Below are 71717 nucleotides of genomic sequence, written 5' to 3' on the forward strand. Positions count from 1 at the left end.
TGAGGAATTACACTCTAAAAAGTTGTGAAGAGGGGGAAGCTAGGTGGCGCAGTGGATAAAGCACTAGCCTTGGATTCAGGAGTAGCTGAGTTCAAACCCCGCCTCAGACGCTTGACACTTACTAGCTGTGTGACCCTGGGCAAGTCACTTAACCCTCATTGCCCCGCAAAAAAAAAAAAAAAAAAGTTGTGAAGAGTCTATAATCAAGGAATAGACCAAGACCAAGGAGAGAATTAAGGGACGGTGGACATGTGTCCAATGATGGGCAAGTTAATGGGAGACTTAGGAATGCTATTACCTATATTGCACCTCCAGAGGGAGGTTGCTATGTTGTGCTTATACAGCACCTCAAGGATAGAGAGAGTGAATTTACATACCTACCTTTTCTATTTTGTTGCTTTACTTGCTGGATTGATAATCCCCTGAGGAAACAGAACTGGGAGGACTCATAACCAATATTTTATGAAAGTTTGGGAGGTTGTAATTTGGAAACCAGAGAGAAAGAGTATTTGCTTTGTCAGATGTGTATGGAATGCTTCATGGCAAGATAATTTCCAGAGAAAAAAAATTGTGATTGTGATTGATGCAGAAGACAGGACTACCTATCTCCTCCATTGGCCTTGGAGGTGTTTGTCTTCCTTCTTCCTGACTACTTCCTTCCTGCCCTTCCAAGACAGAATAGTGCATAGAGCAGCCAGAAGAACCCAGACACGTACAATACATTCTTCAGCCAATGTCCTTTTTTTTTTTTTTTTTTTTTTAGTGAGGCAATTGGGGTTAAGTGACTTGCCCAGGGTCACACAGCTAGTAAGTGTTAAGTGTCTGAGGCCGGATTTGAACTCAGGTACTCCTGACTCCAGGGCCGGTGCTTTATCCACTGCGCCACCTAGCTCCCCCAGCCAATGTCCTTTTATATTATCATGGTGTTACATATTTAATTCTGGCTGGTTTAGGAGATTTAAAAGAAAATGCGTGATTGCAATTTGAGGTTGAACAGATGAACCCAACCAGAGTCTAGGAAATTTAATATGGCAGTGGGATAACATGTTCTAAAGTCCCTTTTAACTCTAAAATTCTATATCATAGTGTTCCTTCCCGATCTGATAGTCTGTCTTCTAAATTCTCAGACCCCTTCCAAGTCTAAAATTCTATATTATAAGGTCCCTTTCAGCAAGGAAGGAAGCAAAGATTTGTTTGTTCACTTATTTATTTATTTGTTTGTTTAGCTGTCTGTTTACTATGTGTTGTGTACTTTACCAAGTACTAAGGATAACAAAAAAGCAGATAGACAGCTCTTGTCTGACATTCTAATGGGGGAAGACAATCCACAAAAGGGAGCTAAAAGGCTTTGTTGAGGCAGCTAGATGACACAGTAGATAAAGCACGGGCCCTAGATTCAGGAGGACCTGAGTTCAAATCCAGCCTCTAACACTTACTAGCTGTGTGACCCTGGGCAAGTCATTTAACCCTCATTGCCCCCCCCCCAGAAGATAAAAGGCTTTGTTGCAGGGAATGAAGTTACTCATGGAGAACTGTGCCTTCCACTTCTCATCTCCCACCCACTGGGATTTTGAAGTATAGACATTAGGAACAGGATTAGGACAGCTTTGTTCTCATGTCCCTTCTAGTATGACATTCTATGTTCTGAGGTGCCTTCTAGTACTCTCTTCTTTTTTTCTTCTTCTTCTACTTGAAAGTCCTGTTCAGTTGTGACATTCTATGTTATATTTTCTAGCTCCAATATGCTAGATAGATGATAGATAGGTAAAAAGAGACAAAGAAATAGATAGATAGATAGATAGATAGATAGATAGATAGATAGATAGATAGATAGATGATAGAAAGAAAAAGAAAGAAAAAAGAAAGAAAGAAAGAAAGAAAGAAAGAAAGAAAGAAAGAAAGAAAGAAAGAAAGAAAGGAAGAAAGAAAGGAAGAAAGATAGTTGAATGGGTAAGCATTTATTAAGGTCTTACAATGTGCTAGGAATTGTGCTAGGCAAACACAATTGCGAAACACAAGAACAGACAGTCCCTGCTCTCAAAGAGTTTACATCCTAATGGTTTAGATCTGCTGCATGGGAAGGAAGCTGTAGGCTTGGTTCTGGAGAAGATAAAGTCAAAGGGACCAGAGTCCAAGGCAATTCCAGGGGCTACATACAGGTTCCTGGGGGGGATGACTGTAGAAGTGCAGGTGACATGACTTGGTCAGGAAATCTTTCTTTTAAGGTGGCTCCCACCTGTGACATTCCATACTTTATGCTCTAATGTCCCTTGTATGTTCTATGTTCTAGGGTCCCTCCCTGCTCTAGCATTCTCTGTTCCATGTTCTAAGATCCTTTCTAGCTCTAAATTATACGGATTCCTAAACTAGTCCTAAGCTAAAGAGGAGAGTGGAAGATTGTTTCACATCATAATATTTGAGGAAGTGAGCAGCAAAGTCTGGAAGCCTGCTTGGTTAGATTCCATTAGCCCAAAGTGTAAAAGCTGGCTGCTAGACAAGCACTTCCTCAAGTTCTTGGATGGGAAAGAGAAGAGAAGGAAGCCTGGCTGCCTTCACTCCTTAGTCCAGTACCTCCTGTGAATGTGGCAGGCATTCTCTGCCAAGTACAGGGAGAAGAAGGATTTCGTTGAATGGTATTGGTCTCTGTTAGCTGCTCAAATCTGAAGTCAGTAAAATATTAGTTTGGCTTAGAGGCTATTGCTATTTCCTGTTTTGTCCTAGTGAACAGTTTGTGTGTGTGTGTGTGTGTGTGTGTGTGTGTGTGTGTTTTTAAGTAAATAGCATAAAGCACTGGTCCTGGATTCAGGAGGACCTGAGTTCAAATTCGGCTGCAGACACTTTGCACTTACTAGCTGTGGGCAAGTCACTTAACCCTCATTGCCCTGCAAAAAAAAACCAAAAAACAAAGCAACAAAAAAGTATATAGTGTTAGCAAAGGCTACAGGGTCTGCAAAGATTGCTGGAGAAAATGAAGCCCAGTAGCTTTGTTATAGCATAGGGCTGCAAGTACCAATGACTTAAGATGGGCCAAATAAAATGCAGTGAATCATTGACTTGCTTATCACTGGATCATAGATTTAGAGTCAGAAATTAGAGATCACCTAGTCAAATGTGTCTTTTGTGGGGGGAGGCAATGAGGGTCAAGTGACTTGCCCAGGGTCACACAGCTAGTAAGTGTCAAGTGTCTGAGGTTGGATTTGAACTCAGGTCCTTCTGAATCCGGGGCCAGTACTTTATCCACTGCCCCCCAAATCTGTCAATTTTTTTTTTTTTGCAAAGAAAGAAACTGAGGTCCAGAGGACAAGTGATTTGCCCAAGGTCATACAGCTACTAAATAGCAGAATTACAATTTGAACTCAGGGTCTCTGGCTCCAAATCCACTAATGTATTACATATGACAGGAAAGAAGGCAAGTCAGAAGAAGGAGTCCCAACTGAAATAGTCATGAAGAGGTTCTGGCCATTTCTTGGACTCTAGTGCTTGGCAACATCTGAAGGCTTTACGATTTGGGTACCTGGAGCTCTTTCTTCCCTAATATCAGGAAGGGACTCTCAAGTCATCTCCTCATACTGCTGAATGAGAAGCTCCTTATTGTATGCTCCTGATTGGTCACTTTCCAGAAAGATAAATGGAACACAGGGGGGAAACTTTCCTCTCACCTTGTGAGGTGCTCCAATGTCACCAAAGCCTATTGGGGAGGTGCTTCTTGTGCCTGATGGGGATAGCTGGAGTCAGCATTTTTATGATAGGAAAGGAAGGTAGATAGTTGACTTCTTGCTAATTGTCTTCATCAAAAAAGATGTGATTAGGGGCAGCTAGGTGGCGCAGTGGATAAAGCACTGGCCCTGGAGTCAGGAGGACCTGAGTTCAAATTCAGACTCAGATACTTGTAACTAGCTGTGTGACCCTGGGCAAGTCACTTAACCCCAATTGCCTCTCACACACACACACACACACACAAAGATGTGATTAGTAATAACAATAATAACCAACAAGCATTTATTACAATCCTACATCAAGCATAAGAGTAGTAATTAACTAAGGACAGGAAAACAAAAAGGAAGCTGTCCCTGCCCTGGGCTGGGGAGGTGGGGGGCTTACTTTCTATTATGGGAGACAGGAGATTCTATTTGATTCTAGAGGAGTTAGGCAGCCACTGCAGTTTATTGAGCAGGGGAATAACATGGACAGACCTACACATTAGAAAAATCACCTTGGCAGCTTTGCAAAGGATAGATTAAAATAGAAAGAGACTTGAGGCAGGGAGACCAATGAGGAGGTTATTGCAATGGTCTAGGTAGATGGTGACTATGTAGATAGAAAGAAAAGGATGGCAGTGAGGTATTGCGGAAGTAGAAAGGCAAGGGTTTTACCAACTGATAAGATAAGAGAGAACAAGGAGCTGAGAATGATATCTAAGTTACAAATCTGGGTGCCTGACTGGTGGTGCTCTAACAGAAGCATTGACCCTGGAATTGGGAATACTTGAGTTCAAATCTCATTTCAGACACTTACTAGCTGTATGACCCTGGGCAAGTCACTTAACCCCAATTGTTTTATACATCCAGGACCATCTCCAGTCATCCTAATATATATGTGGCTACTAGACCCAGATGACTCTGGAGTTGAGAGTGACATTGGTGAATTTGCACAGCCCTTCCTCACTTAAATCCAATTCACTGCAAGTATGACATCACTGTGATGTCACAGCCCACTTCAAGAATGAAGGACAAATGGGGGCAGCTAGGTGGCGCAGTGGATAAAGCACCGGCCCTGGATTCAGGAGGACCTAAGTTCAAATCTAGACTCAGACACTTGACATTTACTAGCTGTGTGACCCTAGGCAAATCACTTAACCCTCATTGCCCTGGAAAAAAAAAAACACAAAACAAAGGACAGAAGTAGGGAAGTTCAAAAGAGAGAAGATGTGGGGGTTGTATGAGAAGATACTGAGTTCTGTTTTGGATATGTTGAAGTTTGGATGCTTATCAGATATTCAATTCAAAATACATAGTAGGCAGTTTTCTGGAGCTCAGAAAGAAGATTAGGGTTGGGCAGTAGATTTGGAAGTCATATGCATAGATATGGTCATTAAATATGTAGGAACTGGTGAAGTTACTAAGTGAGAGTGTATATAGAGAGAATAGAAGATGGACTCAGGAAAGAGTCTTGGGTTGAACCAATGTTTGTTTGTTTTTCTTTTTTCTTTTCTTTCTTTAGTATTTTATTTTCTCCCAATTATATGTAAAAACAATTTTTTAAATCCATTTAAAAAACTTTTGAGTTCCAAATTCTCTCTCTTCCCTATCCCCACTTCCCACTTTGAGAAAACAAGCAATTTGAAATAGGCTTTCATGTGTAGTCATGCAAAATATTTTTATATTAGTCACACTGTGAAAGAAAACAGACCAAAAAATTCAAGAAAAACAATGCTTCAATCTGTATTCAGACACCATCGGTTCTTTCCCTGGGGATGGATGACATTTTTCATCATAAATCCTTCAGAGTAGTCTTAGATTATTGTATTGCTGATAATAGCTAAGCAATTCACAGCTGATCATCTTACAATATTGCTGTTACTTTGTACACAGTACATTTCACTTTGTATCAGCTCATGTAAGTCTTTCTGGGTTTTTCTGAGAGCATCCTGCTCATCATTTCTTAGAGCACAATAGTATTCTATCATAATCACATTTCAGAATTTGTTCAGCCATTCCCTCAATTTCCAATTCTTTGACACCAGAAAATAGCTGTTATAAATATTTTTGTATCTATAGGTCCTGTCATGGGAGGATTATGGACCCCGGTTACCCCAACAGTTCTCTGGGGAGTTCAAGGAACTTTTTGCTTGAAACCTCAGGGGTTTTCCCTTGAAATCAAGTAGGCCTCTCCTTGAACTCAATCAAGGACACACACACACACACACACACCCAACGGAGATAAGTGGCACCAGCTCCAACTGAGCATGCTCCAGGACCACCACCTTACATTCCAGTCCTTCTAAGCACCTGGATGAGGTAATCCAGGAGAAGACCACCTGGAACCGCCCATCAGCAGACTGCTTAGACCCATCAGGACAAAGTTGACACCTACCACCAGCCCCTCACCCAATAAGAGACTCTTACCCACCCCATCTAAACCCCATAAAATGGCACTCCTCAAGCTAGTCGGTGAGGAAAGCGTTTTGTTCAGGCAAAACCTTCCTCCTGGCCTGTTTCTCTTGTACCCCAATAAACCTGTTCTTTTATTCCTAATTAGGTCTTGTGCAAGAGTGTAATTCTTTACAGAGGAATCCTAAGGCCCCACGTGCTTTCTCCTATCGGTTTCTCCCCCATATCAGTCCTTTTCTTTTTTGTTTTTGTAATCTCTTTTTGGATACAGACCTAGGACAAAGAGTATGCCTGGTTTTATAGTCCTTTGGGTATAATTCCAAATTGCTTTACAGAATGGTTGAATCAGTTTAAAATTCCCCAACAATACATTAATGTCTCATTTTTCCCACATCCCCTCCAATATTTCTCATTTTCCTCTCTATGCTAATAGTCAATCTAATAGGTATGAGTTAAGAACCTAGAATTGTTTTGATTTGCATCTCTCCAATCAATAGTGAGTTAGATAATTTAAAAAAATTTTATTTTTTATTTTTTACGGGGCAATGGGGTTAAGTAACTTGCCCAGGGTCACACAGCTAGTAAGTGTCAAGTGTCTGAGGCCGGATTTGAACTCAGGAACTCCTGAATCCAGGGCCAGTGCTTTATCCACTGTGCCACCTAGCCGCCCTGATAATTTTTTAAATATGGATATAGATAGCTTTGATTATATTATCTGAAAACTGTTTATACCTTTTGATCATTTATCAATTAGGGAATGGCTTTTATTTTTATAAATTTCACTTGGTTCTCTATATGTTTGAGGAATGAGGCCTTTTATCAGAGAAACTTGCTTCAACATTTTTTTTCCACAGTTACTATTGCTAACTATATTTCCCTCCATCCTGTTTCCTCCCCCCATTTACTTTATTCTTTCTCTCCTTTTACCCTGTCCTTCTTCAAAAGTGTTTTGCTTCTCACTACCGCCTCCCCAAATCTGCCCTACCTTCTATCACCCCCATCCCCTTCCTTTCCTACTTTACTGCAGATTAAGATAGATTACCTGGGGGGGCAGCTAGGTGGCGCAGTGGGTAGAGCACCGGCTCTGGAGTCAGGAGTACCTGAGTTCAAATCCGGCCTCGGACACTTAACACTTACTAGCTGTGTGACCCTGGGCAAGTCACTTAACCCCAAATTGCCTCACTAAAAAAAAAAAAAAGATAGATTACCTGATTGTGTTCATATGTTATTCCCTCTCTGAGCAAATTCTGATGAGAATAAGGTTCACTCACTCCCCCTCACTGTCTCCCATATTCCCCTCCACTGTATAAGCTTTTTCTTGCTTCTTTTTTGTGAGGTAATTTACCCCCTTTCCACCTCTCCCTTTTCCTTTAGCTCAGTGCATTCCTCTCTCATCCCTTAATTTTATTCTTTTTAGATATCATCCTTTCATATTTAACTCATACCTGTGCCCTTTTTGTCTAGATATACTCCTTCCAACTGCCCTAATAATGAGAAAGTTCTTATTAGTTATAAGTATCATCTTCCCACATAGGAATGTAAAGTTTAACCTTTTTAAATCCCTTATGATTTCCTTTTTCTGTTTACCTTTTTATGCGTCTATTGAATCTTGTATTTGAAAGTCAAATTTTCTATTCAGCTCTGGTATTTTTATAAAGAATGCCTATAAGTCCTTTCTTTCATTGAATGCCCATTTTTCCCTCGAAGGATTATAATCAGCTTTGCTGGGTAGGTGACTCTTGGTTTTAATCCCAATTCCTTTGCTCTCCAGACTATCATATTCCAAGTTCTCCAATCCTTTAATGTAGAACCTACTAAATCTTGTGTTATCCCTATTGTGCCTCCATGGTATTTAAATTGTTTCTTTCTGGCTGCTTGTAGTATTTTCTCCTTGACCTGAGAGTTCTGGAATTTGGCTATAATATTCCTGGGAGTTTTCTTTTTGGCATTTCTTTTAGGAGGTGATCAGTGGATTCTTTCAATTTCTATTTTACCTTCTGGTTCTAGAATATAGGACAGTTTTCCTTGATAATTTCTTGGAAGATGATGTCTAGGCTCTTTTTTTTTGGTCATGGCTTTTAGGTAGTCCAATAATTTAAAAATTATCTCTCCTGGATCTTATTTCCCAAGTCAGTTGTTTTTCCAATGAGATATTTCACATTGTCTTCTATTTTTTCATTCTTTTGATTTTGTTTTATTGTTTCTTGATTTCTCATAAAGTCATTAATTTACTCAATTCTTATTTTTAAGGTGTTATTTTCTTCAGTATTTTTTGTGTCTTCTTTACCAAACTATTGACTCCCCTCCACCATGATTTTCTTGCATCACTCTCATTTCTCTTCCCAATTTTTCCTCCATCTCTTTTACTTTGTATTCAAAGTCCTTTTTGAGCCCTTCCATGGCCTGAGACCAATTCATATTTTTCCTGGAGGCTTTGGATGTAGGAGCCTTGACTTTGTGTTTTGATCTTCTTTGTCACCTAGTAACTTTTGATGGTCAGAATTTTTTCTGATTTTTGCTCATTTCCCCAGCCTATTTCATGACTTTTTACTCTTTGCTAAAGTAGGGCTCTGCTTCCAGGGTGAAGGGAGCACTGTCCCAAGCTTCAGGGGTTTATGCAGCTGTTTTCAGAGATACTTCTATGGAACTGTAAATTTTCAGTTCTTCCAAGGTGGAATGATCTAAAGAGAGGTGTGTTTACTACTCTCCTGGCCTGTGCTCAACTCTGTGAGTTACCACAAGCTATCTTTTCTGCCCTGGAACTGTGAAAAGTGTCCCTGCTCCATTGTGGCCACAAGTTCTGGTGTGCTAGTGCTCTTTTTTACTCTGGGTCTGCCATCCAGGACTGCAACTTGGATCCGAGTATGGGCAAAGCAACAGAATCCTGCCTCCAGTGCCAGCAAAGAGGTCCCTGTAATTTCCTTCTAATCAGTTGTTTAATCCCCTTACTTTCTGTGGGCTGAGAGTTTCAGAAGCAGTTGCTCCTGGGTTTGTTGGGGCCTGGTCTGTGTAGGTACTGAACTGTGCTCCACTCTCACTCAGATACTACATACCTTTCTTGCTGACCTTCTACATTGTCTTCATCTGAAAAATTATTTTACCCTGTCCTTTTGTGAGTCCTGATGCTCTAAGAATTGTCTTATGGCATTATTTAAAGGTATTTGGAAGGGTTTTGGAAAGAGCTCAGGTGAGTCACTGTCTTTCTTCTGCCATCTTGGCTCTGCCTCTGTACCAGTGTTTGAAGTGTGATGTGTATGATGAGCCAGCAAAGGACACTGAAAAATTGTCACACTGGTATGAGAACTGAGAGAGCAATATAGCAAAACCCTACAGAATAGTGAGTATCCAGAAGGAGAATGTGGACAACCTTGCCAAATGCTGCAAAGATTGGGAAGCATGAGAACTGAGAAAAGACAACAGATTTGGCCACTTGACTCATTGGTAACTTTGAAGAGAGTAGTTGCAACTGAGTGCTGAAGCCAACTTGCAAAGGGGTGAGAAGTGAGTGAAAGGAGAATCAAGTCAAGATACATTGATTAAGTGCCTACTATAGGCCAGGAACTCTGTATGTGGCTTTCTCTGTATATGGCTATATGTGGAGGAGAGACATAGGATGATAGGTTGAAGTAATGGTAAAGTCTAGTAAGTATTTTTTTTCAGGATAGGGTAGGTTTAGACATATTGGTAAGCATCAAATAAGGAGACAGTAGATAGAGAGGGGTGTGTGTATGTGTGTGTGTGTGTGTGTGTGTGTGTGTGTGTGTGTGTGTGTGTGTGAGAGAGAGAGAGAGAGAGAGAGAGAGAGAGAGAGTCAATCAGACAGACAAACATACATAGAAACAGAGATAGGGTGAGATTATGAGGGGGTAGTAAATTATTTTCTGCTAGTAAAGACTTGAGAAGATGGGAACAAGTGTATGTACAGAGGGGTCAGCTGTGGCAAAGGCTTTTGAGATGTAGAGAAGGGAAGAAGAGGTTACTCAACTTCAACAAATCCCAAACTGTACATGAACTGAACTCTGTTCACAGTAATGTTTGAGGTAAGGATCTTAGGTGAGAGAGAAAGTGTGGGAATGGAGTGGGAGGCCTGCTGGAAAGAAGAGCATTGGGACAGCATCTGTAGGGAGTGGGATAATCAATTGTTGGATCATTCAGTCACTCTTCATACCCCATGGACCACAGCTCAGCAGTCTCTTCTCTCCTCCACTATCTCTTAAAGTTTGTCCAAGCTTCTGTTCATTGATTCCATGACACTATCTATCCATCTCTTCTTCTGCCATCTCCTTTTCCTTCTGCCTTCAATCTTTCCTAGCCTCAGAGTCTTTTCCAATGAGTCCCATCTTCTCATTATGTGGTTAAAGTATTTAAGCTACCACCTCCCAGTTGGTTCCAGGGCCATTTCCCCTAGTTAATCCCAGGCATTCTGTTGGACCAGCTTCTCTTATTTCTATCCAAGTAAGGGCAAAATCAGGAGGAGTTGAGACAAGGCACAGTGGGAGAAGGTTGAAGGTGAAATGGATGAGTTAAAATAATATGAAAATGACCTTTTAAAAAAGGTTATTTCCACTGTGGTTCCCTTTTCCCTCAGCAGGGTAAACTGAGGTGACTGTTACTACTGGTATTATTTCCCTCCCTTCCCCAAGATAGATATTATTTGTTTACACTGAAAAACCATTTCCTGACTGGTTTTCAATGTTCAAATACATCAAAAGTCCACATTTACACAGTGTTCTCCAAAGACCAGGAAACAGAAGGTTCCCACAGCTCTCCACCAGCAGTGACTGATCAACCCAAGAGCCTTCGTGAGGTGCCTTCTTTACCCCAGCCTCAGTCATAACCTTGTAACAACAAGGAAACCAGAGGAAGTGGATTAAATAAACCAAATAGGTTTAAAACATTTCTGAACAGCAATTTCATCCAACTAAACAAACCAATAGCATTTTAGCATGGTCCCTTTAAGAGAATAAGGCATTGACCTTTCTTTCAAAATGTTGGGCAACACCAGCCAATAGATGCCTCTTATCAGTGCATTCAGTGTTGCCCCTTGTCTTTTCAGTTTCTGGCTGGAGTCACTTAAGTGCCCCCCTCCCCCCACTTGCAACAACAACAACAACAAAATGAGTAACTTGCACAGAACTGAAGACATAGAAACTCTGAACAACGAGCTTGTTTGATTGCTAGGTTTAAAGATCCCTGCCCCTTCTTGCTTATCTCTGGCTGCCACTGTCTGAGGGAGCAGGGCCCGTCTTCAAAGAGGTAATCCAGCAACATGCGCCAAGATCTACAATGTTTTTTTAATGATATTGACAACTTATCATGGAGCATTAGCCATGCTTTTTCTGGTCATTTAGAGAAGATCATTCTTTTGCCTTCTGCTTTCTGCCCTGATTGCTCATTGCCCACTTTTAAACTCCCTAGGACATTATGTTGTAATATTTGTTCACGGGGTGATTTCAAGGCAAGGTCTGTGAGATGTCATATGTGAATTTCTTTTTAAACATTATTATAAATTGAAATCCCATGTTATGACAGATCCATCAGTCCACTGGCCAGCTTTTTCCTGTGACTTCTGTTAAGGGCTAAAATTCTAGCTAGTCTGTCTAAAATATCTAATGAGTGGTCGCCAATAAATTATAAGCTTTAGCAAGAGTTAGACTTTTAAACATTTATTAAGGAGAATAAGAATTTGGTAAAGAGAGAAAGGCCTAGATTCCTATCTATTAAAGGGAGAGCACATTTCTAGCTCCACTCTCCACCAGAGTCCAAAGGAAAGAGCCCGAGACTGAGCGCCAGTCTCTTCCTTCCTCCTCCCACTAGCCCACGTCACTTCCTGACGCCAAAGAAAAGACTCCTGGTCTTGCCCTCAAAGACCTTCGCTTCATGGGTGGAACTCTTCTACAGTAAGTCTCCAGCAGGTGTCGTCATTCCAATCGTTACAGTTCTATTAGATTTCCCTTACAAAGATGATCAGAACAAGAAGGTGGGATGCTAAGCACTTCCTCCTTCACAATAATGGCTGCAGCAGAACCCAGTGCCTTCCAGTACTTTCCTTATCTACAGCCCAGTGTATTCCTTAGATTGTTTGTGTTCCCCGGTAACCTCAGAATGACTACTTGTTGGTAGCCTTTTATAGTTTTCCATTACTTTCTTAGCTTCAGTATCATCCAAAGTTGAACTAGAGATCTAGACCTAACAAATGACTGTCCTTGTTGTCATTGTGGATATGGTTGTATTTATTTCTACACTATGTGCTTTGTTATTCCCTGTCAGCAATTCAAAGACACATCTAAGTTTTGAATCCATAAGATAGTCCAGTTTTGCCTGTCTCCATACTGCTTTCATATTTGAGGTATCCGCTGGAGCAAACAAATTCAATCATACCACCACCAGCCTGAAAGGAAAGAAAAAACCCTCTCATATTTATTTTTCTCATTAGGATCATAAGTGAAAACCCATAACATCACTGATACATTAATTGATGTTCACACATCTACATGCCACTGCTGGGTCTCATACTGTAGTACCACCAGGGTTCAGTGGTCTTCACTTTAAAACATACATTTCATTCAGAAGGGCTGCCAAGCCTTTTAGGTTGGTAGTGACAACACTGGTGAGTAGACCTTTTAATATGAACTTATTCTACAGCTCTAGGATCAGGATCTGGTCTACTTGCATCATATCACTTGGATTCTATAAGACCTTCCACTGGTAAATCCTATCAGTTTCTGATGTTGAATCATGTGACAGTGCCAATGATTTTGGTGGAAAGAACTTTCTTTTCTGCACTGTCAGTAGCTGTGGCTGTAGCACTTAAAGAAGTTGCCAGCCTTTGTCTCCATAGGGGTTGCTTCTTAGGATGATGGTTGAGGGCACTGGCTGGAAGTATCGTTATTGGACTCAGGGTCCTGGGCTGAGGGCAAGATGGGCAAGGTGGTGGTGATGGCTTGACTCACCTGGTACATGCTGCCTCTGAACTCTTCTTCAGGGTGCCTTGCTGTTTCAAGCTAGGCTGGCTTGCCTGCCTTGCATAAATGGTGATTAGGGCAATTGGTATGGGTGCCTGGCCCCTTCTCCACAGGAGTTGCTTCCCTGGATGGAGGAAAAGAGGGCTGGGCTGGTCTAGAGATAGCTACCACTCCCAGGACACTCCCCCACCCCAAGGTCCTGGGCTGCCTCCATCAGGGTCTGAGGAGATGATGGTCAAGGTGGTTCAACTTGCCTGTCATGTGCTGCCTTTTTCTCTCCCTTGGATCCCTTACTGTCTGTAACAGTCAGCATATAAACAGTACTTTATGGTTTGCAAAATACCTTGAATAATTTTCTGAATTTTGATCTACGCAGCAAACCTGGATGTGAGGGAAGTTAGTAATTGTCATGGGGGAAATAGGTGTGTGTGTGGGGCGGTCCTTAGGTATTCCTCTGTAAAGAATTATAACTCACACACAATCCAATTGGACTAAAATGGTCTTTTCTTGGGGTGCTAGAGAAAGTGACTGAGAGGGAAAGAGATGGCTTAGAAACATTCTCCTCCGGGGCAGCTAGGTGGTGCAGTGGATAGGGCACTGGCCCTGGATTCAGAAGGACCTGAGTTCAAATCCGGCCTCAGACACTTGATACTTACTAGCTGTGTGACCCTGGGCAAGTCACTTAACCCCAATTGCCTCACCAGAAAAAAACAAAACAAAAACAACAAGCCATTCTCCTCCGAGAATGGAAGGCAGACCAAAGCTTTTATAGAGGATAGATGAGGTGACTACCTGACAATGGAAAGTTCCCTTTGGGGGTGGGGTGGGGTGGGGAAAGATTCCTGAGAATCAGGGGGATTTTTCTTTTGGAATGATAGTCCTGACCTCTGGAATTATCTCAGTCTCCTAGCTCAGGCAGCCAGTAGCCGCACCCTGCTATAGAATTCAGTCTTCCCCTAACTTCGTAGGTGTGTCCCTCCTGGCCAGTTTAAACTTTAAGAATTCCTTAATTCCTTGATAGGAAGCCCTACGTCTCTAAGTCAACCCAAAATTATGTTGTGCTTACTACAAACCAGATACTCTAATAAGCCCTGGGGATAGAAAAAAAAAAGGCAGAAAGAATTCCTACCGTTAAGGAGCTCACATTCTTTTTTTTTTTTTTTTTAGTGAGGCAATTGGGGTTAAGTGACTTGCCCAGGGTCACACAGCTAGTAAGTGTTAAGTGTCTGAGGCCGGATTTGAACTCAGGTACTCCTGACTCCAGGGCCGGTGCTCTATCCACTGCGCCACCTAGCTGCCCCATGGGAGCTCACATTCTAATGTGGGGAAACAACAATGCAGACAACGATGTTAGGAGAGCGGGATTTCTGTTGAGATTTGAAGGAAGCCAGGTAAACTAGTGATATGGGGGAGAAACCGATAGGAGAAAGCACGTGGGGCCTTAGGATTCCTCTGTAAAGAATTACACTCTCGCACAAGACCTAATTAGGAATAAAAGAACAGGTTTATTGGGGTACAAGAGAAACCGGCTGGGAGGAAGGTTTTGCCTGAACAAAACTCTTTCCTCCCTGACTAGCTTGAGGAGCGCCATTTTATGGGGTTTAGATGGGGTGGGTAAGAGTCTCTTATTGGGTGAGGGGCTGGTGGTAGGAGGAATCCCTGGTGAGAGATCTGGTGGTGGGTGTCAACTTTGTCCTGATGGGTCTAAGCAGTCTGCTGATGGGCGATTCCAGGTGGTCTTCTCCTGGATTACCTCATCCAGGTGCTTAGAAGGACTGGAATGTAGGGTGGTGGTCCTGGAGCATGCTCAGTTCGATCTGGTGCCACTTATCTCCGTTGGGTGTGTGTGTGTGTCCTTGATTGAGTTCAAGGAGAGGCCTACTTGATTTCAAGGGAAAACCCCTGAGGTTTCAAGCAAAAAGTTCCTTGAACTCCCCAGAGAACTGTTGGGGTAACCGGGGTCCATAATCCTCCCATGACACTAGGATGCAGAAATTACAATGGAGAACATCCCAGACATGGGGAATAGTCAGGGAAAATGCCCAGAATTGGGAGATGGAGTGTCTTGTTCAAGGAACAAGAAGGAGGCCAGTGTCACTGGAGAATAGACTGTGTAGGTGGGAATGTAAGAAGACTGGAAAGGTGGGGAAGGGGGCAGGTTCTGAAGGTCTTTGGATATTGTGAGAAATGGGTAGTTGTCTCCTCTCAATGTGGATATAACAGTCAGTCATACTCCCCTGACCTGTTTGTAGGACAAAGGTCTCAGATCCCCTCCTCCCCCTCAGGTTAGCAAGGTCACATGGTTCAAGGAGCCCTGGTCTCAATTAGGTCCTCTCCAGAGTTCTGTCCATATAAGGAAGTATAAGCTGCGTTCTGATTAGCTAGTTTTTGCGTGTAGATTGTAACCCTGACCAGTGATGAAAAAGGGGAAGGTCCATTCGAGTTATGGACTAGGGTATAAAACAGGGCCTGGGAGCCCCCTTTCGGGGCACCCACTAGCTGCACACTAGGGTGCTTCCTTCTCATGAGAAGAAAATAAAACCTTTGTCACCTCACTGCTGAGTTCCTGAGAATTATTGAGAAGAGGATGGATTTTTCCCTCACAGATATCAAATAGGGGCTTTTATATTTGATTCAGGAGGTGATAGAGAGGGGCAGCTAGGTGGTATAGTGGATAAAGCACCGGCCCTGGATTCAGGGGGACCTGAGTTCAAATCTGGTCTCAGATACTTGACACTTACTAGCTGTGTGACCCTGGGCAAGTCACTTAACCCTAATTACCTGATGAGGTCAGACTTATTCTAGGAAGAGCAGTATGACAGTTGAAGGAGGATGGACTGAAATGGGGAGAGACTTGAGGCAGGCCGACTCAGAGGGCCTGCACCAGTGGAGAGTCAGGTCAGAGGAGCAAAGAAGGTATATGCAAGAGATGTTATGAAGGTGGAATTGACAGGGTTTGGTAATTGATCGGATATGGCAGGCAAGAGATAGTGAGGAGTCTAGGAAGACACCTAAATCCAGAACCTGGACTGAATGGATAACGATGTTCTTGACAGTAATAGGGAAGTTCAGAAGAGAAGGGGGTTTGGGAACTAAATTAAATGAGTTCTACTTTGGACATGTTGAGTTTAAAATGTCTATAGGACATTCAGTTTGCAGATAAAGAAACTGAATTTAGAGAGATTAAGGTACTCTCCCAAGGTCACCTAGCTAGTAATGTTCAAACCCAGCTCTCACCTTAATAGAACACACGAGGAAGCCTTACTTTGATGAAGTCTGCTTTACAAAGGCATAAATAACCTTAATTGATAGTAGAGAGTGTAACAATAATAATAGGTGGTGCTTTAAATGTATTATTTCATTTGATCCTTTAAAATACCCTATGAGGGTAATATATGTAGTGGGGGGAAATGGGGTACGGGTTGGGTTAGGGGTTGGGGTTCTTAGGAATTCCTCTTTAAAGAATTACACTCTCTTGCACACAAAAAGTAGTTAGAATAAGGTGGTAGTTTATTTAGGAGCAAGGGAAGGGAAGCGTGGGGGGAGGGAAACTATGAAAGAAATCCTTAGATTTCTCATGGGGAGATAGGCACAAAGCACATGGCTCAGAGGTACCAAATCTCCTCGAACAGGAGAATGGAAGGTACTTTCATAGAGGACTGATGGGGGTGGACCATCTGCCTGTGAAAAGTTCCTTTAGTGAGGGAGGACCATCCCCCACTAGTGGTAGCTGGGGGAATTGGGTGAGGAGTGGAGGACCATCCCCACGGGTAGTGACTGGAGGAATTGGGTAAGGGGTGACTACAGATCTCTCTTCTGGACACAAAGGCCGAAGCCACACCCAAACTCATCTCCCCAGGGTAAGGGAGACCAGAATGAAGGGTAGGAATCCCAAGGTAGCTCAGTCCGATTTGGTTCAGCTTATCTCCTTATCTGTCCTCTGGTTTAGTTTCTCAAGGAGAAGATTCCTCAGCGTGCCCCAGAGAAATTCTGGGGTGCTCTGCACCCCATGACATATAAAAATAATAAGGGTAATGTAGAAAACTTTGTTTAAGTAAAATGATATATTTGGCTTGATCCACTTTGGCATTCAATTAGTTCACCTTGGTTTTTGATTGACAGCTAGATTAGCATCATGACCTAGATTGATAGGTCACTGAGAAGTGAGGGAGATAGATAGATTAGATGAATAGGTAAATTAGATGGGTAGATGAATTGATGCATGGATGGACAGAAAAAGCATTTGTCTGCCTAGAAGCAGCTAGGTGGCACAGTGAATAGAGCAATGTGCTCGGAGGCAGGAAGACCTGAGTTCAAAAGAAGCCTGGGGGGCGGGACAGCTAGGTGGCGCAGTGGATAAAGCACCAGCCCTGGATTCAGGAGGACCTGAGTTCAAATCCGACCTCAGACACTTGACACTTACTAGCTGTATGTCCCTGAGCAAGTCACTTAACCCCAATTGCCTCAACAAAAAAAAAAGGAAGCCTGGGACACTTACTAGCGATGTGACCTTGGGCAAGTCACTTCACTATTTTCCTCAGTTTGCTCAACTGTAAAATGGGGATAATAATACTGCTTATCTCCCAGGCTTGTCTCATCAAATAAAAAAACAATATTTGTAAAGCACTTAGCGCAGTTCCTGGTCCACAGAGGGCTCTTTAGAAATGCTAGTTTCCTTCCTTCCTTAAGTGCTAGGTATGTGGCAGATTCCGGGCTAAGAGCTGGGGACACATATATAATTTAGAAAAAAAAATAATTGGGGGTAATTAGGTGGCACAGTGGATAAAGCACCGGCCCTGGATTCAAGAGGACCTGAGTTCAAATCCGGCCTCAGACACTTGTCACTTACTAGCTGTGTGACCCCGGGCAAGTCACTTAACCCCCATTGCCCCGCAAAAAAAAAAAAAGAGAGAGAGAGAGAGAGAGAGAGAGAGAAAATAATTTAGAAAGACAGTCCCCTCCTTCAATGAATCTACATTCTTTTTTTTTTTTTGGGCAGGGCAATCGGGGTTAAGTGACTTGCCCAGGGTCACACAGCTAGTAAGTGTCAAGTGTCTGAGGCCGGATTTGAACTCAGGTCCTCCTGAATCCAGGGCCGGTGCTTTATCCATTTCGACACCTAGCTGCCCCTGAATCTACATTCTAATGGGTGCTGGAAAGGTTTGATAGGATGCAGAAAGTAAAATGACATGAAGATTGAAGGAGTGTGGAGGCCTGGGAGGTTGCAGGGGAGGGAGAATGTGTAGTAAAGGTCACCAATTAGAGCCAGGCTTGGGGAGGTGGGGGGGGGGGGCGCAGAATTAGGGTTAAGATGGGAGAGAGAGGAGGAGGATGATGTCCAGGAAGCCTGGGTGGGCAGATAGCTGGGAAGTGATGTGAAGATCTGGGTCTGGGCAAGATGAGACAGAGGACAGAAACTCACCTCTCTGAGGCCAGTATGCTAGGGAAAGAGAGCTCTGAATAATGAATGAAAGCAAGCTTTTAAATACAAAGAAAAGGCGATTATTATGCACCTATTCTGGGCCAAACATTGTGCTAATTTCTGGGGTTAGGAACAAAACCAAAAACAAACAAACAAAGCCAGTCTCTGCCTTCAAAGAGTCTACAATCAAGGAGGGGAGGCTATCTACTTAGAGCTTTGGAGGGGCACTTCAGCCTGGAGAGTTACAGTGGTGTTAAATGGGGCCACAGAGAAGCAGATTGACAAACACCATCCAAGAATTTGTTGAGTCTTCCTGACTCCAGTACCAGATCTCTATCCACTGTGCCACCTGGCTGCCCATAATCCAAGAACTATAGCAGAAAGAATTAGATTATGATTCATTGTTTCAGAAATGGAGGTGGAAGGGGAAAAAAAGGTCAGAATGTGGAAGGTGTTTGGTGAGGCTTATGAGAAAATGGCCAGAGACCTGGAAGTGAAGTAAGACTAAGGCTTTTCTGAAATTAACAGTTGCCAATTAGGAAATGGGGCCTGGGGAGCAGGCGTCAGGGCAGAAGTTCCTTTACGCAAAGGTGTTGGCAGTAAAGTGATTGTCAGTTGGTGATGGTGAAGCTGTGAAAGAGCTATTGGAAGAGGAGGGAATGAAGACAAAGTCCCGGGCTGAGTATCTGGACTTGGAAAGGGACGTGCTGCATATTTGAATAGGCAGAGTATGTGTATGCTGTGTGTGTGCGCGTGCACGCGCATATGTGCTGGGTACTTGTGGATAAGAGTTCTCTTTTCGTACTGGGGCCAGGGAGACAGATGTGCTGAGCCCCTTGTTGGGGTGGGTCTCTTCCAGGCCGTGAGCTAACCACATTTGCAAAAAAAGGAGGAGCTAGAGAGTTTGGGAAGCAAAGGCGGGAATCTGAAAAGAACTCGGGAGAAAGGGTGGGGGAGGAAAACATAGCCTTCAGTTCTTCGGAGAGAGAGGTATGTTGGCTGGAAGTTCTCTCAGTCGTATCTCCAGGATTAAGCGAGTTTTTTTTGTTGGTTTGTTTGTTTGTTTTTCGGTTAGAAGAGGAAAGGGAAGACAGATTTTTTGGAAAAGTGGGCTAGATGTTAAAAATTAAAATGTGAGAGACAAAGGGGGCTTTATGGCAATATTACAACAGGAGGAACCCTAGAACACAAGTGTCTGCGCTGAGAAGGGAGCCTGAGAATCCAGTCTGACAGAGCTGGGAAGGGATATGGCATATCGAGATTAAAAAGTCATGTAATCTGATCCTCTTATTGTACAGAAGAGGAAATTATAGCTCAGAGAAGTTATTTTTCTTTGTGGTTGGAAAAATCCCAGTTTCTCTGGGTCTTCTCTCTGCTACTCTAAGGGAATGTGTGTGAATGTGAAGAAAATGACAGAGGCACTTTGTTTTTAAATGAGATTTCTGGAAGAAGGGCTAGGTAATGGATGCATCTTGGACAAAGCATTACCCAGTGAGCTGGTACCCTGGGTAATGGACAGTATAGACCAAGGGTTCTTAACCTGAGGTCCCTGAATTTGTTTTAAAAATATGTTAACAACAGTATTTCAATATAATTGGTTTCTTAAAATCCTATGCATTTTTTTGCATTTAAAATGTTGTTGTGAGAAAGGTTCCGTGGGCTCTACCAGATTGCCAAAAGAATCCATGGCACCCCAAAATTAAGACCCTCTGGTGTGGGAGTTAAATGTAGAGCTGAGAGAAGTGACTGGGTTCAGTAGGATGGTCAAAGGAAACGAGAGGTAAGGAAGCAGAGAGAATCATGCTACCAATACTTCCCCACAGTTGTTTCTAGCTAACAATAGCTGGTTCCATTCGCTGCTGAGTGGGAACTTGTGCCCGGTTAAAAAAAAATCAATTATTGGTTTACTTGATTTATTTGTTCACTGCTCACTCGGGTTTGCTCTTACTCTCCTTCCTCTAATTCTCTGTTTTTCGTCAGGTTAAATCAGCTCTGATCCTTGCCTTTCGGAGACTAGATGAGCTCTGGAGATCTAAAGATCCTGTCCTTAAGTCAGGTTGGTGCCCAGAGCTAAGAAAGCTCCGATGAGGAGGTCCTCCTTTGAGAAAGGAGCAGAAACAGAGACATTTCCTCTGTTGGGAATTTGGAGGCAACGCCAGAAATCAGTTAGCAAAGAGAAAGCCCCTGTTGAGGAAGGACATTGGGTGTTGGGCTGTGACTAATCCAGTGGTGTCCCGTTTCCAGCTTCATGTCCCGATCTCAGCTCTCCCTTCGAGTCGCCACCCTGCTGACGGGGATACTGGAATGTATCGCCTTCTCCGGGCTGATTTTTGGCTGGACCTCGCTGGTGTTCATTCTCAAAAGTGATCACTACTTCGAGGATCTGTGTGAGCATCCGGTTAATGGGACAAGCAATGCCACAGGTCATATAGGTAGGATCAGCCTCTGGGGTGTGTGTGTGTGTGTGTGTGAAAGTCATATAGATCAGTGGAAATGCCTCAGATTGGGTGGGTGGGTGGAAGATCTCGGTGCAGGGGTATTGGAACCTTAGATGAGTAGTGTAGACAGTGGGAAGGAGTGTTGAGTTCTCCAATTTGATAGGTCCACAATTCCCCCAAGACAGAAAAGAGTTATGACAGAGTAGAATTCCCTGTGAGATCTGGGAATGTTTTGTGTTTGTATATACAGGGCCTAGCCCAGATAATATAATTAGTAAATGCTTGTTAATGAATTCAAATGGCAACTTTGGTGGAGACTTCCTTAAAAACATGATGTGGATTTAGCTTGACTCTTGACTGTAGTTTGTGATTTGGAACAAATCACTTGACCTCTCTGAAGTGAGCCTTGGCTTTGTTGCCTGGGGAAAAGGACACTTCCCTTTCATTACTCATGAGAAGCTCTTAAGGTAGTTTCAGGAAATGAAGTACAAATGAAACAGGAACTGATAATGCTAAAACTCCTTATTTCCAGAACCTCTTTCCAGTCAAGTTTTAAGGGGATACTAGGGGTCCAGTTCTGGGAAGCTCTCCATTTTTGTTGGGGGATTGGACCCTGTAGGTGGCAATGGGTGCAGAGGGAAACTTTTTTTTTTAACCGAAATGCAAGGACAAACTTTTCTTGAATTTTAATATTTTATTTTTTTTCCAATTACATGTAAAAACAATTTTTGCAATTTTGAGTTCTGAATTCTCTCCCACCTTCCCTTCTCTCCCCCTTCATTGAGAAGGCTAGCAAATTGATAATGGTTATACATAAGCAGTCAAGTAGAACATATTTCCATATTAGTCGTGTTGTGAAAGAAGACATAGATAAAAAAAAAAAAAAAAACCCAAGAAAAATAAAGTAAAAATTAAAACAGTATATGTCCATCTACACTTAGAATCAGTCAGTTATTTCTTTGCAAGTAGATAGCATTTTTCATCATAGGTCCTTTGGAATTGCCTTGGATCTTTTTTAACATTTTAAAAATATTTTTTGTTTCAATTACATGTGAAAACAATTTTTAACCTTCTGTTTGCTGTTTGGGTGTTTTTTGTTTGCTTGTTTTCCAATTATGAGTTCCAAATTCTCTCCCACCCTCAAGGACAAACTTTTTTAAAAAACCACACCAAAGTGAGATAAGTTGACTCAGAAGACAGTGAGCTTTTCCAAAGGAGATGGCAACCCATGGGGAATGTCATGAAGTTGTTTGAGAAGGAAGAGTGCTAAATGGGGTCAGAGAACCTGGATTTGAATCCTGCCTCTACTGTTGCCTGTGGGACCTGGGGCAAGTCACTTGCACTCTCTGGGCCTCAGTTTCCCCATCTGTAAAATGAGGTTAATAGCACCTATTTCTTAGGATGGTTGTTGAGGCTTTATTGAGGTGATCACAGAGTACTTTGCAGACCTTAAAGTGATACAGAAATATTAATTGTCACCCTACCTCCCAGCACTTTGCAAAACTTCAGGTGCTATATAAATGCTACAATAATCCACTGGAGGTCTGCAAGCAGAAGGTGGAGGAGATGGTGGAGAAAGAATTCCTGTTCTCTTGTGGATCAAATTAGATAACCTCCGAGGTCTTTTCTAATTGGAATTGGAGTTAGAGATGAGGGGTATGTAGTAATACTTTAGCATGGGTCCAAGGGGTAGCCGTAGCTAAGAATCATACAGGCTTTGACTGTTTAGATATTGGGGTATAGTGAGAGAGGGAGAGAGCATGCTTGGGATAGCTATGGACAGGAGTCAATGGGACATAGCTATCTGATAAAATCCTGTCTTAACCTAATTATTGCTACTCCCTAAGGGCAAAGCTCATTCTTACCCTTACTGGCTGACGGATATTAATATTTTTGGTGCCTCTACATTTTGGTGCTCTGGAGAAGCATGTAAGACATCCTGCTTAGTCACCGAGCTGTACATGGTAGCACCTGCTTTAAGTGATGTGTGAAAATTCCTATTCTTTCTTTTCTAGAATGCAGCGCTCAGGATTCAAAATACTCCCTCATCTTTACCCTGGCTTCCTTCTCAAACAACTTCATGACATTCCCCATGGGCTACATCTTTGACCGCCTTGGAACCACTGTGGCACGTCTCATTGCTATGTGAGTTCCTGGGGCCCTGGCTTCTGAATTGGGTATTGACTAGAGCAGCTACTACTGATGTGGGGGACGGGTTTAATTGATCGTGAGGGAGCCCAAAGAATTACAAGACTCAGTGACTCAGTTTCCCAAATTTTATTGAAAGACTGATGACCACAGGGAGAGCACCTGGGAGGTGTCTTGAATAGGGGAAGAAGAATAGTTATATTTATAGTGAGAAAAAGTAGGTTATCTCCTCATTATCTTAATCTCCTTGTTGGAGGTTCCTGGGAGGTCTTATCTTGATTTGGACTTCCTGGGCTCCTAAGACAACCCCAAAGGTGGGTACCTTTTTCCTTGGAGGTGTGTTTTGGGGGCTTACATGTCACAAGGTGAACCTAAGGACACATTTGGTCCTTTCTGCCCATGTTCCTAAAGACATGCTTAAATTTGTCAGACCCAGAGGGTCTCTGTGTTTTTTATATCTCTTTACTTAAGATCTGGTTTCCAGGTGTCCTGTCCTCTCTATGCAGATCTTTTTCCTTTTCTAGATCTCAACTTCTATAAGGCCTTAAGGCTTCTAGTTTAGCAAACTGGAGAGAGTGTTATATAGCTGTCTGCTCCTCAGACCTCTCTTGCCTAGCTCTCCTACCATATATAGTGGTAGTGATGGAGGAGGCAAAAAGGGGTTAACAGATAAACTGAGGTTTGAGTCCTAATTAATAGTACCTAAAAGGGTTAACAGAGAGACTAAGGTTTGTGTTATTATTAACAGTACTGTAACTAAGAGGGTTCAAGTTCCTATCAATCAACAGAGACAGTAACTAGAGACCATTAACCATTAATAGCCAATAATATTCCTAGATGACAGGTTTCAGAGTTGGCTCTCCTGATGTTAAATCCAGTGTTTTTTCTGCTGTAATGCCCCAATCCATCCCTAATTTTTCAGACAATAGAGAATACATGACATCTCTGTCTCTGTCTCCAAAAAACAAAAACAGCAAAACTTCAAAACCCAAGACAAACCAACTCCCCAAGCAAAACAGTCACTTCCCAAGGACTTTGTTCCCACTCCCAAATGGGACTTTCCCTTGTGACAAATACAGTTAAGTAAAACGAAGCAGCCAGTGTTCATTTCTCAAAGTGTACCTGTACCTATAGTATAGTACTGCTTTCCCAAGAGGATTCACCAACAGTCCTCTGAAGTCCCAGATGTCTATACATTGAACAAAGTTCTGGAGTCATCCTCTAAATTGTCCTTCAGATTTTACTTTCTATGCTCTCCATCAGTCCATACAAATCCTCTCAAGTTTCTCCAATTTCTTCAGATTTGTAATTTCTTATATAATATAATACATTCCACTTTTTCTGATGCCCTGGTCTTCTTTGAGAATGAAGGACAAACAACAATACATTCCACTGATTAATCTACTGTGATTTGTTACACTGTTTCCTAGACTTTTTCCTTGCCTTCTATCTCTCTGGTCTCTCTGTCTCTCTGTCTCTGGTCTCTGTCCTCTCTGTCTCTCTCTCTTTCTCTCCTTCTATCCTTGCCTTTTCTTTGCTGTACCTACATCTGCCATCAAGATAACCAGAATAACACTGTCTGCCTTCTTCCTCATGGGGATTATTATAGTGAGTCTGGTCTTCTACCAGGGAGGTGAGAAATGTGTTTTGTAATAACAAGAGCTCACTAGTGACTTAAAGCTTAAGATGTCCTCACAAGAATTGGTGATATTGATTGCTTAGTTGAGAACCCAGGCACAGAAGTTCCATAGCCTACCCAGAGTCACATAACATTTCAGATATGTGCCTCCAGCCTAGATTTCTTGGGTCAAAGATCAGGGCTCCTTCCTCACTCCTACTACCTAGAATCACCCTGACTGATTCTCCAAAGACTTGTTAGTTTTTTGCTTTGTTTTGTTTTTAGTGTGAAAGGACCCCCCCCCCCCCGCTTTTGTTCATTCATGGTATTTTTGCTTTCCAAGGTTATAAACTACTTGGGGACCCTCTGGAGAGACAGGCTAGCCTTCTCAGTCTACTTCAGATTCCCACCCATCCTCTTTAATCACTTCATTTTGAATTTTTTCCCCTTATTTCTGTATCACTGCACTGTCATTTCTGTGGACTGACACTTGAAATCTTTCTACCTTTTTCCTTTCCTCCCCCCAAAGCTGACTGCTTCCTCATTACCTAGGTCTTCTCCAGCCATGAAACTGAAGAGGAGAGAATCTCTCTTGCCCACTTTCCTACTGAACAACCACCACCATAAAACCCCAACCCCCCAAAGTGGGCCCTAAGCAGGGAATATACAGTCTCTTCATTCTTTTACTCTAGGGCCTGAGTGTTCTCTCTTGACAAGTCCTTTCTCTTTGGTCTGCATTTCAGATCGCTCTATGCAGGGGCCACTCTTCTTGTAGCCGTCTCCTCTCCAGGTAAGTAAGTGCCAGCTGAGCAGAAAGGAGCAAGACACTTGGCACAGGTGCCCCCAATGCCAGGGTATTGGGCCAAAAAGCACAATGGGGGCTGTGGGGGGGTGGAGGGGAACTGGGCTTGGGTGTTTCTTATCCCCTTGATCCTTCCAGGGTCTTCACTTAAGCAATAACATCTCAGGGACAAGCCCTATTAACCCCCTTCACTAGGCTATGTCAGTGATGTGTATGACTTTCTTATATTTGTACAAAGGGTGGTGCTTTTCACAGCATCCTCATGAACACCCCATTGGAAGTCGAACATAATTCTGTAAGGTTGATGGGATGGGCCTCTTATTCCCATTTTACAAAGAAACTGAGAGTCACAAAGATGACGTGGCTTGCCCAAGGTCATACAGCTGGGATGAGAGAGAAGGATGCAAGATTAACCAACTGTGGAATTGTGGGGCAAAGACTAAAAGTCCTATAATAGTTCAAGGAAGAGAAAGAGCAGAGTGTGTTTCCTGAAAGTGCAGTTAGCATAGTGTAGGCCTTGAAGGCTGGAGATCTATACATAGTGTCTGTTTGCATCTGGCCCTGTGGGTTTGATTTCCTCTCAAGTAAGGGAGAGGGGAGCAGAAATGAACTGAGCTTGAAGCCCTTGTGACCTCTGTCTGTTCTTTCTAGGTACGGCACTAATGCTCTTTGCGGCTTTCCCAATGCTCGCTGTTGGTGGCATTTTGTTTCTGCTTACCAATTTGCAGGTACGCCTTCACTCCTTAGCTCTTGTCCCTAGAAGTAAGGGAGGGGAGGCAAGGAACAAAGGACAAAAAAAGGGAAGAAGAAGCAACGTTCCAAACTGGGCTCCTCTGGCTGTGACCCACAAGGATTACAGCTATTCCTGCCTAGGCCTCTAGTCAGGAACTATATGTGGGTACATATCAACTGCTTGTTGCTTATCCATCCTCCAGGTGGGGAACCTATTTGGCCAACATCGATCGACCATAATCACCCTCTACAATGGGGCGTTTGATTCCTCCTCTGCAGTCTTTCTCGTCATTAAGGTACTTTTGTTCCCCCCCCTCCCCCCTCCTCCTTCCCCTCTCCCTCCCCTCCCCCTCCCCTCCCTCCACCCTATCCTTGAAGCGCTTTCAGGGTGATTCTGACAAGGGTGGTGGGCAGTTTCTTCAAGGACTTGGGGTCATTTTCCTCATTTTTTTTCCCCAATAGGATGGAGCCATTGGGCTGACTTGTCATTCTTGTAACCTTCCTTGTGTTCCCCCTTTCCTTTCTTCACTGGGTCCCTTGATTACATTCTCTCCCCTTTCTGATATGACCAGGTCACCTTCCTACTCATGAAACTTACATGACTACCTATTACCTTTAGGATGAAATAAGATGAGCAGAAGTCCTTAGTTAGCCCTGTGTCTAAAGCCCCTCACAGTCCAGTTGCCGTCTATTTTCCTAGGCACATTGTACATTCATCCCTTCCCTACTCTTCTGGCCAAAACGGACTGTTTGGGCTTCCATCTCCCTCCTTTGTGCCTCTGTTGAGTTTATCTTCTCTGGAAAGCCTTTCCAGCTCCTCTTAGTTCTTTCCTTCCTGCTCCCCCAATCATGTCTATATTTATTTGTATACCTGCTGTATTCCTGCCCCCTACAGATATAAGCTTCTTGTCAGTAGGACCTATTTTTTCTCTATATCCCTAGAACCAAACAAAATGCCTTGTGCACCTGGTAAACACCTAAATGCTGGATTGGATTCACCAGCACAGTGAGCTTGTTGAAGTCAATGTGGATTTTGAAGCAAGGTCTCAGACTGAAGTTAATGAGATTGACCTGGGACAAAAGACAAGGGAGACTATCTGGTCACAGAGCTGAAAGGGACCTTAGATGCTAGCTGCTTTAATCTCTGTCTGACAGATAGGGAAACTGGGGCCTGGGAAAGCGAAATGACTTGCTGAAGGCCACATTCTCAGTTTTGGAATTTGAACCCAGATTCAATTTGACTCAAGAGCTAATGTTCTTTCTGCTATCCCATGCTGAAATTTGATCCCAGACCGGCTGGGACAGACCAGCTGCTGTCATCGGTCATCAGCCTGTGTTGCCCTGGCATTGCTGTATGATCCTCACAGATTAGAGGAGGCCTTCTAGAACCTCCACATAGACATGTATCCAATCTAGTCCCATGGTGCTCCTGAGCCTGAGAGGCCACAGGGCCAGCCCACGTTCTTCTCACCTGAGAATGATCAACCAATTAACAAGCATTTATTAAGTATCTACTATGTGCCAAGCACTGTGCTAGGAGCAGGAGATACAAAGAGAAAAAATTAAATAGTCACTGACTTCAAAGAACTTATATTCTAATGAGGGAGACAGCATTATGTAGAAAATGTGCATGTGTGTAGATTTGTCTGTCCATACACACACACACACACACACACACACACACACACACACATGTTTGTTGTTTGGTCATCTTTAAGTTGTGTCCAATTCCCTATGACCCCATTTGGGGTTTTCTTGGCAAAGATACTAGAGGCCCTTTCCATTTCCTTTTCCAGGTCATTTTACAGATGAAGAACTGAGCCAAATAGGGTGAAGTGACTTGCACAGGGTCATACAGCTAGTAAATGTCAGAGGCTAGATTTGAACTTGGGAAAATGGACTTTCTGACTCCAGGCCTGGTGCTTTATCCACTCTGCTACCTAGCTGCCCTATGTGTGTACACATACATAGATACATGTATGTTTCTGTATATCTATCTATGTCTATCTTAACATAAATACCAGGTCACTGGGGGAGGGAGGACACTAGCAGCTGGGAGGAATTGGGAAGGGCTTCATGTAGAAGGTGTTTAAGCTGGGTTTTGAATTATGCCAGAGATTCAGAGATTGAGAGAGAGAGAGACAGAAAGACAGAGACAGAAACAGAAACAGAGACAGAGATACACACACAGACAGAGACAGACAGAGAGACAGAAAGATAGAGAGACAGAGAGACACAGATTCAGAGAGACAGAGAGACAGAGATAGACACAGGGAAAGACAGAGACAGAGAGATAGAGAGAGATAGACAGAGACAGAGAAACAGAGAGAGAGAGACAGACAGAGAGGGACAGAGAAACAGAGAGAGAGATAGACAGGGACAGAGAGGCAGAGAGATAGAGGGACAGAGAAAGAGAGAGAACACTTCAGGCATGTTTGTATGTGTTAGGTAGGAAAGCTATTGTAAATGCCCAGAAGTAGAACATGGGTTTTTACCTGTGAAGAACAGTAAAAAGGCTGACTTGGCTGGATATGGTTCTCATTTCCCCCCCTCTTGTTACCTTTCTCCCTTGGCCTCTGTTAACAATGCTGACTGAGATCTCTAGGTCAAAAGCTCTCAGGACTCCAAAACTTGCTGCCCTCTGCAGGTCCAGAGCCAGCTCTCAGCCAAACCAAAGTCAAAGGATCATAGAGACCATTGGGTCCAATCCTATTATTTGACAGATGAAGAAACTGAGCCCAGGGGAGGTTAAGTGGCTTGCCCAGGGTCACTCAGCTAATATGTTTTGGAGACAGTATTTGAAGTCAGTTCATCCTGACTCCAGGTAAAGTCTTGCATATACCTATTGAAAATGATGCTCTAGCTTATAGGGTGACAATTCACCCATCCCTTGGAAGGCAAACATGATAGAACTAGGACTTGAGGAGGGTACCTAGAATCTGGTTTCTGCTTTCCCATTATCTAGTCATATGACCCTGAATAAATCATCTCACTTCTCTAACCTCAATTTTTTCATGGGCAAAATGAAAGGATGGAGCAGAAATCATTCTATGTCCCGTGGTCCTTTCCTCTTCTGATACTATATTTTTCCAAGATTTCTTTCAGTTCTTAATAGTCTGTTCTAAGTCCCCTTTCATCTGACAAACTCTGCGGAGCTGGGAAAATCACTTAACCTTTTTGGTCTCAGTTTCCTCATCTGTAAAATGAGAGGTTGGATTGGATGGGTGTCTTCCATCTTCAGATCTCTGAATTTGTTCCATTCCCAAATTCCTTCTATCCAATGATCTAATTATAAAAGACTCTTTAAGTCACTCTTTTAAAGCTCAAAGAGAGAAAACTAATGTAAATTAGTGGAATGGTGGAATTTCAGGCACCATGTCAGTGTGTGTGTGCATGCGTGCGCGCGTGTGTTTGTAAGGAAAGAAAGAGAAGATTTGGGGTTCCAAGAGGCTCTGCCCAGACCTTTCCAATCATTGTGAGGAGATGGTTATTAGATCATGAAGCTCTGGCTCATACAGTGAATATCCTCAGGGTAGCCATCCCTAAGACATGAGCCTCTTTGTTAGGGTGCGGCTTCCTTACTGACCTAGCCCTCTTCTTTCCACAGCTTCTCTATGAGCGGGGCCTGAAACTGAGAATCTCCTTCTTCATCCTCTCTGCCTTTAGCATCTGGCACCTCATCCGTACTTTCTTCCTTATGCCCAAGGGGCACATCCCCTATCCATTGCCACCCAACTACACCTATGGGTAAGATCTAGGCAGAGTCTCCCCTAGGTGGAGTCACCTGGCCAGAATCCCACCAACACTGCTCCCACCACCCAAGAATACAAGATTTCACCTGGCCAGAATCCCACCAACACTGCTCCCACCACCCAAGAATACAAGATTTCACCTGGCCAGAATCCCACCAACACTGCTCCCACCACCCAAGAATACAAGATTTTTTTGAGGGTTGTCTATGAGGTCCTCCAATCCCAGTGGAAGGTTAGCTACTTCAAGTCAGGGACTATTTTTTCTCTTCTTAACCCCGGTGCTTAGCAGAGTATCTGGAATATTATAGGTGTTTGAGACATGTTGAAAACCTAAACTGTTCTCTGGGGGCTGGGTGGGGGCACCTCTTTCCTCAGCATTAACTGTTCAAGGAGGGATGATGGATCACAAGGAACTAAAGATGAAGAAGTCAGAAAGGAAGAGGTGGAACTAAGGCAGGAAGTCAAAGACCCCTCCCCGGCTCTTCAGCAAGGTAAGCCCCTAGCCCCATTTTCTATCATCTGCTTTTACTCCATTTCTGCCTTTCCCTTGATCTGGTCCTCCTTAGAGTCGATGTAGATTGTATCGTTCTCCTTTCTTAGAAGCCCATCTCTCGTTGGGATCCCTTTCTCTAATTTCTCCAACACTACTTTTTAAATCTTTTTATTGCCATCGGGGTTTTTTTGTTTGTTTGTTTGTTGTTGTTGTTTAGTTTTTTTATTTTTAGTGAGGCAATTGGGGTTAAGTGACTTGCCCAGGGTCACACAGCTAGTACGTGTTAAGTGTCTGAGGCCGGATTTGAACTCAGGTACTCCTGACTCTAGGGCCGGTGCTCTATCCACTGCTCCATCTAGCTGCCCCATACCATCTTTTTTTCAATCACTTTAATTTTCAGAGATCTTTCTCTTCCACCCCTGTGTCCCTTAACAAAGAATAAAAAAAAAGGCCATGAGGGGAAGGAAGGAGGGGCAACTCAGCAAAACTACTCAGTGTGTCAGCTGTGTCTGAGAGTATGCAGTATTTCATACTCATAGTTCCCGACTTTCACAGAGAAGGAAGTTACCATCCAACATCTATTGATACTTATGTGAAGTTGATGAGCCTGATTTCCATCCCCCATCTAGTTTACATTTCTCTTCTTCTTGATCTTTTTTTTGGTCGGGGCAATGAAAGTTAAGTGACTTGCCCAGGGTCACATAACTAGTAAGTGTCAAATGTTTGAGGCCAGATTTGAACTCAGGTCCTCCTGAATCCAGGGTTGGTGCTTTATCCACTGCGCCACCTAGCTGCCCCCTCTTCTTCTTGATCTTAGTCATCTATTCAACAAATACTTATTATTTATTAATAATGTAATGTAATAACAAGTAGTCTAGTAGAAAAGACTGACTTTAAAGTAAGGAAGATGTAGGTTCAAATCCAGCGCGACACATTATTATTATTACCATTGTTAATTAACATTTATACAGTGTGTCCAAAAATCAGTACAGTTTTAAACTTTAATAATTTAAAGCTGACAGCTTTAAGATTCAGACATTTTAGGATGCCCGATATTATATCTTGAGGTTTTCAAATCGCTTTTTATATATGCATATATAACTATATATATATATATATACACACACACATAATACATATTTATATTTATGTATATATTGTGAAAATATTTTGTTAACTAGGGCTAATTTGGGGGCTGAAGCTGACTGGAGGACTAATCTGGGACTTTTGACTGCTGTTAATTTAATGTGGGCCGTTTGTAAAGTTCCACCACACTGCTCCACTCCCAAATTGATAAGCACAGGATTAAGAAGCCTCTTAACTAAATAATCCAAGCCTAGTTTATTTATGAGATACTGTTGAAAATTAAGAATACAGGGAAATAAAGTACAACCTGACTGCTTTCCTGCGGTCTCTTTCCCACCTGCTCAGATTCGAACTTCTTGAATACAATAAGGGCCTTAGCTGCCTCCAGCCTCAGGGCATGTTACACTTTCCCTGGTTTGTATTAAGGCCTGTAACCTTGTCAGCCCCTCTCTCCTTCTCCTTCAATCTTGTCTATCTAGTCCGTCCTCCTCTAGTCAGCCCCTCTCCCCCATTGCTGTCTAACTCCCAGGTCTATATATACCTTTTCTTCTCTCCACTCAAATCTCGGGGCTTCCTTTGCCCCCACAGACCAAGCTAATCCGCCAGCCAGGGCTGCGGCTGGTTGGGGGGGTGGGGTGCACTCCCACTTCACGTGCCTCAGCACAGGCTACCCGGGATCTTTCAGATACCTCCGCTCAGGTCGGAGGGAGCTGAGGCTTTTTTTCCCCCAGTTGTCTGACCTGGCATCTTGTATAGCCCAGGGGCTTTTTCCGCTCAGCTGAAGCTGAGGAGGGGGGGGGAGAGACCCTGAGGGCCTAAGGCTTTCTAATCTCAGCCTAAAGGCAGGGTCCCCAAATCAAAATAAATGTCCACAGTATCATCTGTGCTGCATCACACCCCTATGATATAGTTACTACCAGTATTGTTATTCCCATTTTATATTGAGGAAATCGAGGCTTAAAAGTTATGGGATGTAGGTGGTGCAGTGGATAAAGCGCTGGTCCTGGATTCAGGAGTTCCTGAGTTCAAATCCGGCCTCAGACATTTGACACTTACTAGCTGTGTGACCCTGGGCAAGTCACTTAACCCTCATTGCCCTACAAACAAACAAACAGTTATGGGACTTGCCTTTAGTCATGTGATGTATAGGGATCAGAGGCTGGATTTGAACCTGGAACCTGGACTCTATTAACTCAATCTTGCTACATAGGGAAATCAGTTAACCTCTCAGTGTCCTCAGGCAATTTTCTAAGTTTTTAAGTATTATCAGATTAGGTGGGTAGTTGATTTTTTGGAAAGAGAGCTTAAATTCAGGAAGACCTGCCTCAGACAGTATTACCTTTATGCTCCTCAGTAGTAATAGTAGCAAACTCAAAGTGTTGTAAGGGTCAAAGGAGATAATATGTGGGAAGCATTTTGCAAACCTTAAAGCACTATGTCAGTGTGAGTCAGCTAGAACTAGACCCTTAAATGATAAAGGAGTGGCCTTCTGTCTGCCTTAGAGAGATTGTCCACCCATGATGATAATGAGAAGTCTGGACCAAACAAATGAGACACCATTTCTCTAGCATTTTTAGGCTAATATAGTGTTTTCCCTACATTCATGAGGCAGGCAGTTGGCATATTTTTCACAGTTTTAAAGATGAGGCAAACAGGTTCAGAGAGGGTTAGGGGACTTCTCCATGATCACACAGCTTATAATATTAGGAAGAATTTGAACCCAGGCCTCATGATTCTAAGTAAAATACTCTTTGAATACTCTATCTAGCCTCTTTTGAGGACTCATTATGGGAGGCCTCCTAAAGCAGCCCCAGTAGAGTAGGCAAGATTAAGACATAGTCTCCATACTTCAGGAGTTTAGGAGGGTGAATGACAAACAATAGGCAGGATTTATTAAGTGCCATGGGGGAAGGTGGTTTTCAAAGTGGATGGAGTTCTGGGCTTGGAGTCAGGAAGACTCATCTCTGTGAGTTCATATCCAGCCTCAGACACTTCCTAGCTGTGTGACCCTTGGGCAAGTCACTTGACCCTGTTTGCCTCAGTTCCTCATCTGCAAAGTGAGCTGGAGAAGGAAATTTCAAATCACTCCAGTGTCTTTGCCAAGAAAACCCCAGATGGGGTCATGAAGAGTCAGAAATGACTGAAATGATCCAACAACAGCCCCACTAAGTGCCATGAGAGTAAGAGCTGAAGGATTTGGGGGTTTCCAAAAGAGAGGCCACTTCTGGATATTCATGGGAGATATTCAAGTGGGCAAAGTTTTACAGGTAGAGGAAATCCTCAATCAGACCCCATTAGGAATACCATATTTGGTTTTGGGAGCCATATTTTAGGATAGATATTGCAAGGTGAAGCTTGAGATGACAGGATGATCAGGTGAAGGAATTGGACCTGTTTAATGTGAAGAAAAGAAGCTAGAAGGAGACTTCTGGGGCACAGCCAAGATGGTGGAGGAAAGGCAGTGAGCTCTTGAACTCATGACACGATTGCTCCAAGAAACATCCAAATAATGCCATAGGAAAATTCCCAGAGCAGCAAAACTCACAGAAGAATGTGCTGAAATCATCTTCTAACCAAGAACGGCTTGGAAGGTCAGAAGGAGGGAGCTGCTGTATTGATACAGGAGCTGAGCCCAACCCCACAGTCACCCTGACACAGATCCAGTCCCAGGAAGGCCTCACCAGAGAAGGAGACCCCCCAGAGCCTCTGAATCAGCTGAAGCACCAGTGTCGTCTGGAACTAAGCTCAGTCTGGTGAGAGGGCTGAGCCCTGTGCAGGGGGAGAGACTAAAGGGGTCTATGCTGGTGCTAAGGCAGAACTTGGATTTTACACCCCTGCTGAGAACCAGGAGGTAGGCTTGAGTAGCAGTGGCCCAGGTGGGGGAGGGGCACAGGCTCATCAGAGCTAACAACCACAACACACAAAGCTGGTTGATTGGCAAGTTGGTCTGGGGTCATCTACGAACCAGGAAACAGGCCAGGTGAGTGAAGAACCTGATCCTCCTTAAATCATACCACCTGGTATGATTTAAGTCCCTTCTGGGACTTCTTAAGCTTGGGATACTGCAGCCTGGAAACAGTGCCCCGCTTTAAGGAGCTAAAAGTCAAGTAAAAGAAAGGCAAGATGAGCAGAGAAAAGTGAGGACCATAGAAAGTTTCTTCAGGAACAAGGAAGACTGAGGTGCACCCTCAGAAGAAGATGTCAACATCAGGGCCCCTATATCTAAAGCTTCCAAGAAAAATATGAATTGGTCTCAGGCCATAGAGGTGCTCAAAAAGGACTTTGAAGATAAAGTTAGAGAGGTAGAGGGAAAAATGGAAAGAGAAATGAGGGTGATGCAGGAAAGCTGAGAAAAAAGTCAATAGCTTGAAAAGTCAAATTGGCCAAATGGAAAAGGAGGTACAAAAGCTCTCTGATGAAAATAATTGCCTAAGAATGAGGATTGAACAAATGGAAGCCAGTGACTTTATGAGAAACCAAGACACAATAAAGCAAATCCAAATGAATAAAAAAATAGAGGGCGGGACAGCTAGGTGGCACAGTGGATAGAGCACCGGCCCTGGATTCAGGAGGACCTGAATTCAAATCTGGCCACAGACACTTAACACTTACTAACTGTGTGACCCTGGGCAAGTCACTTAACCCCAATTGCCTCACCCCCCCAAAAAATAGAGGGCAATGTGAAGTATCTTCTGGGAAAAACTGCCGACCTGGAAAATAGGTCCAGGAGAGATGATTTGAAAATTATTGGTCTACCTGAAAACCATGATCAAGGAAAGAGCTTAGATATCATCTTCCAAGATATTCTCAGGGAAAATTGCCCTGAAATTCTAGAAGAAGAAGCTAAAATAGAAATTGAAAGAATCCACCGATCACCTCCAGAAAGAGATCCCAAAAGGAAAACTCCTAGGAATATTATAGCCAAATTCCAGAGCTCTCAGGTCAAGGAGAAAATATTGCAAGCTGCCCAAAAGAAAGAATTCAAGTACTGTGGAGCCCCAGTCAGGATAACACAAGATCTAGCAGCTTCTACATTAAAGGACCAGAGGGCATGGAATATGATATTCCAGAGGGCAAAGGAAATGGAATTACAACTAAGAATCACCTACCCAGCAAAACTCAGCATAATCTTTCATCAGAAAAAATGGGACTTTAATGAAAAAGAAGACTTTCAGATATTTGTGATGAAAAGACCTGAACTGAATGGCAAATTTGACTTTCAAATACAAGACCCTAGAGAACCATATGTTAAGGCTAAAATTCTAGCTAAACTATCTAAAATCTCTAATGAGTGGTTGCCAATAAATTATAAGCTTTAGCAAGAGTTAGACTTTTAAGCATTTATTAAGGAGAATAAGAATTTGGTAAAGAGAGAGAGAAAAGGCTTAAATTCATCTATCTATTAAAGGGAGAGAGCATTCCTAGCTCCGCTCTCTGCCAGAGTCCACACAAAAGAGTTGGAGTCAGAGCGCCAGCCTCCCCCTTCTTCCTCCCACAAGCCAACATCACTTCTTGACACCAAAGAAAAGATGCATGGTCTTGCCCTCAGAGACCTTCACCTCATGGTGGAGCTTTTCTACAGTAAGTCTCCAGCAGGTGGTGTCATTCCAATCGTTACAGTCCCCGCTTTGTTTCTTCAAGAAACAGGGCGTTTCCTTGATGAAACAGTCAAAAATAACAGAATATAATAACCTATGCTGACTAACAATATGTTAATAACAATATAGAAAAGGGAGAGAGGAAAGTTTTGTCCAGAGGGGCAGTTTTTTGTCCTCATGAACTGGCGCTTTGACATTGGTCTTGCAAAGGGAGGAGGGCCTCTGCAGAGAGTACATGTTATAGATGGTGTATATTATAATAGAAAGAGAAAACAACAACAACAACAACAACAACAAAACAAAATTGTTCATTTAAAGTCTCTGAAAGTCTTTTCTCAGGTGTCCTCTAGGTATAGTTGTGGAATGGAAGTCTTTTCAGGGGTTGATGTGTGGATGCTGGTAATAAGCCAGGAATCTTTCCTATAAAATTGAGCTTAACACAACTTTAAAATAGCTTTGTCAATAATCAAATCAAACAATGAAAATTCTCAAAAACATGTCTAACGGAATTCAGAATCTTAATTGTTAAACATGAAACATATAATGAAACAAAAATTGAAACATTCTTTAAAGCTTAATATTACTATAGTCCCCCCTTATGGAGGGTTAATTGAGAAGACAATTGCTGCAATATTAATTTTTAAAAATAATTTTTATCTTTGTTTCATCACTTTTTGCATCATCTGCCTAATTATCCTCATGCCATTATGAGAAATTAAAAAATCTAATATAATTGGTAACAGATGTCAAGGCCAAATTCAACACTGTATTTATCATGACACCTGAGATAATTATGGGGGTTACCATAAAAGAAAAGAGAAATGATCAGATATGAGCATTTCCACACTTGAGCTATTGCTCAAGCCATGTAGTATGCTGGGCTTAAAATAAGTGGATGGAATATATGAATCAGATGCATGAGATTGAGATGTCCATGGCATCAGGCATATAGGAGGGGGCATAGAAGCCAGGTGTAGAATGAGATGAGTGGGATCAAAACTTCCAGCCATCTGTACAATATTGTGGGGAAAAAGAGAAAAGAAATATTAAACCAAGAGAATCCAGCCTCAACATTTGTCAAAAGCCGTTCCCTCGGCCATACCTTGACTTCATGCATGTCTCCCCTCATGTGACAGTTCAATGTCTGCTCTTGCATGTATTCCTTTTGTGATTGGATGGCATCTTGGCCAACTGGTATCTGATAACTCAGAATAAAGGCAATTAATGTCTTAAATGATAAGTTCCCATAATCCAAGTCTCATATGGATTTTAAATTTGAGGATAATAAACGATCCCAAAAAATGTGAATACATCTTGACTCAGAATATAATATATGATTATGCAATAATTTCAAATAATACCCCCTTTTTTTTTACTAAGTATACAATTTTGTGAAAAATTGGAACATGTTTAAATACAAGTTAAAGCACAACACAATCTCAAAGAAAACTTTTTTTTTGAAAAAAGAAAACTTTTACAAATGTTCCCCTCTTTTTTTGGAATAGGTTTATCAAAAATAATACTTCTAGAATCAATTTACACTTGCCATGGCAAACAATTTGCCAGGGAAATGCTCTATAGAGTTCAATCAAATAATCAGTTGAGAGAAAAAAATAACAAAAACAACTCTATGGGAGCACAATACTCTTAGAATTAACATTGTATTATGAAATCGAAACCATCTTGCAATGTTTCAAAATTAGATAGATGAATGAATAGAAGAACATATACATGAAAGAATAAAAGACAATGAAATTCAAACTAGGGAAATCTAAATGAATATGAACTTAACATTAATAAGAGTATTACAAAATATAAACTTGATCACATAACTATAAAAAGCTTTTACAAATATTCTCCTCGTTTTAAAAACTAAGTATAAAACACAATCTCAAAAGCATGAAAATCTCTATGAAAATAAACCCATACCATTAATTTCGAAATGTAGATGTAATAGCATAGAAATCCTATGTAACCTCTGAACTGATGCTATTACTCTGAATGAATTTAGAACACTTTTGATTCCGTTATCTAAAATCCCCAGTACTCATATCAATACCTTGCTTCTTCTACATTTCTGTAAAATATGTACCCTTCCATGGCAAGAGAAGTGGAGTTTTGAACTATGATGATGATTGTCATTTTTATCCATCTTAAGTTTTTCTTCTTTAACCCCTCTATATTGTCTGTCACTCCTTTCATAATACAAATGCTTTATAAGGTTACTAATTAAAGACAAAAGCAGATTAGCAAAATTATGAACAAAACGAGCATATCTCGAATTTAAAGGGTTTTCTAAGGTTGTCTCAGAATCACAGTTCAGCTGGGGTAGGGCTGAAAATGCAGGTAGAGAAAGCTGCTCATGTGCAAGATCAGGACCTGAGAAAGGTGGATTAGATCTTGTGACCTACCGGGCAGGGGAATCGAGGGGCTTGGCCAAGGGAGGGGCAGAAGGTCGGGCCTGGAGAGGAGGGGAGGGACCAGGGCAATTTGAATCAGATTTGATTTTGAACTCAGGCCTAGTTTCCCCTTCTCCCACTGCTAGGGGATTAAAGGCTTCTAGAGGCTGGGTTGTTGCCTCCACACATGCAAAATTAAAGAATCTCTTAGCATTAGAGTTTGAAAAAAGCTGCAGAAAAAGCATGTTTGGGAGAGGGGGGATATTTATATTCCCTTGTGTGAGCACCTTGCTGGCTCTTCTAACAAAAATTAAAAGAGAAAATCCACAAAAACAAAGCATTAGCATGATCTTATCTCCCATTTGTCTGGTTAAACAGAGTAAAATCAGAAATAGGGTAATTAGGGAGTTTAAAAAGTCCATTTGAAAATTTAAAGGTACTTAGCAGTTTAAAGGGACAGGGTAGGAGAAATTTCTTACCCACCCGGAAGATCAGAAGACTGAGGTTCAGCTTTCCTTTTCGAGGTCAGCCATCTGTTAAGGCTAAAATTCTAGATAAACTGTCTAAAATCTCTAATGAGTGGTCACCAATAAATTATAAACTTTAGCAAGAGTTAGACTTTTAAGCATTTATTAAGGAGAATAAGAATTTGGTAAAGAGAGAGAGAAAAGGCTTAGGTTCATCTATCTATTAAAGGGAGAGAGCATTCCTAGCTCCACTCTCTGCCAGAGTCCACAGGAAAGAGCTGAAGTCAGAGCACCAGCCTCCCCCTTCTTCCTCCCACAAGCCAACGTCACTTCCTGAAGCCAAAGAAAAGACGTATAGTCTTGCCCTCAGAGACCTTCACCTCATGGTGGAGCTTTTCTACAGTAAGTCTCCTCATTCCAATAGTTACACATAAAAAATTGGAGCTGGGGGACATACCTGGGGTCATACAATGGGCAACTGTTTTGTGTCTGAAGCTGGGTTTTGGCTGGGATCCCCCTGGGTCCAGGGGTGATGCTTTGTCCAGAGTGTCACCTAGCTAGGTGATGACATCTTTAGGGTTAAATGGAGGGGTGAAGGGAATGCACTGGGGGAGGGGGAAGGGCAGAAGCGAAATCCTACATGAAAGAAACAGGTAAAGGCTTATGGAGTGGGGGAAGAGATGGAAGAGAAGCAGGGCAGTAAATTAATTTTACACTCATCAGAAAAGGCTCAAAGACCTTAAACTCATCAGAGCTGACTCAAGGAGGGACTAACACACACCCAACTGGGTGGAGTAATCTATTTAATCTGGGCTGTAAATGAGCCTAACACTCATTAGAATTGGCTCAAAGACCTCAATCTCATTAGAATTGGCTCAAGGAGGGAATAATGTACACACTAAATTGGGTGGAGTAATCTCTCTAACCCTGCAGGAAAATAGGAGGGGAAGGGGATAAAGAGAGAGGGGCAAAAGAAGGAAGGGCAGAGTGGGGGAGGGGACAGACTGAAGCAAATCCCTTTTGAAGAGTGATAGGATGAAAGAAGATGGATAATAGAATAAATATCATGGGGAAGGGAATAGGATGGAAAGAAAACAGTTAACAATAATAATCATGAAAAAGAGAAAAGGGAAAAATTGTACAAAAAATAATTATAGCAACTCTTGTTAGAGGCTAAGAATGGAGAATCAAGGGAATGTTCATCAATTGAGGAATGATGGAAAAAGATGTGCTATATGATTGTAGTGGAATGGTCTTGTACTACAGGAAATGACAAACAGGATGATCCCAGAAAAACCTGGAAAGACTAATGAACATTGATGTATAGTGAAGTGAGCAGAGCTGGGAGGACATTGTGCATAGTGACAGCAGTATTGTTCAGTGAGCAATTATGAATGACTTAACTACTCTCAGCAGTGCAATGATCCAAGACAATTCCAAGGAACTAATGAGGAAGCTTACTATGCACCCCTATAGAAAGAACTGATAAAAAGAACACTTGTGGATTGTACATATATAGCCTGGTTGCGATCTTGTGGAGGGGGGAGGAAAGGGAGGGAGAAAAATTTGGAACTCTAAATCTTATGAAAATGAATGTTGAAAACTACCCTTACATGTAGCTGGAAAAGATAAAATAAATGTTTGTTGCTTAAAAAAAGAAAAGAAAAGAAAAGCTAGAAAAAGGTAGGGGGATATGATGGCTGCCTTCAAAGATTTGCAGGGCTGTCTTTCAAAAGAGGAATGAGGCTTGTTCTATTTCATCCCAGAGGTAAGTACTTAAAGACAATAAATAGGTGGAAGTTTCATAGAGACTGGTTTAGACTCATTATAATGAAAAACTTCCTAACAACTCCAGCCACTCCAAAATGGTTTGGAACTGCTGATGTATGGAGTGAATGGCTCCCTGATTATGGGTCCTCAAGGGGAGCTAAGATGGCCACTTGTTGAGAGGTTTCTTATTAAGGCTTGGGTTGTACTAACTGGCCTCCAAGGTCCGTTCCAACTCCCAGGACTCAGAACGGTGAATAGCTTCTTGTCCATTTGGATGCAAAGGGTGAAGTAATGTGAGGAATGACTGGGTGGTAGATAGAGGATCATACATAGATTTAGAACTAGAAGGGGCCTCAGGAGCCATCTATTCTAATCCCCTCATTTATAGGAGAGGAAACTGAGGCTTAGAGAAGTTCAGTGACTTGTTCAGGCTCACACCCGCTAGTAAGCATCTGAGGTAGGATTTGAACTCTGGTCTTCCTGACTCCAAGTGCTGTGGTTTATTCGCTGTATCACACCCTGCCCCATATAGGCTCCTTGTGGATTGTAGGTCATGATAATAGCCAACATATACATAACATTTTAAGGTTTGCAAGGTTTTTTCCATAGGTTATCTCACTTGATCTTCACAGAAATCCTGTGGGGGCAGGTGCTATTATTATCCCCATTTTACAGAGGAGGAGATTGAGGGACAGGGAGGTTAAATGATTTGACCGTGACAATGCAACTGAAGTATTTGATTCAGGATTTGAGTCGTTCTGTCTACAAATCCAGTGCTCTATTCACTGCCACACCTAATTGCCTGTTATTGCAGGTTCCCCTACTGCTCAGTCTCTGGCCGTGATCTCTCCAGATTTGCATCTTCTCTATTACCTGTAGTCTTCCTTTCTCCCTCCACTCCCCCCAGCCATGTCAGCGTTCTCCTTTTCTCATCAGAGACAGCCAAGATTGACCAGAGTAGTCCTCCCTCTTTCCGAAGCTGTGTGCTATCTTGGCGATTCTTTTGGCACCTGGTCTGGCTCTCTTCAATGCAGCTGTGGCACTACCTCTTCATTGGGACTCTCAACCCTATGCTGAACCATCTGGCACATGGCAACAAGGTTCAAGGTACTTGTCTGAAGGGGACTGTTGGGCCTAGGAGGGATGTCACACAGGTGTGTGATGGGGAGATCACATTGGCCCAAGTTCTGATGTCACCTAGGAATGTGGGATCCAGTGGAAATCTTTTCTATTTCTTTAGCTCTCTAAGGTTTCCAAAGTGCTTCCCTTGAAAGGGTCATGGCAAGTAGGCACTACAAGTATTATCCTCAATTTGCTGATGAGAAAAAAGATCCATGGGCCATAGGGTCATATACTTAGAGTTGGAATAGATGGGAAGTCATTGAGCATCACCCCCTCATTTTCTAGACTGAGGGAATTTCATTGCTGAGACAGGCTCCCATAACTAGTGAGTACCTGAAGTGGGATTTGAACCCAGGTTTTCTGATTCCGAAGTTCATTGCTTTATCCACTACATTGGACTGCTTTGAAATTGAATGACCTGTTCATGATCCCTTGTGGCTGGAGTTGGAAGCTGCATCTCTTGGCACAACCAGCATCTTTCCACTATGTGAGGTTAGTCCTCTTGGAGCAGAATGCCATTACTAGATATCTGCAAAGAACCCTAGCCTATAAGGGAAGACAGCCCTGGGTTTTAGCCCTGGCTCTGCCAATGGTTCATGGGTCATTTTAGACAAGTCATTGATTTTCTCTGGGACTGTTTGCTTCCCTTGCACAGTGAAAGCATTGAACCAGATGGTCTCATCATCACCATGAGCAGTAGAAAGCATTTATTAATTTTTTAAAAAAAGACTAAGCCTTCCTCCCTCACCCAAACTAGAAATTCAGAGGCTGTTCATGGGCCCAATCCCTCTCTCATTAGCACGGGAGCTTTGACCTGCTCCATTTCAGACTCAGTCCAGTTCTCCCCTTTGGGCAACCTGGTGGTTTCCCCCATCCCATCTCAATAGTTCACTACATGGATTCCAAACTTATTGTGGACATCTTATCTGCACAGTCCACTGTAGTTTAGCATTCGCAAGCTCAGGAGATTCTTTGCTTTCAACTTCCCTGGCAGTTTGGATTAGAGGTATGTGCCACCATGCCTGGCTTTTGGAAAGCATTTGTTAAGTGCTCACTATGTTCTAGACACTGTGCTAAGACACTGGGGATATAAAGAAGGGCTGAGAAAACAATGATTTGGGGTTGGCACAACAGGGGCATGTCGGGGTAAACTGGACACTCCTCTGCCCAGACCTGATTCTTCCTTCTTTACCACCACCCCTTAACCACTGCAGTCAGCACCTATACAAATGCCTTTGCCATCACTCAGCTCTTTGGGATCTTGTGTGCCCCCTGGAATGGATTCATGTTGGACCGCCTTAAGAAAAAATACCAGGAAGAGGCAAGAAAAAGAGGTGAGACCTGTGCCTTTGTCCAGGGTCCTGGAACCCTGTTAGCACGTTTGTTTCCTTTTGTCTACCTTTTTCATTGTTTTGTCTCCTCTCCCTCCTTCCTAGAGCAAAAGTTAGTAATTCTGGTGTCTTTGATAAACTGTAATACACATTCAGTGGGACAGTGGGGTGGGTGACTTCTGATCTCAGGATACAAGGTTCCATGGGTGGAGAGACTAAAATATGTCTCATGCTAGTGACAGGGTTAGCCCATGGGTAGGACATCACGAGGCAGTAAATAGGGAAGAGAAAGGGCCAACCTGGGGAAGAGTGGAGAAAGAAACTCTGCTTAAATGTTCCATTGGCAGTACAAAGCCTGTTGTCCCCACCCTCTACTCTCCCCCTCAAGGCTCTTCCCCATTCCACTTTTCCCCTTTCTCCTGAGTTCTTCCACCTTCTACCCCTGCCTTTATCTCCACTGTGACTTAAGGCAGGATCTCTTCCCCCACCAGGTTTTCCAGAGTCTATGGTAGACCTTCACTCTACCTTCCCATCCTTGGCCACAACATCCTTCTTGTGCCTCGCCTTCTCCATCTTTGCCTCCATTCCCATCCTTCCCCTCCAGTATTTAACCTTCATCCTACAAGTTATCAGTCGGTCTTTTCTGTATGGAGGGAATGCTGCTTTCATCACTCTGGCGTAAGTGGGGGTAAGGCAGGGAGGTGGGAAGTGTGTGTGTGTGTGTGTGTGTGTGTGTGTTCTGGGACAAAGGGGGAGATATCCATTCTGGGCCCTATAAAATGGGGCCAAAGGATGGACAAGAGATAAAGAAGAGAGGTGGGAGTTAGATGATTAATGATTAGCTTTGGAACTCAATGAATGGTGACCATCAAGGAACAGTCATTAGCAGTTTCAGTGTTGATTTTGGGCAGAGATCTTCATTGCAGTGCCCAAGGAATCTGTGCTCACTTCTCTGCTGCTTAACATTTGTGTTAATTACTTGGATAGCTCCATTGATCAGCAAGCCTTTATTAAGTATCTACTATGTGCTAGGGTGTATAGTGTATGCAGGGAGAACTAGAACCTCTGCTGTTAGGGCTTGGTGAATTCTTTTTGGAGCTGCTCATCTACTATTGGTGTCCACTTGGCCTCCAACTTTCACCTGTGGCTCTAAGAATCTGTAGATGCATAGCAGTTACACTCCAGGAAAACTGTCTTGGCAGACAGGTTAAACCAGGTTGAGGGTAACCCATAGGCCTCAAACCCATCTGTGAATTAGGGGTGTCTATCCCAAGCATGTGAAGACTTCCCTTGGAAGAATGGGTGGATGAGAATCATTTGTTCCACAAGCCATGAAGCTGACTGCAGCAGGCTCTGTAGAGCACTTAGAGCTTGATTAGACATTGAAGATGCCAAGCTTATCTACTGCATCCTGGGTGATCACTAGTAGTCTTGATTTGGGGTCTGCCACTGGACTTTGATAACTCTGGAGGAGACACTGAGTCTGCTGACTTTGTGCAACTCTGCCACACATCCAATCTATATGCAAGTCAAGACATTACTTCACGATGCCATTGATCCTCTTCAAAAATGAAGACTGGACATCAACAACAGGCACTGGGCATACAAAAAACAAGTGAAAATGACCCCGCTTTCAGAGAGGTTATAGTTCTATTGAGTTTGCAGGTGAGTCAGGATTCAGGAAGAACTGGATAAGATAGAATGTTGGGCTGCATCCAATAAAACGAAAGTTAGGGACATAGATTCAACATACAATTTTCTTGATATGATGAGCTCCCACAAGAAGTGCTACCAGTGCAGGTTGCCACCTCTGCAACTTAGTCCTAGAGAGTTGCCTTGGGGTACTAAGAGGTTGAATGAATTGCTTAGGATAAAATAGCATGTATGTGGATACAAATATAGATATATAGATATGAAATATATATCATATATGATATATCCACACATACATGTATCCACATATGTATATGTATATAGACTTAAACTGGATTTTCCAGCTCGTCCTCCAGGATGCTTGTTATCTCCCAAGATGAAATAATAGAGATCAGTGAAAAGCTTTTCACTTGAGTTGGAAAAAACCCACTCAGCTTTAAGGATAACCTGAGGCAGTTTTTCTGATTAAGATTTGGGGGCTTTAGCATTTAAGTGCTAAAGAACTGCTGGCTTAATAGGCCATCAAGAAAGGTACAACAAATCTTAAACTACATTGAGGCATAAAGTCTAGCGCTAGGAAGGTGGTCATTCCATATTATGCTATTCTGGTTAGATATCTGGGGTTCAGTTCTTTTAGGACTGATGTTAGTCAGCTTGAGGCCAACATAGATAGTAAAGGGTCTTGAGTTCCTGCCATAAGACAATGGTTGAAAGAACCATGGATGGTTAGCATAAAGAAGAACAGGCTCAGGAGGGGATGGATCAGTTTTTTTTTTATTAGTTCTTAAAGTACATCAAATATCTTATCTTACTTAAAGTATCTGTCATGTGAAAGGGGTCTCCAATCTGGTCTGCTTGGCTACAGAGGACAGAACTAGGAATAATGATTGAAATTGCAAAGAGGTGAATTTGACTTGAGGTCTGGAAAAGCTCACTAAAAATCAGAGCTGTCCCAGAGCAGAGCAGGCTGACTTTGGAGTTCTCCCTCCCTGTTGGTCATCAAGCCAGAAGTGAGAGGCTTACTTGATAGGAGTGATAGAGAGAAGAGATATTTATTCAGCTACTCTGAATTTCTGAAGTGAGATCTCTGAAGGGAAGAATAGGAGGCTGGGGGGGGGTCACTGGAAATGGAAAGATGGAGCTGGAAAGATGGAGAGATGATAAGATCTGAAGATAGAGGACTGAGGCCTTGAGGTAGAAGGGAAAGAATGCTAGCCTGGAGGCCAGAGCTAGTATTTGGTTCTGGCTCTAGCATTCACTAAGTGTGCCCCCTTAGGGAAAACTCTTTATATCTCTGACCTTCAGTTTCCTTCTTCTAAAATGAAGCTCATTCTGGCCTACTTGCCTCATTGGGCTATAGGGAATTTCAATCAAGATTAATGGGTAATGCATTTTGTGGTGAGAAGATTTGGATAACTTCACTAGAATCTTTTATTATTGAAGGACAGTCATCTTCAGAAGATGGACAAATGGAAATTTCTTTCCCTCCCCATCTTTAAAAAAATTCTTATAAGTTTAGCCATTAACTTTTTTTAAATCATAAAAGTATTTTATTATTTTTTCAGTTACATGTAAAGATCATTTTCTTTGTTTGTTTTGGGTTTTTTTGGTGAGGCAATTGGGGTTAAGTGACTTGCCCAGGGTCACACAGCTAGTAAGTGTCAAGTGTCTGAGCCGGATTTGAACCCAGGTCCTCCTGAATCCAGGGCTGGTGCTTATCTACTGCACCACCTAGCTGCCCTCTGCCATTAACTTTTAAAACTTTTTTGGTGGGGAGGGCATGGTAACTCAAAGACCCTTTAGTCAAGAATGGATAAACTACATTGTACTTTGGTGGAGATGGCATCCACCCTGAGAAAATCACTCCCCCTGCAGTTAGAGCTACTCCAGTGGAGCCGCAAGGGGATCTGGCAGGAAAAGACCAGGGTTCAAGTCTTGATGCAATTACTTATGATCTCTGGCCCACTTTCTCTCTGGGCCTCAGCTTTTTTTTTCCCCTGTAAAATGAACAGATTGAACTTGGCAATCTCAAAGGTCCCTTCCATCCCTCATTCTTGGGATTTGGAGTCTAGAAGAAACAGAGTAGGGGAACAAGGCAGTAAGGAACATAGGCAAAGCCTGAGTTACTGGGAAGCCCCAATAGTGGGAGGGGCAGGATGACTCACTGGGCAGATTCATGTTTTTCCACAGGTTTCCTTCCCAGCACTTTGGGAAGATCTATGGGACAGTGATGATGTTGTCAGCCATGATCTCACTTCTGCAGTTCCCCTTCTTCATCCTCATCAAAGGGCCACTCCAGGGGAACCCTCTCTATGTGAGTAACATCCCTGTGGGTACTCCCTTCCTCAGCCTACATGAGAAAGTCTGGCCCCTGGGGAAGAGGATGAACAATACATGGGAAGAGGGGAAGATGGGAGAAGAAAGATGATTTTGTACTTAGCTGCTTATAGTGTAAGGGGATCCTCAGAAACTCCCCACGAGGGGCTGTGGCTGAGGGTTTCCTGGGTTAGCGTTGCCAGCAGAAAAGAAGGTCAAAAAAGGAGAAGCAGCTGCATATAGCAGAGTTCTTGCTGGGTTTAGATTCAGATCTGACTGGGTTTGAATCCTATTTTCCCCTACAAATCTGTGTGATTTGGGGCAAGTCTCTCTTTTTTTTTTTTTGGTGAGGCAATTGGGGTTAAGTGACTTGCCCAGGGTCACACAGCTAGTAAGTGTTAAGTGTCTGAGGCCGGATTTGAACTCAGGTACTCCTGAATCCAGGGCCGGTGCTCTATCCACTGTGCCACCTAGCTGCCCCTGGGGCAAGTCTCTTAAACGCTCAGTGCCTCAGTTCCCTCTCTTGTAAAATGAGGTGTTTAGACTCTGACATCTCTAAGGTCCTTCCAGATTTGTGTCCATGTTCTTATGACACAAGAACCTCAACCTTGGGGTGGGGAAACTAGTCCATCTTAGAAACAAAATTCAATCCATTTGGTGAAACTGGAGGACTCGCCTCAAGTCAAACTTCTTAGCATGTGCTTTATCTGGAAATAGTCAAAGAATGAGCAGCAGAAAAGCTGGATTACGGCCCTGTCTCTGCCACTCATCAGCTAATGGGATTGCATGCATTGTACTGGAACTACTCTGTCCAATGAATAGAATTCTCTAAGGGAGGCTTGACTGCCTTGCTGGGCTCTCCCGAGACTGAAATGAGACCATAGAATTCAAACTGTAAGCAGCCCTCGGTGCTCACAGGGCCCAAGCCTTTCACTTAATAGGTGAGAGAAATGATCTGGGCCTCAGGTAAATAACTTCCTTGAGGTCCCACAGGCCACAAGGGGCAGGGGCAGGAGGCACATCCAGTGTTCTTTCCATTTTATGCTGCCTTCATTTCTCAGAAGTGCTCTGCAGCAGTTCAGATACCCTGGAGGCTCACTTAGATATTCTCCCTAAGAATTCTGCCTCATAGTAAGCCTCCCAGGCATCAGAAGATCTATCGAAACATCAGCTCTGTTAACAACCAGCTATGTAATTTTGAGTGCTGCTTTCTGTCTGTATGCGGAAAATGGAGGGGTTGGATTATCCGGGATTATGGATGCTGGTTCTGGAGTAAGAGGTCTTGGGTTTGAATCCCACCTCTCATGCTTGATACCTGTATGATTCTGAGTAAGTCAGTTCGTTATTGGGAGCCTCAGTTTTCTCCCCTGTACAGTAAGGAGGTTGGGCTAAATGACCTCAGTCAGTGGTCTTTCCTAGCTCTAGAGCCATAAGCTAGTTGCTATCCATGTTCCCTTTTAGCTCTTAATATTTTGTAATGAGCAAGGTACCCAAAGGATGGAACAATAGGTATGGGTCACTTAAGATAAGCCATGACTAGGATCCCTACCACTTGAGGGGGGCGTAGTGCCACATGCTACACAGAGCAAAGTGGTCCTCAGATTGACTTCAAAGACAAATTCAGACTGGGGTAGGGAGATTTCAGAATACAAAGCCCTATGGTGAAGGAAGAGAGAGCCTGCCTCACTCTGGCTGGCTCTGGAAGAGAGTTTAGGCTAAGTCAGATAGAAGAAGTCATCTGGAGTGGGGAGGACATATGCCCTCTAACCTTCCTGTTTTAACTAACTAGATACTCAATTATTCCTACCTGCTGGAGTACAAATACTGTTAGCACCCTACAAATCTCGGTGCTCATGGTAAAAGCCCTCATAACCTCACCTTAGTTATTGTTTGGACTAGTGCTTATTACTCCCTCTCTTTTCTCACAGGTAAATATCGTGCTGATAATGTTCACTCTTCTCTCCTTTGTCCATCCCTTCTTAGTGTCGAGGGAGTGGCGTCAGGAAAAACATGTGTAATGTTCTAGGCCTCTTTATTCCTCTTTATTCCTGAGCTAGAGCTCAGGGCTTCCTAGTAATGCAACTTTTCTGCTTTCCCCATTCCCTTCCTCTGCGTGTGTTACTGAGCCTCCTCCTTACAAGTCCAAGAGGGAGGAGGTAGGAATGTACCTAGGAAGGCATTCTTCCTAAGATGAAGATTTTATCTGCCATGGGAGAGACAAGATCACAGATTATTTTTTTAAAAAGTGTTTTTGTACAAAAATAAAAAACAAAACAAAGATGTCTGAACACCAGTACCTCCAGTCATATCTGGGAAGCATTTCTCTTTGTTTGAGGATGGTGGGTTGGTGTGGGGAGGGCAAGGTTCAAGGGGCTGACAAAGGTCTACTCAACTTGGAGAATGGGGTGGTGGGTAGCGAAGCTGGGTCAGTCTAGCAGGTAGGGACCCAAACTCTAAGATGGAGTTTATAGTCAAAAGACCAAGAACTAGACTCTAAGCTTCATGGGAGGGACCTTGTCTTAAACTTTGTTTCTTCCTTCAACATCGAGTCCAGTAAGCATGTCATTGAATTCAACAGCAGTTATTAAGCAGTGAGCCAGGTGCTAGGGGAATATAAAAGCAAAACAGGCAGTCAGCCATTGTTTCTAAGGACCTTATGTTCAACTGGAGGGTATATCATGGAAATCAGGTAAGTAAATGGAAGATAGTTTGAGGAAGGAGAGAGCCCTGACTAGGGACTCAGGATAAGCTTACTATAGATGTAGCACATGCCTGAGCTAAGCTTAGTTGGAAGCTAGCAGTTCCAAGAAGCAGAGCTAAGGAGGGAATACTTGCAAAGTGGAAGGGATAGCTGAGACAAAGGCAAGGAGGCTGGAGATGGAATGCCAAGTTTGAGGAACAAAAAGTAGGTCAGTTTGGCTGGAATAGAGGCTATGTCAAGGGGAGTAAAGTTCATCAAGCTCAGAAAGATAGATTGGAGTCAGATTGGGGAGGGCTTTAAGTGCATGACTGAGAACTTGGTATTTCTTCCTAGAGGCAACAGGGAGCCATTGAAACTTCTTGAGCAGAGGAGTGATGTAGTCAAGGGAATGCTTTAGGAAGATGATTTTGGCAGATGTAGGGAGGATGAATTGCATAGAGGAGAAACAACAAGCAAGCAATTTAATTACAATAGTCCAGGTAGAAAGTTATGAGAGCCCAAACTAAGGCTATAGAAGTGGAGGAAAAAAGTGATGAATGGGGGGGAAAGTAATGAAGGCCAAAGAGAGAAGACTTCGGGACAAGGAAAAGTTGATGACTGAGATTGTGATCATAGGTGCCAGAATAGATGGTGGTATCTTTGATAGAAATGGAGAAGTATGGAGGGGAAGAAGTTTTGGGGAGGGAATGGGATGAGTTCTGTTTTGGGTATTGTAGGGCAGCTAGGTGGCACAGTGGATAGAGCCCAGGCTTGGAGTCAGGAAGATGAGTCTTCTTGAGTTCAAATCTCACCTCAGACACTAGCTGTGTGACCTTGGGCAAGTCACTTCACCCTGTTTGCTTCAGTTTCCTCATCTTTCAAATGAGCTGGAGAAGGAAATGACAAAAACCACTCCAATGGCTTTGCCAGTTATGAAGAATTGTACATAACTGAAAAATGACTGAACGACAACAAAAAGTTTGAGATGCTAATGAGACATTCAGGCAGAGGATGGCAATGCAACACCAGAGTTGAGGAGCTGAGAAGAGACGATCTGTATATGTAGATCTAGAAGTCATCTGGATAGAGATAATGATTAAACTCATGGGAGCCAATGAGATTCCCTAAGAATGGGTGTAGAGAGAAAAGAAGGCCTTAAGACTTAGCCTGGAGACCCTTGTGGTTACAAGATGGTGGGACTTGGATAATGATCCAGCAATGACAAAGAAGGAGCAATCATACAGGTAAAAAGAACCAGGGAAGGCAAGTGCCATAAATGCCCAGAGAGGAGAGAGTAGCTAGAAAAATGACGCGACCAACAGTGTCCAAAGCCAGCTACAGGGTGCCATGTATAGAATCAAAAGTTGAAGTTAGGAAGATCTAAATATCTGGTTTCAGACATTTAATAGCTGTGTGTCATTGGGCAGCTAACTTATTGATGTTTCTAGTTTAATAGCTTATATATAGATATAGATATATATTCACATACATATATATAGTTTAAATGCATTTACGTTTATAGTTATTTGTATATTATAGTTTAATAGTGTTATAAACATATTTATAGTTATTTACATATATTACATATAATATAATACATAGTTATACATATATGCATGCAAATATACACATATACATATATATTTCATATATACAAGTATATGTATGTATGTGTGCCTCTATCTGTATAGACACACACATATATCAGTGTCGTGGTCCATTCTACCCAACATGTCTCTGTGTCAGGTGTGGATTTGCCAAATGACTTTATCTTAAGGTTTATCTGCACCTGTGGTTGGAATTCATGAACGATGATTTTTATTTCCAACTCCACTGAGACCCAACTTCCTTTAAAGGACTCATTCATTGATATATGTGTTCCTGTGATTTTTAAGTCTGCCTTTCAAAATGGAGTCATTTGACTCTTAACATTATTGTCCTTTGGGGTTGTCTGGCCCATTTCCTTCTTGGTGGATTAACGTGTGGTGTTCCAAATTTTCACTTTTTACCAAATTGCACCAATAAATTACCTGGTTTATTAAAAGTTTAAAAAAAGCCTATTTGCCTCAGTTTCCTCATCTATAAAATGAGGATAATAGTTAATAACACTTACCTCCCAAGGTTTTTTTGAACACCAAAATAAGATTATATGGAGTGTCCTAAAAATCTTAGTGTGATAGTTGGGTTTTTGGGTGTTTTTTTGTTTGTTTGTTTTTTGGTGGGGCAATGAGGGTTAAGTCATTTCCTCAAGGTCATACAGCTAGTAAGTGTCAAGTGTCTGAGGCTGGACTTGAACTCAGGTCCTCCTGAATCCAGGGCTGGTGCTTTATCCACTGTGCCACCTAGCTGCCCCCCAATAGTTGGGTTTTAAAAGTTAAAACTTCAAGGGGAAGCTAGATAGCACAGTGGATAATGCCCTGGATTCAGGAGGACCTGAGTTCAAATCCAGCCTCAGACACTAGACACTTAACACTTACTAGCTGTGTGACCCTGGGCAAGTCACTTAACCCCAGTTGCCTCGCTAAAAAAAAAAAAAGTTAAAACTTCACTAAGACTTTTGGGATAATCTGTGTTTATAAAGTACTTTGAAAAGCTTAAAGCATTATATAAAAGCTAACTAGTTTATTACCCCAGAGAGGTCAAGAAGACTGACCGAGAAAAGACCATTGGAGCTAGCAGTTAAGATAGCTTTGGTAACTTTGGAGAAAGTGGTTTCAGTTCAATGATGGAGTTGAGAAGACTAGGGCAAAGGAGCATAGAATGTAAACAGTGTAGAATGAAGAGTTAACTCAACAAAGAAGGATCTTTGTTTTCTCTGTATATTGGGAGGGGATGCCCTCAGAGAAGGGATAAGGATAGATTGGGAACCAAAGAGAGAAGACATTATGAAAAAAATCTTTTCTCTCTCTCTTTTATTTTTTTTTTGGGTGGGGCAATGAGGGTTAAGTGACTTGCCTAGGGTCACACAGTAAGTATCAAATGTCTGAGGCCATATTTGAACTCAGGTCCTCCTGAATCTAGGGCCAGTGCTTTATATTTTGCAAACCTAAAAGTACTATCTGAATGTGAATCAGTTATTAAGAACCTACTATTTGAGGACACTGGGCCCTGAGGGACATACAGGTTTTGGATAAGATGGAGTCCTCTAGTGGACTTGGTAGATAGGAGGGGGATAAAACATGTAGAGTAAATTGGAATCTGCTACAAAGAAGCAATTCTCTCCCATTCTCTAAGCCAGAGACTCTTTTTTTTTTTTTTAGTGAGGCAATTAGGGTTAAGTGACTTGCCCAGGGTCACACAGCTAGTAAGTGTTAAGTGTCTGAGGCTGTAGCTAGAGACTCTTAACCTTGTGTCCACAGATAACCCCAAGAGGTCTTTGGATAAATTTCAGGGGGATCTGTGAACTTGGATGGGTAAACATACTCCACATCTTCATTATTACTAATCTCTAACTGACTTTTAACATTCGCTTCACTTATTTCAAAGTATTATTCTAGGAAGGAGTCTAAGTTTTCACCAACTACCAAAGGGGCCTATGCCCACCCCACCCTCCCTCCACAAAGGGTTAAAAATGCCTGGGCTGGGAGGGTTGCATGGGGGAAAGACTTCCTGCCTCTTTTCTCTATTGTTCCTATTTTGTATGTAGGACTTTACCCTAAAAATACACTCTAAGACCTTATTATGAGCTTGGGTTGGACATTGGAGTTTCTGTGGCCAGGGATGGGAGCGCAAATGTTTCAAGCCTCAGGGAACCCAGGGCAGAAGTTGGCAGCCTGAATGATGCAGACAGAACTGCAAGTCCACAGTGCCCTCTGGGGGCTGCCCAGCCTTCTATCATCCTTTTAGCTGCTGTATGTCAAGCCCCATTAACATATCTACTAAAATGGAACTCTTCCGGATCCTAGCTACAAGGGAGAAAGTCTTGGAGTTGGGAGGTGGGGCGGACCCAGGTCCAAAGCTATGGCCTTTAATTTCCCTTTCCATTCTCCCTCCCTATCCAGGCCTTGTCTAGCACATGGCATTATTCGGACACGTAGAGGATACTGGTATGGGAGTCAAGACCTGAGTTTGAATCCTTGCTTTTTGTCAGTTGTGGCTGACTCTTTGTGACCCCATTTGGGGTTTTCTTGGCAAAGATACTGGAGTGGTTTGCCATTTCCTTCTCCAGCTCATTTGACAGATGAGGAAACTGAGTTAGGTGACTTGCCCAGGGTCACACAGCTAGGAAGCGTCTGAGGCCAGATATGAACTCAGGGAGATGAGTCTTCCTGACTCCAGGCCTGGAGCTTTATCCACTGCATCACCTGCATGCCTGATTACCACTGGTTAACTGTATTATACTATTCTTTCTCCCTGAACCCCAGTTTCTTCTTCACTAAAATAAGGGGGTCAGCTCTAAACCCTAAATGTGCTGCAAGGAACAGAATGGAGGAGTTTGTTTAGCACAGACATCTGGGAGGTACTGTCTTCCTTGATTCTCCCTCCTTACTTGCAGCTCCTGTGGCAATGAGAGTTAGGAAGAGGGTCATAGTTAGCTATTTTCTATCTTGGGCAAGAGGTACCAAACATGGCCTCAAATCATCTTGTAAAGAGCAATTTGGTGGAAGGAGGGAGGAGGCCCCGGGATAGCATGAAGTTGTTTCTGGGAAGTCAAGGACTGGGAGTTGAGGGATAGGGCAAGAAGGGAACTGCTAAGTTTAGCTTTTTAACCTGTTGAATGACTCTGAGTATAGTTTCTACCCTACAAAACTGGTACCCTGAGGCAAGACCCCGATTGACCTACCCTGGTTACAGTTGCGCATCTATGCAGGCTGGTCATATTTTTAAAACTGTAGCCTTTCCCCTCCTTCAGTGAAACCTGGAATGCAATGTGACCTCTTTGGCTGGCACATGCTGCTTGGATGGGGCCCACATCAGTCACTTAGAGGCAGATAGGATGGCAGATTGAAGGGTGGTGATGAGACAGCTTTTTCTAGAGCTGATGGCTACAAAGTGCAAAAGCATTGACTGTCTCATCAAAATGAATGCACTTTGCATGATTGGATCAAAAGGAGAGTGTACTTAGATTTGACAGCTACCTCTATCTCTCTGTTTTTTTAATGCCAGATGTGATTCAGTTAGTGTAGGCAACTCCAGGAGAGGAAACTACCTCTATCAATTCAATGTGGCACCTCAAGGATAGGTTATAGACTTAGAGAATTACCTCAGGCCACTAGAGGTTGTGTGTGACTTTCCTAAGGTTACACAGCCATTGTGCCATAGGCAGGATTTGAACCCATGTCTTGCTGACTCTACAATGGACTCTATCCATTATATTCCACTGTAGCTTTTGTTTGTTTTATGTAACCTTAAATTATTTTAGGTTGCCACTTTGCTGAAGGTCTCTTAAGTTCTGGGTTGAAACTAAGGTCCCTCCAAGACTTAGCTCCTAGGCATGGGGTGAATGCTTACATGAGAAGGAATTGGAGAATCCAGGATTGGCAGGGACCTTAGTTTCCAGACCAGCCACCTCATTTTACAGAGGAGGAGGAAAAAGAGTTTGCCTTTATATATGCATTATACAAGGACCAAGTAGTAGAGCCAGAAGTCCAGTCCAGGCTCTTTCACTCCATATGCCCCAACGATATGCCCAAGTAGCCACCAAGGCTCTTCTTGAAGACTTCCAGTGAGGGGAAGCTGCCCAGTTCATTCTTGTCTACCCAGAGAGCCTTCAAACTCTTGAAGAGCCAGGCTCTAGCCTTTTCTTTGTCCCCTTTCCTTTATTTGAATAACCTGGGACATATGGTAGCTTTTGGCTTAACAAATGTTTATAAAGTGATCACCATGTTTCAGGCCTTGTGTTGGGCCCCAAAGGTAAAGATGACAATCCCTGCCCTTAAGGAACTTACCCTCTCTGAGTAGTAGTACACCATTTACACCGGTGCAATACAGGGGATGATGGTGGGAGAAAAAAGTTCTGTGTGCAGAGTTTGAAGGAAATTGGAGAGGGAAGAGAACACATTCCCCTGGTAGATCAGGGAAAAGGTATGAATTTCCACCTGAGTGGAAAGAGTTAGTCATGAGTTTTAATGAGCATGAGGTTCCTATAAGTTCCCAGAGCATCAGGACCATTGTCATGGGAACAATGAATGGACACGGGAAGGTAGTGGGGAAGGGGGAGCTTAGCGGTTTGTTGATTTTTGAACCTTGAAGAGATCTTGACCATCTAGCCCAATCAACTTATTTTAGATGAAGAAAATGAGGAACAGCAAGAAGCCCAATTTAGGTGGTCCATAGTGTGGTAGGTAGATGGAGCAGCAGATAGAATCCGGAAAACATGAGTTCAAATCCAGCCTCAGATACTTACTAGCTGTGTGAGCCTGGACAAGTCACTTAACTGTTTGCCTCAGTTTCCTTATCATAAAACGAGGTGGAGAAGAAAATAGCAAACTGCTCCAGTGTCCATATCAAGAAAACTCCAAATGGGGTTACAAAGAGTCAGACAAGACTGAAAAATGACTAAACAACAACAATAAAAGAATGTGGGAATAAGAATAATGCATAACGTGTTTGGAAAGGTAGATTGGGGCCAGATTAGGAAGGTTTTAAAAAACTAAACAGAAGGTTTAAACAATAGATTCTAGAAGCATTAGAAAACCTTTGGAGTTTATTGAGTAGGGAAGAAACATGGACAGAGCTGTATTTGGCAATTATATGGAAAGTAGATTGGGGCAGCTAGGTGGCACAGTGGATAGGAGCACTGGCCCTAGATTCAGGAGGAACTGAGTTGAAATCCAGCCTCAGACACTTGACACTTACTAGCTGTGTGACCCTGGGCAAGTCATTTAACCTTCATTGCCCCCCCCCAATTCACTACATCTTGGGGTCAGCTAGGTGGTGCAGTGGATAAAGCATTGGCCCTGGATTCAAGAAGACCTGACTTCAAATCCAGCCTCAGACACTTGATACTAGATATGTGACCCTGGGTAAGTCACTTTGTATGTATGTAGTTTTCCTCATTATAGTTTTTTTGTGGGTTTTTGTTGTTGTTGTTTTGTTTTTTGAGGGGGTGATGAGGGTTAAGTGACTTGCCCAGTGTCACACAGCTAGCGTCAAGTGTTTGAGGCTAGATTTGAACTCAGATCCTCCTGAATCTAGGGCCGGTGCTTTATCCACTGCGCCACCTAGCTGCTCTCAAAAGATAACTTTTCAGTTTTTGGTTTTTTTTGAGGCAATTGGGGTTAAGTGATTTGCCTAGGGTCACACAGCTAGTAAGTGTTAAGTGTTTGAGGCCAGATTTGAACTCAGGTGCTCCTGAATCCAGGGCCGGTGCTCTATCCACTGTGCCACCTAGCTGCCCCCTGGGTAAGTCACTTAACCCTCATTGCCCCACAAATAAAAAAGAAAAAAGAAAAAAAAAGAAAGTAGATTAGAGAAGGAGACACCAGAGGCAGGGAAAACAATTTGATTCTGGGTAACTAGAAGGATGGTGGTACTCTCAACAGAAATAGGGAAGTTCAGGAGATAAGTCAACCTGGAGGAAAGATAACGAGTTCATATTTGGACATGCTGAGTCTGAGATGGCTCAAGAACATCCAGTTTGAAGTAACCACTAAGTTCGTTCTCTCTTTCTCTCTCTCTCTCTCTCTCTCTCTCTCTCTCTCTCTCTCTCTCTCTCTCTCTCCCTCTCTCTCCCTCCCCCCCCCCCCGGGTAGATGCAGACAGACAGATAGGTAGATAGATAGATGATAAATAGATTGATGTATAAATATAATCGGGTGTTCAGAGAGAACTGGCACCTCTGGTGTGAGGGCTTGCTGAGTCCTTTCCAGGACTGCTCATCCACCTTTGGTGTCTATCTGACACCCAACTCTCACCTGGGGCTCCAAGAAGCTGTAACACACACAGCAGCCATACCCTAGTCAACTGTCTCATCAGATGACCTAAACCAGATTGAGGTAACTGACAGGTCTCTAACCCATGGGTGAGTTAGGCACAGTGTCTACCTCAAGCATGTGAAGACTATTTCCAGGGGAATGGGCAGATGAGAACAATTTATTCCGAGAGGCCAAGAAGGCAGTGGAAACAGGTGTTATGGAGCCATCAGATCTTGGTCAAACATCAAAGATGCCAAAATCACCCACTGCATCCTGGGTCATTGGCAGTCATCCTGACTTTTATCTTGCCACTGGACATCAATGACTCTAGAAAAGAGAATGAGGCTGATGACTTTATACAACTCTGCCTCACTTAAATTCCATTCACAGAGAAGTCAAGACATCAACCCATGATGTCCCTGATTCTCTTGGAAAACAAAGGACAACCAACAACAATACACACACACACACACACACACACACACACACATATATAACTAAGGACACAGCCTTGGGCCAGAACCACAGCTAGGGGGCATGATAGGTATGATGAACCAGCAAAGGAGATTGAGAAAGAATAGTCGCACAGTGAGGAAAATCAAGAGGGTACAGGTTCAAGAAAACCTGGAGAGGAGAGCATGTTCAGGAGGAGGGAAAGATCAACAATGTCAAATGCTACATTGAGGGAAAGAAGGATGAGGACTGAGAAAAGGCCATTTGATTTGGCAGTTAAAAGTCAATGGTAGCTCAGAGAGAACAGTTTTCAGTTGAATGATAAAGTCAAAAGCTAGATCACAAAGGTCTGAGAAGAAAGAAAGTGTAGGTAATGGATGTTGACTTTTCTTTTTATATAGGCATTTGACTGTGAAAGGGAGGAGAGATTTAGGATGATAAGGTTGGGAAAGGGTAAGGTCTAATGAGGGTTTTTCATGATTAGGGAGAGTTGAGTGTGTTTCTAGCCAGCAGGGAAGAGACCAGAAGATGAGAGCACAGACAATAGTTCCTTGATTTTGCAGGTGAAGAAACTGAGGCTCAGGAAAATTAAGTCACTCGCCTAATGTCATCAAGATAGCAAGTGGCAGAGCTCAGATTCAAAACCAGGTATTCCCAATGTCCTATAAGTTCAGTTCACTTGCCACCATTTTGGAATTCTTACCCTATTCTCCACCCTACTCCACAACCACCCTACAGTACCACCAATTTATGAGTAGGCTTGAAAGAAGGGTGTGAAAATGGTGACCAGCAATACATAAGTTCTGACAAAGGAAAAGAAATGTAGTCAGAGTGGGTGAGAGGGTGTAGGACACTCAAGAGTCTCTGGTACTCAAAGATGAAGGCATGAACAGAATTTGGAAAGGGATGGGTACCTGGGATGTTGCAGATGAGCTGATGAAGTAAAAAACCAGATTGCAAACCCCACCACTCTAGTCTTTCAACAGACAGGACCAACTGCCATTCAAAATGAGGAAGTAGTTTCATAAGTATCTATCTTACACAGCAAAAGGTTGTATCACCATCTTCCCACCTGCTTGGCACCGTTAAGGATGTCCCAAGAGATTTGCATCTAAGAAGGGCTGGGGGAGGGATGGGAGAAAGGGACTTACCCACTGAAGCCAGCACCCCCTCCCCCCACTTAGGTGCAGTTGGGGGAGGGGAGTATGTGGGGTTAACTAGTTTGAGGCTAATCAGATGGGAAGAAAACCTTTCTACCGATTCCAGCTGTCCAGCAGTGCAATGGGCTTCTTTGGGAGCGAGCTCCCTATCAGGAGTAAGTACTTAACTTCAGTTCAATAGGTCTGTATTCAGTCAAAGATCCCCAGAGTGACTCATTCTTCAAGGGCACAAGGGAGCCCTGTTGTTTCTGCCTGCAGCCAGCGCCACCAGATTGGATCATGGAAGAGCACAATATTGCAAGCATTTGCCTATTCTTTAGTGATTGTAACTTGATGTTTTGACATTGAAATAATAAATGCACACCTAAAATTTGGACATCTTTCACAACATCCAGGTGTGGTGGTTCACACCTATAATCTCAGTTATGGGGGAGACTGAGGCTGGCAGATCTCTGGAGCTTGGGGGTTCTGAGGCTAAGTGGGCTATATTATTTGGGCGTATGCACTGTTGAGTGCCAATCTTGAGAAATCCTGGGCCCAGGGGAAACTAGATTGCCTAAGGAGGAACATACCAACTCAGGTCCTAGACCAAAAATCGGTGGGATTGTGCCCACTCCAGGCACTTTTAGCCCTGGTATGATGCAGAGACCCAGTCTTAAAAACAACAACAATAAAGCTATTCTCCTTTATGCCACCTTTTATTTCTGTGTTCTTTTTAAGTAGTAGCCAGAAAATCCAGGCTCTGGACAATGCTAATTACAAAGGGAAATAAGGCTTTTAGTGCTTTAAGATCCACTAAGTAAGGGATTGGAAGAGAACAAGCATTTTATTTTATTTTTCAGGGCAATGAGTTAAGTGACTTGCCCAGGGTCACACAGCTAGGAAGTGTCAAGTGTCTGAGGCTGGATTTGAACTCAGGTCCTCCTGAATCCAAGGCCAGTGTTTTATCCACTGCGTCACCTAGCTGCCCCTTGGAAGGGACTTCAAAAGTTACCTAGTCCAGCCCTCTCATTGATCCAGATGAGCAAATAGGCCTAGGGAAGTGGTCACTTGCCCAAGGACACACAGGTAGTGAATGGTAGAGGTCAGGCTCTCTGATTCCCAAGCTGGTGTCCTTTCCCCAGTACCATGCTATCTCCCAACGCTTGCAAATTAAATACAATATGAAGCTATAGCCTGGCCCAATCATTAAAGAGCTGGCTAAAGGAAGATCTGAATTCAAATCCTTCCTTGACAGAACACTGGTGCTGTGGACCTGGGCAACTCACTTAAACTCACTCTTGGTGTCCCAGACAAGTCTTTAAGATCCAAGTTACAGAGCAGTTGACAATCTACGTTGGTAGAGGGAGTTTCCTCCCAGGGAATTCCTCACACCATTAAATCATAAATTCCCTCCTCACTCCCCCCCACCCTCAAGTTGATTTGGCACACTAGGGAAAGGTCTTTGGAAGCTGGGAAGGGAGCCTGGAAGAGCCTAATGTTGTTAAGTTTCAATTTCATTGAGCTTTAAGGGAAGATAGAGATTCTAAAAGAGTAGCCAGGAGGTGCAGCAGATACAGTGCCTGGACTGGAGTCAGGAAGACTCATCTCCCTGAGTTCAAATCTGACTTCAGACACTTCCTAGCTATATGACCCTGGGAAAGTCACTTCACTCTGTGTCCATTTCCTCATCTGTCAAATGAGCTGGAGAAGTAAATGGCAAACCACTCCAGTATCTTTGCAAAGAAAACCCCAGATGGGGTCATGGAGAGTCATGGGATGACTGAGTGGCTGGAGTTTGCTGGGCTGGAAGCTTTGAGCCAAAAGAGAGAAATCAAAGCAGATCATGGGAGTTGGGGTTGGGGCCTCTCTCCAGAGAGGATAGATTTTTCTGGATGATATAACTTGGGAGGCAGTGTGGTCAGTGAAAAGAACACTAGGCTGGAAGTCAAAGGACCTGGGTTCAAGTCCTGGCTCTCTCATTAACTACCTGTGTAACCCTGGGTAAGTCATTCAATCTCTATGAACCTCAGTTTCCCCATTTGTAAAATGAGTGGTGAAATAGAAAGCCTTTGAGGTCCCTTCTGGCTTACTTAAGACATGGCTAAAAATGACTGACCAATAAGAAAAGGGATTCTAGGAGGGGGATTCTGAGGAGGCAATATTTTCCAGATGTGGGAGATTACCTATGCAAAGACACTGGGACCATTAGGGGAATATTAAGGTTGGAGCACTAGGAACAGCTGGTAGACCAGTGGTTGAAAGGATTAGCTAGCAAGGGAGCCAGAGCCAGATTGTGAAGAATTTTAAATGCCAAACTGAGCACGTTGCCCCAAAGTCAATAAAGAGAATAAGAGACTTATTCGGGCTTGCAGGGCCTGCAGTAGGCAGAGCAGTATGCAGAATTTCAGGGGAAAGCGCTTCGTGAGCCTTAGTTGATATGAACAGGTATATATGAAGACATACAGACAGAATTGCTACAGGCTATCATTTTCTTACAACATCGGTACAAAGTAGGGTATTATCCCCATTTTCCAGATGCAGTGAGGCTGTGATTAGTCTAGTGACTTGCCCCTAGCCAGAACTAGTAAATTTCAGAGCTGAATTTTGAATTTGGGCCTCCTAACCCCAAATTCAGGGCTCTTTCCCGTACATGATGGTGCCAACTCGTGGAGAAGAGTCCCTTTAGGAGCGGGAGGAGTGAGAGGTATGAAGGAAGCCTCATGCACCACTCTGTTGGCTCCTTAGAATCCTAGTGGGTCTATCTAGCCCAAAGGTGAAATGTGGGGCCTGCCCTAGGACATTCTCCCTAGGCCGGGGAGATTCCCATTCGAGGTGGAGACATTGTAGCATTAGATGGTTACAAACAAGGTTGGGATTTGGAACTTGAGAGCCCGAGATGGACAACACAGCTATGATCCAAGCTGGCAGAGAAGGCAGAGGGCTCAGAAATGCTGTGACCACTCATGGCATTGTGGGATAGAGGAAAGAGCTGGGCTCATGTCCCAGCTGTGCCGCTTTAATCAATCATGCCACTTACAGGCACTTATTAAGTATCCATCCCCTGCCAGGCACTATGCTGGGTGCTTGGCATCCAAGACAAAAACAAGGCAATCCCTACCATCAAGGCATCTCTGCTCTTTGGTGAAGATAAGCCCCCAGTGAATGAAGTAGGTTTGATTGAGAGGGGGCATGAAGTTCTGCCGAAATCAGGATGGACTTCTTGGATGAGGTGACACTAGCAAGGGGAGGTAGGGGTTCTGAGAGGCAGAGCTGAGGTGGGAAAGCATTCCAGACATAGGTGACACAGCCTGGGCAAAGGAAAGAAATGTTGCATATGGAAAACAGCAGGTGCCCCGGGTTGGCTGGGAAGGACGTAGCCTTAGAGCAAGAAGGGGCCTTACATGTCATCTCCCAACACCCTCGTTTTACAGATAAGAAAAGGGAGACCCAAAGAAGTGATATGGGGGGATCCCAGGATATTTGTTCTATAGCCAGAAGGGACCTCAGACGCCTTCTATTTCACCACTCATTTTACAAATGGGGAAACTGAGGTTCATAGAGATTGAATGACTTACCCAGGGCTACACAGGTAGTTAATGAGAGAGCCAGGACTTGAACCCAGGTCCTTTGACTCCCAGCTTAGTTTTCTTTTCACTGCCCACACTGCCTCCTAAATTATGTCATCCAGAAAGTCCAACCTCTCTGGAGAGAGGCCCCAACCCCAACTCCCATATTCTGCTTTGATTTCTCTCTCTTGGCCCAGAGCTTCTAGCCCTTGCCAGGCCCAGCCCAGAAAACTCCAGTCAGTCAGCCTGGGCCCGGAAGAAGACTGAACAGGGATGGCTCCATGGTGATCTTTGTGCTGAGGCCAGCAGAGTGGAAAAGACATTCCCCTAATGGGCTGCTCCCTTCACAATTTCCAATGCTGTTCAGCTTGCATCTGCTGAGTCAGCTGGTCCATCTCGAAGACAAAGATAAGTAGCCTACACAAACTTCTGCTAAGTCAGTGATAGTATATTCACCTGACCTTTGTGGGTCTCAGGCCCATCCTTCTATCAAGGTTTATGTCCGATCAGGACCCCAAGCTTCGCTTTCTAAATGGTGAGCCTGAGGTAGGACGGTTAAGTGGGAAGAGCCCAAGATTTAGGTGAAGAAGATCAGAGAATTGTGGATTTGGATCTCTAGAAGGAAGATGAGAGTCATCTCGTCCAGCCCCAGTGTGGTACAGTGGGGTGAGCCCTAGGTTTGGAGAGCAGAAAATCCAGCTCTCCTACTTTCTACCTGAGCCCTACTTGGATCAAGTCACTCTCATTCTGGCCTCAGTTTCCTGCTCTGTAAAATGATTTGGGCTAGATGACTTACTTCTAAGGTCCCTTCCAAGTCCCACCATACTTCATTTTTCCTGGAGAGGAAACCAAGTCCTAGTGGGTGGAGGTGTCACACAGGATAGCGAGTAGTTGGGTTTGAAGTTTGGCCTTGATGCCCTGTGATTTTTTGAATCCTTGGGACCTTTCTCTCCTCTAAAATTAGAGAGTTGGGTTATAGAATCTTAGAATTGGAGAAGAATCTTTTTTTTTATAACATCAACAAGCAGTCTTTCAGCCTTTGACTGAAGACTTCCAATAAGGGGGAAGCCCTCACTAGTCATTGTAATGGCCCATCTCACTTTTGGGTACTTCTAACTTGGAAAGTTTTTCCTCATATCAAGCCAAAATTCCACCAAATTCTAATTTTACTTTCTTTTGTTGTTCAGTCATTTCAGTAGAGTCTGATACTTCATGATCCCATTTGGGGTTTTCTTGACAAAGATACTGGAGTGGTTTGCCATTTCCTTCTCCAGCTCATTTGACAGATGAGGAAACTGAGGCAAACAGGGTTGTGATCTTTCCCAGGGTCATACAGCTAGGAAATGTCTGAAGCCAGATATGAACTCTGGGAGATGAGTCTTCTTCATTCCAAGCCCAGCTCTCTATCCAATGCACCACCTAGCTGCCCATATTTGCTTTCTGGGGTCAATTAATTTATTCAATAATCCTCAAGCATTTATTAAGTGCCCACTATATCTGGCCCTCTGCTGGGCATGTGGATTAGTCTATTTCTTCTCACATGTGACAGGACTTCAAATACTTGAAGGCAACTACAATGCCCTGCAATGCCCTTGTCTTTGCTTTTCCAAACTGATCATAATGCAGTTCTGCCATCAACCTTTCCATATAATCTGGTCTCCAGTCCCCTCATTATCCTGATTACACTCCTCTGGGGTGTCGTAAGACATTAGAGCTGAAACTGGAAGGGACCTTAGGGCTCGACTAGTCTAAACACCCCCACCCCATTTTATAGAGGAGGAAACTTCAGCTGAGAGAGGTTAACCTGACGGGCTCTGAGTTACATAGGTGTGAAGTAGCAAAGATGAAATCTGAACCCCAGGTTCTATCACTCTAAGGTCATTCAGAATTCTTTCCAGTATCCAACATTGCTCCCCAAGATCAAGTAACTTTTTTTCTTTTTTTTTCGGCGGGCAATGAGGATTAAGTGACTTGCCTAGGGTCACACAGCTAGTAAGTGTCAAGTGTCTGAGGCTGGATTTGAACTCGGGTCCTCCTGAATCCAGGGCTGGTGCTTTATCCACTGCACCACCTAGCTGCTTCGATCAAGTAACTTCTAAGATGTTTCAAGCTTAAATCCTATGACTGTAGTCTACAAGATACCCAACAACTTTTTCTGCTTGAGGCCTCAGCTCAAGGAAAGGTATTCTTAGTTTTTGTAGGCAGAAGGCAAAGAAACTTGGTGGACATTCTTCCTTAAATTCCAATAATAATAACAACAACAACAACAACAACACTTACTATGTACCAGGCACTGTGCTAAGTGCTGTACAAATATGATCTCATTTGATCCTCACAGAAATGCTGGGAGGTAGGTGCTCTTATTATCATCATTTTACAATTGAGAAAACTGAGGCAAACAGGTGAAATGACTTGTTCAAGGTCACAGCTAGCAAGCATCCAGGGCTGAATTGGAACTCTGTTCTTCCTGACTCCACGCCTAGGGGTCTATCTACTGAGACACTTAGCTATAGGAGAAATCATGCTCTTTCCCTAACTGATGTTCCCTACTTTGTGTTCTTCACCTATCATTTCAATTCAATTAAAGTAAATTTTATTCAAGTGGAATTTATTGAAAGGCAGTTTGGTGTGTGGCAGGGGTCCTTAAGCCTTTTTGTACCATGGATCCCCCCACCCAGTGGAAGTCTAATGAAGCCCACATACCCCTGAGCAGAATAATGTTTTTAAGTGCATAAAATAAAACACATAGAATTCCAAAGGAAACGATTATATTGAAGTAATTATCAAAACACTGAAACAAAAAAAATGTACAGACTCTAGGTTAAAAATCCTTGGGTAAAGGAAAGAGCCCTGGATTGGAAATTAAGAGGTGTGCATTGGGATAAGCCCCTCAGTTACTTTACTTATACCTCAATATTTCTTTTTTTGCTGGGCAATGGGGGTTAAGTGACTTGCCCAGGGTCACACAGCTAGTAAATGTCAAGTGTCTGAGGCTGGATTTGAACTCAGGTCCTCCCTAATCCAGGGCTGATGCTTTATCCACTGCACTACCTAGTTTCTCCTTATACCTCAATATTTCAAGGACACATGGTTTTAGTAGTTAGTCAATAAACATTTATTAAGTGCCTACTGCATGCCAGACATTGTACAAAAGGACTGGAAATACCAAAAGGCAAAAGACAGCCCCAACAAATTAAAGCATAACCAGCTGATCAAGTTTCCAAAACTAACAATGTACATATGAATGAATTACTCTTCAGTCAGCTTGGTTGTGAACCTCCTTGAACCTCCAGGCTCATCTTTGGATGAAAGATAGAAGGTCCATTTCTGGGCCCAAACTTGAAGCCTTTCCAGCTTGGCAGACTTGCCAGACCTCAGTCTCCTAGAATCTAGCATCATCTTCATGCCACAGTGAGGTACAAGAAATGGACTTTAGAGGAGATACATGCCAATCCATGCAAGGGAGCCAACATCATTCACCTTAGCAGAATTATGGTGAAAGAAGAGCCTCCTAACCTTAAGGCATTATGGAAAAGAAGTTATTCATCAGGGGCAGCTAGGTGGTGCAGTGGATAGAGCACTAGCCCTGGATTCAGGAGGGCCTGAGTTCAAATCCGGCCTCAGACACTTAAGACTTACTAGCTGTGTGACCCTGGGCAAGTCATGTAACCCCAATTGCCTCACCCAAAAAATAATTAATTAAATTAAATTAAGAAGTTATTCATCGATGCTTAATCTGGGCAAGGCTCTGCTACCACTGGGGAGATGGAAATGAAAAACACTTCTGAAGTTTACACTATAATAGAGGGTAGAGACACATATGCAGATAACTATAATTTCTATAACTAAAAAGAAGCTAAAGCCTATAAGCAAGATCATACAAAGTAGCCCGACAGATGCAATGAAGGAATGATGGTTCTAGTTATACTTCCTCCATGAAGTTTTCCCTGACTACCCCTCACACCTCCCTTTCCCTCTACCCACACAACACTCTAATTCAAGTGCTCATCCTCTCTCACTTGGATTATTGCAATAGCTTCCTAATTAGTCTGCCTGACTCAAATCTCTTTCCTCTCTAATTCATCCTCCACGCAGCTGTCAAAGGGAATTTCCTAAAGTGAAGTCCTGACCATTATCACTCATCTGCTCATTATATTCTAATGCTGGTGGTTGCCTATTATCTCTCTACGAGTAAATCTAAACTCTTCTGTTTGACTTTTAAAACCATTAACCACTTGGACCTAACGTATTTTCCAGCTCTGTAACATATCATACTTTTTTTTTTTTTGGTTTGGCTGTTTTTCAGTCATGTCTGACTCTTTGTGACCCCATTTGGGGATTTCTTGGCAAGGATATTAAAGTGGTTTGCCATTTCCTTCTTCAGCTCATTTGACAGATGAGGAATGGAGGCAAACAGGGTTAAATGACTTGCCCAGGGTCACACAGCTAAGAAGTGTCTGAAGCCAGATTTGAACTCAGAAAGAGGAGTCTTCCTGACTCCATGCTCAGCACTCTATCCACTGCACCACTTAGCTGCCCCACACTCCTTTATCCCATCTATAATCCAGTCTAATTGGCTTTTTAAAAATAGTATTTTATTTTTCTCAATTACATGTCAAGACAATTTTTTGGATTCATTTTTATAAGATGTTGAGTTCCAAATTTTTCTCCCTCTTTCCTTCCCCTCCCTTCTTCTGAAAATGGTATGCAGTTTGATATCGGTTATACATGTGCTATCATGTAAAACATATTTCCATATTAGTCACAGTTGTGAAAGAAGAAATAGATGAAAAGAAAAAACACAAAAAAGAATAAGGGAAGTAAAAAAATATGCTTCGATCTGCATTTAGAGTCTATCAGTTCTTTATCTGGATATGGATAGCATTTTCCTTTGTGAGTCCCTTATACTTGTCTTGGCTTATTGTCTTGCTGAGATGAACTGAGTCATTAATAGTTCATCATCACACAATGTTTCTGATATTGTGTACAATGTTCTCCTTATTCTGCCCATTTTACTTTGCATCATTTCATACAAATCTTTCCAGGTTTTTCTGAAATCTGCCTGTCCATCATTTCCTATTGTACAGTAGTATTCCATTACATTCATATACCACAGCTTGTTTAGCCATTAGCAATTGATGGGCATCCCCTCAGTTTCCAATATTTTGCCACCACAAAAGGGGTTGTTATAAATATTTTTGCACATGTACATCCTTTTCCCTTTTTTAATGATCTCTTTGGGATACAGACCTAGGAGTGGTATTGCTGGATCAAAGGGTATGCATAGTCTACTTGCCCTTTGGGCACAGTTCCAAATTGCTCTCCAGCATTGTTGAATCATTTCACAACTCCACCAACAGTGCATTAGTGTCCCACAAATTGACTGTTATACAGTTCCTCATATAGCCACTTTATTTTCCATGTAGTCAGCCACTCAACAAGCTTTAAGTGTTTATTATATGCCAAATATCTCTTGCACTGGCTGTCCCCCATGCCTGGAATGCCCTCCCTTTTCATATCTACTTGGATATCTCTACCTCTACAACTCTAGCATGAGGAAGGGCATATCAGGCATGAGGGACAACCTTACAAAGGTGTGGAGGTGGGAGATGGGATGCTGAGTTTGGAGAACAATTATTAGGCCAGTTCAACTAGAACAGGAAACTTGTGAATGGGGAGTAATGAGTAGTGCACTTTTAAAAATAGGATGGAGTCTTAATGTGATAAAATTTAAATATCAAGAATTCACTGTGCCATTGTCGTGCCATGCTGTGGCAGCCTCTTCTCCATGTGTTCCCATAAGACCTTCAGGATCAGGAGGTTTCTAGCGCAGAAGATTCAAAATTGTCCCATTCTTCAGTGAACTTTCATGAAAATAGGAAATAAGATAGTGTAGAGGTCAGAGGAAACTCTAGAGTGGGACCAAGATTGGTTTATTGACATGACATCACCATGCCAGCATGATGATGAGATATATTTATATGCATATATTAAATTATATGCATTATGTATATATTAAATATTTATATGTATATATACATATACATGCACACCTGTATGTATATGTACATATACACACATAAATGTATGTGTGTGTGTATGTATATATATATACATATACATTTTTATTATTATTTTATTATTATTATTTTATTATTATTTTTAAAAGTGCACTACTCATTACTCCCCATATATATATATATATATATCTCCTGCACCGCACACAAACACCTTAAAGCCGTGTCGCTTCTAATAAAAAGTAAATGGCAGGGCAGCTAGGTGGCGCAGTGTATAGGGCATCAGCCCTGGATTCAGGAGTACCTGAGTTCAAATCTGGCCTCAGACACTTAACACTTACTAGCTGTGTGACCCTGGGCAAGTCACTTAATCCCAATTGTGCCACAAAAAAAACAAACAAAAAAGTAAATGGCACTACCCTACCATTTGGAAAGCTGTTTCTTTAGTTGTAAAGAAACTTATTGTTGAAGAGATCTATCCTGTCTTTTGGTTTATATGTATTGCATGATCAATAATAATGTGTGTATGAGAGTTTAAAAATAAATTATTTTTATTTAAAAAATAAAAAAATAAGCTAAGCTAATGAGTTTTGTTTTATTTTAGATATAATATGGGGCCACTGAGGGTTCTTGACCAGAAGAGTAACACGGTCAAAATTGTGCTTTAGGAAGATTCTTTTGGACAGTTGTATGGAAAATGAATTCGTGAGGTGAGGCAGCTAAGTGGTGTAATGGATATAATGCTAGATTAGGAGTCAGGAAGACCACTTCCTGTCTTGGATACTTGCTTAGCTATGGGAGCCCACAAGTCGCTTAGCCTCTCTCAGCCTCGGTTTCCTCATTTATAATATAAGAACAATATTAGCACCAGTCTCCCAAGGCTGTTGTAAGTATGGAATGAGATATTATTTGCAAAGTGCTTTGTAAACCTTAAAAGTAGCTATTATCAAGGGGCAGCTAGGGGGAGCAGTGGATAAAGCACCGGCCCTGGATTCAGGAGGACCTGAGTTCAAATCTGGCCTCAGACACTTGACACTAGCTGTGTGGCCCTGGGCAAGTCACTTAACCCTCATTGCCCCGCAAAAAAAAAAAAAGTTGCTATTATCCTCCTCCTCCTCCTCCTCCTCGTCATCATAATGGAACACTCATGGAAGTCTAGTTGAACACCCAAATAGGGAAGTCTGTGGGGGAATAAGGGGAGGTTTTCACTTAACAACAGAAAAAGCTGCTATCTCCTATGCAGCTGGCTCCCTAGGGAGGCCAGAGGCTCTTTTATCACTAACAGTTTATCTCCTACCCACAGAACATTGGCCAAGACCAACAGATAGAGGCCAGGATTGTGAGAATAGGGCTCTGACCTTGGTCCCAACTGTTTTCTGATTAGGGAGAAATTCCTTCTTTCCAGAGCTTTGGAGAAGGAAGATGGAGTCATTCAGGAAGGCAAAAAGTTGGGTGTGAAGACTCTTCCAATTGCAGAGAGAGATTCATGTCACCTTCTCCCTGTCTCTCTTTGCTGTATAGTATTCCCCCCAAATCTTCTCATCTTGGCTTCTGCTCCAGCTTGACTCCAAGCCCATCCTTATGTACATCCAGGCCTTGACCTTGACCTCATGGAAATATTCTTCTACATCTTTATTTAATTTGGTAGATTTGTGACTTGAGTGTATGCTTAGGTGGCTTTAAGATCCTATTGGTTTCCCCCCATCCCCAACATAAGCAAGTGAGATCATAGAGTATGGAGAAGAGTTAGGAGACCTAGGTTTCCAGTCCTGTTTCTTGCCATTACTACGCTGTGTGACCTTGTTGGGTTGTGTAAGGTAAATTCTAGGGTCTCTTCTAGCTCTTCTCTTCCATGCTTAATGATCTGGTATCACTCACTGTATGGATATTTTATATTTTAAAACATATCCCAGCTCTACTATTCTATTTTGAGGTGCTTCTCAGCTCTGACATTCTATATACTATATTCTGAGATCACTCTAACATTCTATGTTCTAAGGTCCCTTCTAGCTCTGAAGTTCTATGTTCTATTTACAGCTTTAAAATTCCTGGGTTCTGTTATCCATCAGTGATAGCGATTCTTTGAAAAAAACTGTTCTAAATCTGGTTCTGTGTCAAGAAACCCTCCCACATCTCTCATTCCTGGCTTGGAACCACCACTTGTGTTGTATTGTCATTATCATCCTCACAATCTTCATTATCTAGAACTTTATATAGCGCTTTATGATTCACAGAGTACTTTCCTAACCACAAGTCTATGAGATAGGTGGGACAAATATTATCATTTCCATCTTCCAGATAGGAAAAACTGAGGCTTGGACAAGTGAAATGAATTGCCCTTAGTCACACACTAGTAAGTGCAAGATGACTCCCAAGTCCTCTCCCTTTCTTTTAAGGCTCTGAAGAATGCTACTTCACTAACTTTTATTTCCCACTTCTTTCCTACATGTAATAGTCTCTTGACTTCAGTCAGGCCTGGCTCCTTATGAAGACCATGTGAGCCATGTGGATTATGATTTATTCCCCCTTTCCATGCTTTTTTTTCATGCTTTAAAAAAAATCTATGGATTGGCATCACCACCATTCTCTTCCCATCATCCATATCTGATCCATTTTTTAAGGGTTAGCTCTAATCTTTTCTTTCCTGGATAAGCTTTCCTGACTTCCCCAGCTCAAATAAATCACTCCTTCTCTGAAGACTCACTCTACAATTAGGTTTATCACCACACTGATTTTTTCAGTATCTCATGTCTATTAGTCTGTGTTCCTTAACTGTATAAT

The 71717-nt window shown here is 42.8% G+C and overlaps 1 protein-coding gene and 1 pseudogene across 3 annotated transcripts; one reads left to right on the forward strand and one right to left on the reverse strand.

Moving 5' to 3' along the window:
• Window positions 1-12164: 12164 nt before the first annotated feature.
• Window positions 12165-12788, reverse strand: LOC122731845 (annotated as a pseudogene).
• A 6307-nt stretch (window positions 12789-19095) lies between these two features.
• SLC43A3 (solute carrier family 43 member 3) lies at window positions 19096-49508 on the forward strand. Of its 3 annotated transcripts, none has more exons than XM_043971569.1 (14): window positions 19096-19225; window positions 20478-20553; window positions 20742-20929; window positions 22951-23080; window positions 25445-25491; window positions 26155-26231; window positions 26439-26531; window positions 29843-29982; window positions 30363-30478; window positions 41737-41907; window positions 43137-43256; window positions 43745-43931; window positions 47097-47220; window positions 49151-49508. In XM_043971569.1, the coding sequence occupies exons 3-14, from the start codon at window positions 20746-20748 to the stop codon at window positions 49238-49240; spliced, it is 1479 nt and encodes a 492-aa protein (XP_043827504.1). In that variant the 5' UTR covers window positions 19096-19225; window positions 20478-20553; window positions 20742-20745; the 3' UTR covers window positions 49241-49508. The 3 variants fall into 3 exon arrangements, with proteins under 3 accessions (XP_043827504.1, XP_043827506.1, XP_043827505.1); XM_043971570.1 differs by lacking the exon at window positions 19096-19225 and adding an exon at window positions 19469-19487; XM_043971571.1 differs by lacking the exon at window positions 20478-20553.
• The last annotated feature ends 22209 nt before the right edge of the window (window positions 49509-71717 follow it).

Source organism: Dromiciops gliroides, chromosome 6 (assembly GCF_019393635.1).
Source record: "Dromiciops gliroides isolate mDroGli1 chromosome 6, mDroGli1.pri, whole genome shotgun sequence".
Classification (NCBI taxonomy): Eukaryota; Metazoa; Chordata; class Mammalia; order Microbiotheria; family Microbiotheriidae; genus Dromiciops; species Dromiciops gliroides.

Bases quoted from the DNA above. Each gene is read 5' to 3' on its own strand.
- SLC43A3 (XM_043971569.1), top strand. From the start codon at position 20,746: ATGTCCCGATCTCAGCTCTCCCTTCGAGTCGCCACCCTGCTGACGGGG. The intron at 20,930-22,950 runs GTAGGATCAGCC...TTTCTTTTCTAG, and splicing joins CAATGCCACAGGTCATATAG to AATGCAGCGCTCAGGATTCA. The intron at 25,492-26,154 runs GTAAGTAAGTGC...TGTTCTTTCTAG, and splicing joins TGTAGCCGTCTCCTCTCCAG to GTACGGCACTAATGCTCTTT.